This window comes from Alosa pseudoharengus, unplaced genomic scaffold, assembly GCF_046254945.1.
Source record: "Alosa pseudoharengus isolate Yale_2024_CS ecotype anadromous, Long Island Sound unplaced genomic scaffold, YU_APseudo_1.1 YU_APseudo_1.1_scf_2, whole genome shotgun sequence".
NCBI classification, from domain to species: domain Eukaryota; kingdom Metazoa; phylum Chordata; class Actinopteri; order Clupeiformes; family Clupeidae; genus Alosa; species Alosa pseudoharengus.
In genome coordinates, this window is record NW_027468663.1 from 15989110 (window position 1) to 16061198 (window position 72089).

General features: G+C 40.8%; 1 protein-coding gene and 1 long non-coding RNA gene across 2 annotated transcripts; one reads left to right on the top strand and one right to left on the bottom strand.

Moving 5' to 3' along the window:
- Positions 1-3328: 3328 nt before the first annotated feature.
- Positions 3329-47325, bottom strand: LOC143133389 (cytosolic phospholipase A2 zeta-like). The gene is made up of 19 exons (XM_076293155.1): positions 47317-47325; positions 37555-37627; positions 36582-36718; positions 32192-32323; positions 32052-32092; positions 28660-28702; positions 24345-24396; positions 21039-21166; positions 17542-17576; positions 17105-17243; positions 16162-16298; positions 14643-14865; positions 14343-14460; positions 8762-8899; positions 8441-8542; positions 5418-5588; positions 4865-5034; positions 3689-3875; positions 3329-3531 (listed from the first exon to the last, which is right to left on the bottom strand). The coding sequence occupies exons 1-19, from the start codon at positions 47323-47325 to the stop codon at positions 3329-3331; spliced, it is 2238 nt and encodes a 745-aa protein (XP_076149270.1).
- Positions 47326-68010: 20685 nt separating this feature from the next.
- Positions 68011-70430, top strand: LOC143135086 (uncharacterized). The gene is made up of 3 exons (XR_012988791.1): positions 68011-68478; positions 69399-69459; positions 69737-70430. It is a non-coding gene; the product is annotated as an uncharacterized LOC143135086 (long non-coding RNA).
- The last annotated feature ends 1659 nt before the right edge of the window (positions 70431-72089 follow it).

Below are 72089 nucleotides of genomic sequence, written 5' to 3' on the forward strand. Positions count from 1 at the left end.
TCATGTCAGGGTGACACTATGAAGCCTGCTCTGAAGACTCCCATTCATTTTGACTGCATGGGAAGAGAACGCGTCTTTTTCAGACAGACAGTGCAATTAATTTTAAAGCCTACCAGCAGGCCGATCGGACAAACTATATGGCGCCTCGATATTAAATACACGCCGACTCTATTCATTCCGTAAAAGTCACATGTTCACATTTTTAGTAACAACCGCCAAACTTGCTTGCTTTACACATCTAAGTTTTCCGACTATTTTTCTTACCTTCTTTTTTCCGCTGTGGATGTTATTGAGCTTGTAGAAGTTTTAACTCTTACGTTCTGAACATCTCGCACTGCCATTGCCCGATGTCATTTCTGAGTCATATCACTCCATAATCTGTCTCTCTTTTAAATGCCTATTCCCTGAATGGTGGGCTACAATGACTATGTGTTTTATAATATCGAAACAAAATAACCCAGGCAGTCTCATCTACGAGATGTTTAGGCCTCCTCCAATACTGGCAGCTGGGCTCATAGGTTGCAGATTTGCTTAGTGGCCTACCAAGGCTCTGCAACCAGACGCGACATGGGAGATGAATCATCGGTCAACTTGCACTGTAGCCTATTCTACTTTCTTATTGCACACTGGAGAGAAAGAAATGCTGGTAGGCTACGATAGGCTACTTAATTTACACTTTTTGTTACCTTTAGTGTGTGTGTGTGTGTGCGTGCGTGAGAGGGGTTGCTCAGTGAAACATCGGAATACACCAATTCCGCAACACCATCTCTGATAGTAGCCTAGGCCTAAACAAAGCAGCATGCATAGAAGCAACTAGGCCAAATTACTGCCTGAGGAAAATTTGACTATTTCAAAGTGTGCTCGTTTTTTTTCGGATGTAGGTAACACAATTTAACAATATATAGACTATATATTTTTTCCATTTGATTGGTTCAACCGCCACCCGCCCGAATTTAATTAAAATATTATATTTCTTCATGTCATCCGCCCGATCCGCGGTTTAACCGCGGAGTCCAAGGCTGTAACAGCGAACCGCGCATCTCTACTTGTAATATAGCTGACAAACAGTATGTAAGTGACTTTGGTCAAGAAGTGTAATAAAAGAAATGTAATGTACATGTACACTCTTTTGCAAGAACCATTTTCACGGTCGCCACAAAATCCAGGATACATGGGTGTCCACCAAGTATGAAATTGTGGAGTGTCTGGATGGAATTGGCATACATTATAAGATCAATGATGGGAAAAGGGCCCCCTTAAGACCATGCATTGCTCCGAGCTTAAACCTGTTCCCACTGGTCAAGATTATCCAGCCCACCAGCACTGACTGCTCCAAAGCCTCATGGGGGTATCGGGAGGGAGCCAGGCCTTGGTAACCCTGCAGTTGGAGACCCGTTGAGGGTAGCCATAGTCCACACCAGGACTAGTGCTTAGCATGACAGTGACCAAGATGGTGTTAACTTTAGCCTTGACCAACTGTCCCAGGCTCATTTGGAGGGTGTACCAGATGTCCAACCCCCCACAAACAGCGCCAGCCACCCAGCAGCGGCACCATTTAGCGCAGACACTTTGGAAGAACCAGAGCTGGCCCCAAGCATAGCAGCAGGTGAAGATTTTCTAATCGTGTGCCCCCTGGTGGAGTTGGGTCTGGACCCTGATCCGGTTCTATCCCTCCGACATTCCACTCATAATACTGCCGGACAGCATTCAAACCCCTTCCACCTCCCACAGTCTGGTTCACATGAGTTCTCTGCCAGTGTAGCAGAAGTAAATGTTTCCCCCCATCCCCTTCAGGCCTTGGCAGTAGATAGGTATGCTACCGGGACAATGAACTTTAAAGCCAGGGGTGTATGTGGAAAGGCTGACCTGCAGCGCTGGTACACACGCCCACCCGTGGGTGGTGCTCATATGAGCTTCCTCTCAGGGAGAACAATGACTGTCATTTGAATTTTTTGGCGCATGGGTGCTTGTGGTTGTTGTCGCTGGAAGAACATGGCTTTATTCTAAGACTGGTGACTGTAGAGTGTGCTGTTGCCATTGTGCTGGTGTTTTGGCAGGCTTCCAAAAGTCGAGTCGAGTCTGACCACTGTTTTCCCTTGAGTTATTTGTTTTTTGTATTAGTTTAGGCTGTGAGAGGGCCATCTGTGGTTTGTCTGTTTGTTTGTAACTTATATTCTTTTGTTTGTTCATTTTGCCTACTGCTACTTAAATACCCATTCCATACGGGTTCTGCGCCGCCCAGTAGCACTCTGCCTATGACACCTAGTGGTGTGCTGTGTTGCCTGTACTATTATAGGTTATTTCTAAGACAAAATTTATCTTAAGGTAGACAATAGAATGGCATGGTAGGTCAAGGAAAGCATCAAGAAAATCAAAAATTAAGAAATCGTTTTTGACATAGGCAACTAGGGAGGAGGTGTTTTTACACTTTTCAGACACTCAAAGTTTGAAAACTATGGATATTGTTTTAGAACCAACAACCTTTCTACATTAACTGCGGGTTTTGTGTGCAAAAAGTGGAATTGTCAAAAAATTAGAATCACTTTTCGCACTAGATATAATCGCTTATTTTAAAACATAGATAAAAACACTAAAGATGGATCGTGAAAATTTGAAGACAAAAAAAATCTTGTTCCTTAGACTCTATACTAGCAAAATATGCAAAAAAAAAAATCAATTTTCATATGAAAATCCAGTGGGAGCCTATTAACACAGCGTACTGTACTAAAACTTCATTAAATGTTAAATGCTGCATCTCTACCACATTCTGCATACCGGTAAACGATTTCATGAAATTCCACCCATAAGGGGTGCTGTAACTGACACATTTCAATAGTTATGTGTGCAGGCTTGACAGAGATGTTTTATTTCATGAAACAGAATTAACACATTTCTGGCTCCAAATTGTCAACATGGAAGTCTTAGCTATTTTTATCAACGACTAAACTTAATAAATCAATAAATAAATAAATCAAATGTACTACAGTCAACAGTCAATTTTTTTTATTGGGTGACCAGTTACAGGAAAATGATAAACATGAAATATGTTTCAACAAGTGTAGCGATCCGGTTTGACATAAACTTTAAAGGCACATTTGCACATTTTTATTTGTTTTAGAGCAAGCTGGATTTAAGCAATTATATGACTAAAAATCTTTTAATAGTAAATTATGATTCTGATTATTAATTATGATCCCATCTTCACATTGTAAAGTCAAGCTACACATACGGTTCCTTTAACATTCATGTATACACTTTAACATCTATACCTTTATATATCATTTGTTTCAAAAGCACACACTTTGGAAGACCTCCTCCGTCCCCGTCCTCATGGACTCGCTCTCTGTAGCGCCCTACGCAGAGCTGACAGCAGGATGTCGCGGTTGTTCAGGACGTTGTAGTTAGCAAGATCCATCAGCTTCTGGAAGTCCTCAGGCTGGAAGGCCAGGTTCCTTGTACGGTATGGCGAGTCCTTGGTGCTAACATCCACCTCTCCCTGTTTCAGTTCGTCTGCCCCTTCTCGCTTGACACCTTAACATAACAAACAGGAAGATGAGCTTATGACACAACTGGGATGAAACATCAACTGGTTTGCTTTTCCAAGACAGTCAGTACACCCAAAGGCATAGTAAAGTCCAACTATCAACAACGTTAAGATCATCTGTTCATTGGGCTGGTGTCCACTTACCTGGGGCTTTGAACTCTCTGAAGGTGAGGTTGACCATGGGGAAGTGAACCACAATGGGAGCTATGGGATTGTTCTCGTCCTCAAAAACATACACCTCCTTCATGGGCTCTTTCTCTACACGGCTGAAATCGATGTGAGGGAATGGGATCCTGTGGTCAGTGCAGTGCTGCTTGGTGTTCTTCAACACCTGTGAAGCAAACAGACAGGTAAACAGAACTGCGCTTGAACCCGGCAGACACACAAGTAAACCAAACTCGACACGAACTGCAGAATATTGGAGATAGAACTGGAGGGTTTTTTTTGGTGTTTTTTTCTTTTCTGGTTGCTTATCACACTATTTTAACATGTTTTGAGAGGGACAGGCCCATCTTTTTTTCTGACGCACGTCACGTTACCCCGTGCATTAAACCAAATGTCACTGCTTGAATAAATGAAAAACATAGCCTACTGAACATGAGCATCGTCATTTCACGATGACAACACGACACGACAACAAATTGCTAGCGGGCGAGATGCTAATGGTCTAATCCGATTCAATGATCTATGCTAGGCTGGAGCTAAAAGTGGTATTGCCAGACTCAGAGAACGGCTGGATGAACTGGAGAAAGGAAGAAGTCAATTGTTTAACTCAGGGGGAGGTGGAAAATGAGTGTAAAATAACTCTAACATTATCCTATTTACATGTTGTGGCTTGTATAGTTATAACACAACGTAAAATGAGAAACCGTGATTTCCTAAGCTCCATACTTGGAACTATGTTCTCATTCAGAGGAAGCACTGCGATTGGGCGGAGTGATTTGCATGCAACACCTGAAAAGTGTTACTTCTGCAAATCCCAAGTAGCAGTGCTATACCAGATGTTCGAGGGTGCATGTTGGTATTGACTAAGATGCAATTCTGCCTATTTTGTTTGTTTGTGTGTCATCAAAATGAGTTTGACATCATTGTTTTAAGGTAAAATAACTACATTATGTTGCTTTAATTCGATCAAGCTGTAAGTTCAGGCATGTCCAATTGGATGGCTGCATATTCCATTGATGTCAAAAGCCTCTTGTATCAACAACCACATCATAATCCCAATGTTCCACACAGTGTGGCTGGAGATTTGAAAATTACTTCAGCGTTTTTCACACTGATTCACTGTCTGAAGTTACATTTTGAGGGTAACTCGTGTACCTCAAACTGATCCAAATCCCAGGAGTAGTTGAGAGACAGGATGAGGTCCATGCGTCTCTGGGTGCGAAGTACTGGGGTAAACGCTATGTTACAGGCAAGCCCTGCGTCCACCAGTTTCAGGATGGGGTCAGCTGGTGTCAGCTGGTTTGGGAACATGTCAGGGTGTGTCTCTAAATAAATAAACAAACCAAACAAATCAGAAAGGAAAAAACTGAAAGAGAAGAGTTTCTGTTATAGTGGATAGTGTGTGTATGTGAGCATAAGCCCCAAAGGATGGATTTATTAGTAAAATGGCAGCCAGTTAAACTAGTTCTTATTCCATACTGTAAACAAAGAATATCCAATACAAGACATACTGACATACAAATTAAAGTGTTTTTGCACCAAATAATATGTTCATAAATATAATTATAATATATGATGATTTTATATGAAAAATAAACCCAGTATAGCCATATAATACAACATATTTAATATTAATAAGATATGCTATATGTGATGCAACATACTGGATATGACATCCATACTGTATGATATGAATTGATATAATTACCCTGTTCTATAAAGAAATCACTTGTATAGTAGTCCTTGTGTAGACTTAGGCCTCGCAAGAAGTTGTACGTCTTGCAGGAGATTGGTCGACCTGTTAGGAATTTGGCGATCTTTTCGGCAATGTAGCCGGCTGGTTGGACCATGATGGTGTGGATGGACGGGTTGTTGGTCTCTGTTGAGAACAAATCTCAGAAATCCAGGTACCATCTGTCTCTACCACCCTCTGTCTCCCACTCAAATGGTATACATTTTTTGTTTCCACATTGAAATATATTGGATTGAAATATAATAAATGTGACGGGGTGGTATGTGACGGGGTGGTAAATTTCATGATAAAATGGCTCTAGTTATCCGATAAGGGTCAAGTTATTGACTTAACATGCATCCCTTCAATTAGAACTGTAATTTGCTTAGCAACGATTGTGTTAAAACTGTAATGGGACAGTTATTCCTTATTATTCTGGGTGGTAAGATTAATCTTGACGGACTCCCTCCCAAATCGCGAAAAACGACTTTGAAGTTTTTTTTTTTCAAAATTAGTTATTTTCGTTTTTTTGCAGAATGTGCAAGTTGAAGTCCTAAAGAAGCAATTCCATGTTTCAGATAACAGCATTGGTTGCTTTAAAAGTGTATATTTTGTCTTTGAAAATGAATGTTAAGTTTCAGGAAGTAAACCAGCGTTTGAATTGGGCGTGACTATTAGTGCTCTTTTGTTCTGTCGGCCAATCAGCTGTATGCTAGAAGTAACCTCATGGCTACTTACTGAACCAGCATGCGGTTTGTTTACAATTGGAATGGAGATGGACAAAGCACAGCGGATTGCAGATGACCTGAATCTGATAATGGGGGCGACTTCATTACATTGGAGAACACCCCTAATCTAGAGCTGACCTTAGCCGAAGATAATTACAACGAGGAAGAATCTCTCAGTCTGACTAGCCTGGGTGTTCCCATGCTGCCTTGCGCGCGATTTGATTCACGCTGCTTAGGCAGCCTGGAGACCATGGAGCAAATTTTCGCCTGACATAGGGGACGAGCTATGCACAGACACATTTGATAAGACATCCACCCAATAGGGCGTGGGATCCGCGTTGCATTGTGGGACGTGGCGGCCATGTTGATGGCTACGCGAACGTTAAAATAACTCTGACATAACGTTGTTGAATGAAGAGATGTAGCTAGAAGTAGAGTTGAGAAAGAATAGATAGAAAAATAGATAGAAGAAATATGTTAAAATCCCGAAAAGGATCTGGAATAATCCCGAAAAGGATCTGGAATTTACTGGGACGCATTCAATAGAGAAGCCAGGTACCGGTATGTTGACAAAATCAGCATTATTAACGGCTGAGAGGGAGTACATTACGCAGTAGTCATAGGCAGTAGTCTGAGTAGCGGTAAAGGAGGCAATCAACATGGCGGAGTAATTACGTCATGACGCCCACACCCTATAAACGGATCTGGGCATTTTTTTCAAATACGTTTGGTTCACAGACCACGTCTCATTGAGAAGTGGTGGCGCTAGCCAGGCTACGGTCTGACAGCAAAGGAGCTAGATCGTAAGATATGCTATTTCCACAGTTACATTTGACGGGGATACATTTTGTTTAACTTTATCCATTGCTACTAGCTAACGTAGGCCTACTGTCGTTAGCTTTTGGCACCATAGGCTACTAGCCAAAACCCATTATAAGTATACTCTTTTGATCCTGTGAGGGAAATTTGGTCTCTGCATTTATCCCAATCCTTGAATTAGTGAAACACACTCAGCACAGAGTGAAGTGAGGCACACACTAATCCCGGCGCAGTGAGCTGCCTGCATCAACAGCGGCGCTCCGGGGAGCAGTGAGGGGTTAGTTCAAGGGCACGTCAGACGTGCCTACTGGTCGGGGTTCAAACCGGCAACCCTCCGGTTACAAGTCCGAAGCGCTAACTGGTAGGCTACGGCTGCCCAAATTACAGATAGTTTCGGTGGGCAATTAATTTGAATAATGCGAGAATGTCTTGTTTTAACTGATGGCAGGGTGCCTTGCATCGTGTGTGCATTCAAATTAACAGGGTTTGCAAACGTGATCTCATGCTTGTTTAGTTCGCGTTTTAGACTATTTTATCCATTACTAAACCTGCTAAATCCATTGCCAACCTGGTGCCTTGCACTGGGTGTTCAATCAAAATAACATGGTTTGCAAACATGATCTCATGTTTGTTTTAGACTACTTTATCCATTGCTACTAGCTGGTTCTGTAACCCATTACAGATAGTTTCGATGGGTCATTAGCATCATGCACTGCAGGCTGAGAGATCAGGGACCGTGACAGGGGAGAGGGTTGATCTTAATGTCATGTAAATGAGAACCATTGTGTTCCCCTCCCATGGATTAAGGGAGAAAGTAGTCAAATTGAAAAGCCTGATTTCTCAGCTTGTAGCTTTGAGATGTGTATACTTTAAAATAGCTACAACTTATTCAAATATTATCAGATCTCCATGAGTGAGACATCATTGGAATACACTTTCAGAACCTGTGAATTACTCAAAATGTCTCTGGGGAGACGTGCCTGGTTTTGCCATGCCTGGTCACATATCATCAAATGTTGTGGACGCAAATGGCATCCGTTTCATAGAATGACCCAACTGCTCTTTAACCTTCTATTTGTAAAATACTGTGTGCATGTATGTACAGTATATTTATGCCTGCGTGACTATGCCTAGTTAGTCTGGCTTTCACCAGACCAAGCTCAATGTTTTAAGATTGAACATTGGTCTGGGGAGTCCGCTATGTATTTTCTACTGCACAAGAGGCGTGATCAACGAGCGTAGTTCAAATGACTCTGTACGCAGTTGGATAGTCATTCACCAGTCATTCACCAATCTGACTAACAAACCGGGTGACGTTTGCAGAGTGATTGGCCCCTCTACAAAAGTGTAACGGAAGCAGGAGAAAGAGATGTACAGGTTTCCAGCCTGAGCTGCAGGGGGGAAAAGAAACTGCCGTCAGATCAGGTTGGGTTCACCCAGCCTAATGCCTACCTGTGGCGTCTGTGACATCAGCAGCAATCCAGTGTGGCATGTAGCCTGTGACATTTTGCCACACATCAGTAAGGTTGACAGAGAAAGCACTGCTCCAGATTCCTACAGAATACACCCACCCACACACGCACACACAAATACAAATTTAGGTTATCTGAATGTCAACACTAAAAAGCATCCACCGTCTTTCTTTCTCTCTCTCTCTCTCTCTCTCTCTCTCTCTCTCTCTCTTTCTCTCTCTCTCTCTCCCCCCTCTCTCTTTTTCTCTCTCACACACACACACCCCTCCTCCCTTGCTTCATTCATTCATGCTTCATTCACCTATCAGAAAAGGCAGACGATTCTCTGGAAGGTTGTTGAGCTGGTGACCCATGAAGTACTCACTGCCAAAGTTCTCAGTAGGCACAAATGCACCGTACTTTGGAATACCCACCTCAAAGGGGCTGAATTCACACCATTCTGCAATACAAAGACACAATGGTGGTACATATTTTGTCAAAAAGCTTTTTCCCCAAAGCCCTGGAAAATAACACAAGACACACAAGGATTGAATCTGAAGAGGTATTTGTAGCTAAACACCATGAGCATGACTCAGGTTCCAGAGAACACTTACATAGATGAAGAACTAAACCGTCTGTGATATCTGCAAGCTGTAGCTTGGCTGTAGCTGTGGAATGGTCTTTCATCAGCACATTCCATTAAAACAAGGCAGAGAATAAAACTAGAATTGCATCTTCGAGGAACTGCAAGAGTGGGCTTGATCAGGTTCAGTTCGCCAAACGCATTGCAACAGTACCTCATTTTTGAAAATCGGGCACATGGATCAAAGGTTTTCTGTATTAACATTAACACAACGTCCAATAAGCCAAAACGCATAAATAAAGCAGTTGCTATGCTGGTTGCTATGGTAATCATGTTGGTTGCTATGGTGGTTGCTATGGTAATTAGCATGGTTGCTAGGGCGTTGCTAGGGTAATAAGGATGGTTGCTAGGGTCACATTATCATGTTGGTTGCTATGGTGGTTGCTAGGGTCACATTTCAATGATGGTTGCTAGGTTGTTGTTAGGGTAGTTAAGATGGTTGCTAGGGTGTTACTAGGGCCCGCACTCACATCTTTTTTAACCCTTAGAACCCTATTGATGCAAAGTGCGTCAAAAAACACATCCTTTCTTCTCTGTTACATTGCTCCGGAACTGTTCATCGCAGCGAGATGAAACCTTTATTGCATGACAGAGCAGAAGTGGGGCTTTCCAAAGAGACTACACACATGTCTGTATGATCAAGTATGAAAATTTAAAAACCATGAAATCAAATCAAATTGCATCATATTTACTTTATTTACTTCTATCCTGCGTTCACCTGCGCACCCATTACTCTCGTTTGAATTACTCGCGAACCCGTGATCGCATAGATATGGCCAGCATATCAGATGAAAGGGGAGACACAGGGCTATCCATTGGTACTATGTATATCAATCCTTCTGGCTTATAAAAACAGACTGCAAAATAATAACGTCTGCAAAATAATAACGTCATGTATAGTGTTAATTTCATCAGACGAGACGAGAGGAAATATGTTCGTCAACGACCTTTTTTTTCATGACTAAGACGAGACGATGACGAGACGGCAGTAATGTCCTGAAACACTGACTAAGACTATCTTAAGATGCATTATTGTTGACGAAAAAAGACGAGACTAAAATGTTTTGCATGAAATAAAAACTAAGATAAAATCTCTCTTCATTTTCGTCTACAAAATGAGAAGACAGAATATCTAGCTGTTATGTTTTCAAAATATTCCGAATGAGTTCATACGCAACAGCTTTCCTGTAGGCTAGTCTACGTGCTGTTGCTGCAACCCTGTGGCTGCAACACGAAACTACATGGAACAAGAACACTGGAGATTTCTGCCAGAGTTAGCAAGCTAACTACCTAAGCTTTATGCCACAATGCTACATACCCAGAAGTTGAAGCTTCTCTCATACAAATTAACATCCCCCAGAATGTCCATACGAAAATGTTTATCATGTAATGTCAACTATTTAACTAGTTAGACTGATGATGCAAAGTTTGCTAGCAAGTAAGCTAATATGGAAAGTTCGCTAGCAAGTTAGCTATGGCTAAGATGAAGAGTCTGTTTGGGGAATGTGTTGTGTTTGGGCGCATATCGCCATCTAGCGAGGCGGAGTAAAACATTAATACTTTGGCCTATGACAGTGTTTCTCAAACTTTTTCAGTTTCAGGACCACTTAACTAACCCTAGCTAAAAAAAATATATTAGACCTACTTCAACAGTAGCCTATAATTAGCCTACACAATAGGCCTACTCACTGAGCCACCTTGCATATTGTCTTTGCACTTTGCTTATTGTGTGGATTCATAATGTTGGATTTAAACTGGCATATCTTACATAGACAGTGTTGCAGAACTGTTTTTACATACAAGTTGGTTCAATATTGCAAACAACTCATCTATATTATATTTTACCACGTCTGCTCGCGGACTACTTGGGATAGCTTGCGGACCACCAGTGATCCCCGGACCACACTTTGAGAAACACTGGTCTACGAATATGACAGTGGTCCAGTCAAATCTTTTACTGTCTATGGTCAAATCCTGTCTATGGTCAAGTCGAGCTATAACTGTAGCTCGACTTACCTGTGCATTTAAACATACTGACTGACAAAAAATCAGAATGAGTAATTATAACAGACGAGTAGCCCTGTGGACACACAATATTGTTGGAAAATTGAGATGTGTGAAATACTATTTGACTCAAATGGTAATCAGAAATAATTTGTTATAAAAAAAAGACTAAAATGTGTTGACTAAAACTGACTAAGACAACAGTACCTTTAGTTTTCTTTTGACTAAAACTAGACTAAAATGACGAGACTTTGAGTCGACTAAAACTTGACTAACAAAAATGATATTTGAATGACTAAATATGACAAAGACTAAAAAGGACATTTCGTCACAAGACTAAGACTAAGACTAAATTAAAAATAGGTGACAAAATTAACACTAGTCATGTACACAAACCAACGCTGCACACCCATTACTCTCGTTTGAATTACTCGCGGACCCGTGATCGGATAGATATGCCACGCATGTCAGATGAAAGAGGAGACACAGAGCTATCATTTGATCATCCTTCTGGGTTATAAAACAGACGAAGTAACAGCAAAATGATTACCTCATTTAGCTGGACTTACCCCACGTCTTTGTCTGTTTTTGTGGCAAAGCATGTTTATAATCGTCATTTTTCATCACTAAATAAAAAAATGGCATTTATTTCTGTAAGGCGCACACCACATGTCTATAAATTGCTCAGCCCCAGAGAATCCCTCCACCATGGCAATAATATTGCTAGATTCAGGACAGTCTGCTCTACACAAGGCAAGTCGAGCTGCCAGCTTGCAGTGGTGAGATACATGTCAAAATATAAGAATTTTTATAATACGCTTTTTGTATTTATTTATTGTATTGTATTGTGTAATTAAGTATTAATACATGAAATTGTGGCAGATTTGGGTAGCCTAGACTCTGCTGAAAAAACAATATATAGCATGTGTGTATAGTACTTACAATGACCAGGATAAATAAACTAAAGGTAGTGAAAATGCCCTTAAAACAGAGAGCCCTTCTAGGGTTCTAAGGGTTAAAAGGTCATGCACATGGTCTACTGTGGATCTACAATGATTTGTTTGACATGGATTGGGCACTGTCCCATCTTTCTTTACATGACCTGTATACACATGGATTGGCTTCAAAAACATAACCTGTATACACATGGATTGGCTTTAAAAAATATGGGACAGCGCTTTTTTTACATGACCTGTATAACTGGTGCTGGCTAGGCATTGAACTCGGCTTCATTCAAAGATTCCAACGGTACCTCATTTTTAAAATCGGACATACGGGTCAAAAGTTACAATCAAAAGGGACTTAATTATGTTATGGAGGGGTATATTCAAAAATTTAAACAAGGTGACAAGCTTAAAGTGGAGGCAAGTATACAGATCACTGACATTAATAGTGGAAGATTGAGACTGAGATATATTAGGCTACGTTACCATTCGATGTAGTAAGAATATAGTAGTTTTGCTAATGAGCATTTTCATCTTGGGATTTAACAGGGAACCTGGTTACTGTGCCCATGTTGTTGTCTTAGGGCGTGTCCACACGGAGACGCTTTTTAGGTTAAACGCAGAGGGTTTGCTTCGTCTTGGCCGAGCGTCCAAGCGAATCCTGTAAACGCACTGCCCGAAACCGTACTTTTTTGAAACCTGGTCCCAGAGTGGAAAAATCTGAAACCGTAGCCCGTTTGAATTCGTTTAGACAGCTAAACCGCACATCCTGCTTGCGTATCGATGATGTCATCGCCACACCTCAGCTGCCCTGGACTTGCACTTATAGTATTGCCTAACAATACTAGTTTTCATACATGACATTACCAACGATTACACTCTGTAAGATAAATATCACAACTGGTGCTGCGCAGCGCCGATAGCTTATGACTTGGTGGACTGAACACTGTTTTTCCCGGTGTTTTTTATGCATTCTAGCTACTGTCAGTGACCCGAGAGAACTTAAGTTATTAGGAAAGTGCTGTGTACGTTTATCTGAAATCAGATATAAGCATACAAAGACGCTTAGAACTCACGTTAAGCCGATGGTAGCACACTGAATGCAAATGCGCGATTTGATGCAGGCAAAAGTATTGACTGTTACTAACGAAGGTTTTATAGCAATATTATATATGTGGCGACAGAATAGCCTAGAACTTGGGTAAGCCTTGCGTTAAGTAGCCTAATTGCGGTGATAGCCAAAACTAATGTGAATCATGGACTATCCTACAACCAAAGAAAGTAAAGGTGATTAGTAGGCCTACCTGCGTTAGCCAAATAAAGGACGGGACTGCACCCTTCACAAACCGTAAATTAAAGTTTATTAGTTTTACAGTTGACTACAGTTGACAGTTCACCATCAGTCCACAAAAACAATTCTGGTTTCCTTGCACTAGCCATTTCGTCGTAGCCTATTCTGTCTGTTTGTAAAGCGCAAGTTTTGGTCAATTTATGTAAAGAAACAGTGCCACCTATAGGCCTGGGGTATGAAGTAACGCGTTGAGTCGTGTTGAGATAGATCCGTTTGGACACAAATATTCTTGATACGGTTCCAGGGAAGACGGAGGAAAAGGTTTGGTACGTGTGGACTAGGCCTTAGTAGCCTACATTACGTCAGGCTGTTGCAAACGCGAGAGACCTGTAGGCTACTGTTGATGAAATATACCCCCGTTTTCTAGCCTCTCGGGGTACCGGCTATCGGTATTACACTTCCCCATGCACAACGTTTGATCATGGTTATCCGTCGTGATTTTTTGAGGCAAACTCCATAAACTGCAGGCAAACTCCATAAATAACCATTAATTTGTCATTTTATGCCTCCTCCCTGTTGTTTCCTATGGAGTTGTTCGAGCTGATGTCCGAGTCAGGTGAGGCTGGATTGTCATTGGCTCATCTGCGTTCTAAGGGCGGCGCTTAGTGACAAGTCAATTATGCAGCTGCTAGATTAGCCAGGTGTTTGCAATCAAGAGTCTGGCAGAGAGCTGTGATGTCATAATGGAAATTAAAAAATCCAAGCATTCCGCCATTCATTTCAATGGGGCCAAAAAACACTGAAAAATGGGAATAATGCAAAAACAACAAGGGGTAGTCACACCATTTACACAAGCGCACTACACTGGTTTGGGCCTGAATTTTTAAAGTTGGAACTGTGTCAAGCTCAAACGCTCTAGGAGTAGTAGCGTTCCCAAAAAGTGGGTGAACAGGAATAATATGTATACTTAAGAAGAACAATAGTGGACTTGCTTGATCAAGCTTATTAACTAGAAACTTACCGTTCTCTGTCTTGTTGTCTCTCTTGCTACTCTTCGTGTTCACAGCTGTGTAGATGGGCAAAGGATTCTGTCCCTCTGATAATGCCCTCTTCTGGTCAGAGAGGGTACTCTCCCATTTCTGCACTTGCAAATAAAAGACACTTGGCTCTAGGATTTGCATTTCATTATTTACATGTCACATACGTGTATGTCCGTTTGTGTGTGCGAGCGTGTGTGCACATACGTGCGTGTGTGTGTGCACATGCATGTGTGTGTGTTTTGTTTCTTAGAGTTTGTCCTCATGTGTACAGTCTGCTGTACCTTCCCATAGATGAGGTGCTCGATAGCCAGACCCCACATGTCAATGTAGGACACTGGATGTCCCTCCTTTTCCTTCTGCTTCATCTCCTTTTTGTAGTAACGGAGCTTCTCAGTGGACAGTATGTGCTCATACCTCTTAATCATCTCAATCTTCATTGGTTCTGTGATCACACCCATGTCCTCCTTCGACCAATAAGAATTCTCATACAGAGTGGACATGGCCCTATGAGATGCCAATATGTCATGTGATATGGCATATAATGTTATAAGGAATAATGGTAAGAGGCTGATTTGAGTGGTTATTCGTCTAATAGGTGTCAAAACATTGTAAAAACAAATCATTTTAAAGGTTGTATTAGCGATTGCATGCCCAAACATAGATGATCACATTCATCTAATCTTTACTCACAATCCGCTAGCTGCCTGCCCCTTAACTCATTGAATGCCAAGCTGTTTTCGGAAGCTTTGTCCTAGAGTGCCAGCAATCTAGACCATTGTTGATGATTTTTGTACAGCCACAGCATATTCTGTGTTATGGCTATGAACACATACAATGGCTCGTTTAAAAGGTGAGACTTTAAGCTCTCAGTGGGTGCAAACCATGTATTTCTACACGCCTCTGTTCCTGAGAAATCCCAAGCTAAACAGTGGCTAGTTTTCATCAAAATCGCTGTTTTTTTCTAGAAATGGATATATAACGTCTTTCATGAAATATGAAGTGTTACCTGTAAACTTTCCGGGAAGTGATCAGCGAGACCTGGCGAGACTGCCACCTAGTGATAGACCCACGAAAATGGCCTGGTTTTGAGTTGACGTGCATGCGTCACTGATTTGACCCAAAGCGGCAACCGAGTTATGATAAAATGTCCAGATAAAATGTCCAGATTGTGCGTTTTCATGAGTTTTCGATCGTCATACATTTCATTTCCATTCATCACAAAGTTCCCAAAATCACATATAAGGTGTCGTAAGGTTTAGTAATTAAAAATAAAAGCTAAAAACGTAATATTACGTTTTTGGCACCCAACGCATGGGAAGAAAAAACTTAATATTACGTTTCTGGCACTCAATGAGTTAAGCAGGCCGTCAAAAAAACACGTCTCTGTAGGCAGCCTAGGCTCCGAGATCTGTACACAAAAACAATAGACCGCAACAGTGCTAACCACTCAAAACCAGAATAAATAGTGTTCCAACCAATCTCTGACAAGATGCGCAATTAGGAGAGTTTCAATTGCACAGGAGGGAGGGGGAGGGAGTAGCGAGCTAGCTCTCTGTTTTGTTTGAACGTCAACAGAAGTGACGTTACCCCGCCATCGCTGATACAACCTTTAAAACCTGGTTACTGGTTGCAAAATTTATGTAGATTTACTTATTTACTTGCTGTATCTTAAACCGCTACAAGGAAATTAAATACTGACTTTGAAAGCTGTTTCTTAAGTTCATTTAACGGCATTGAGGTATGTTACCTCTGGGTTTTCACCAATCAGACGAATATTCTATGTTTCATGAGGAGACTCACCATGTGGACCCTGAGACCCCGGTGATGTAGCTGACAGCATCCAGGATCCCCAGAGTCTGGAGAGCCTTCAGACCCCCAAAGGTACCAGTCATTGCCCTGGTCCCACCCCCTGAGCAAACCACACCCACCAGGGGGACCTGGGCAGAGATATTTTAGTTTACTTGAGGTTGCAAAATTGTTCAAAACAGTTCAGCGTATAATAATATAATGTTATATAATGTTATTACACGACTCTTCACAATGTGCTGCAAAATGTTCCATTAACATGAATTGGCCTTCCCAACGTTTGGAGGTCTGTTAAATCTATATAATTACTACTGCAAAGTATATAATGACTGCTGTCAATGGCAACAGGTTTTGGGCTTTTGATTAACGTCTGTCACATCATTCTGCAAGAAGTACATTCGCTTATTGCAATGGAGTTTTCATTGAAAGTGAAATTCAGCTAGTAAGACATTGCCACGCAACACCTGAAACTGTCAAGTTCTATCTGTGTGGCGAACTATTTATTTTGTAAGTGGAAGCCACGAAACAGTGGCAAAATCATTTTAAAATACCCATTGTGTTAAGTTTCTTTTCTCGTTTATAAGCGGGATAATGAATAAGTCCTTTCAGGTTGAAGCAAAACCCCTCTGCTGTGCGACGGGGTTCTGTTCGCCCTGTCGGGACTTTTTTTCCAATAATTACCGGTGGACAATATATTATCCCTTACTAATAATATAATTAACAAAAATGATAAAATCAATGTTTCAATACTGCAAGCAACAGTTTGCGTTGTCTCTTTCATATTTGTATGACAGGTAATTTCAGGGAGTGTCTTAAGCACAATAGATGCCCAGACCCCTGAGCTGACCATATGAGCATTCGCAAATGGATTCTCCCCTGTCTTCTGTTTTCTGCATTTCCCTACACGCATGCACGCACACACGCACACACACTGTACCTTATCTGTGTCTGGAGGAGAGCTGAGCTCCAGCAGCTTCTGTAGAGCCCGACCCACCACCACCTTCCTCTTCTCCAGGAAGTGCTTTTCCGCTGATGGGATGTCAAAGTCCAGACGCAGTGCCATATCCTGCCCTGGCCTACAGGGTCACAGTCACAAAACAGTAGTCAGTAGAGCATCATCAATGTAGTTATAAAATTAATCCATGTCATTCTTAATATTGTTTGTCATTGTTGATATGATTTGTATGTTTTGTAATGTTTATGTTTGGGCACGTTTGGTTTATTTTCATGAATGTTGATTTTTGTCTCTGGTAATAGGGTTGTGAATTATGCTGTTTAATTTATTATATCTTTGCTCATCAACCAAAGAGGGAGGTCTGTCTACTCCTGAGAATACAGTAAGTTGTGAATAGTAAATAGTAAATTGTGTTTTACCGGTCCTCACTCTTCAGCTCTAGGTCAATGAAATCCTGTAAGAAACATGGTGTTAATATGATGGGTTTCCTTACTGAGAATTAACTTTTTTGAGATTTGGTCATATTTTTTTTTCCATTAAAAAGACTGTCAATATAAGCATATAAGAAGTTATACATTACAATCAAATTAGATGTGACAGTCATTTGATGTTCATAACGAATATGAATATACTACCTTTCCGACAGGCAATCTGATTTCTGGTTTAGAACAGAGACAATCTGGTGAAAGGTTGACTTTTATATCACCCTGATGACAGAAATGATTAAAGACATGATAGAGCATATTCCACTTCAAATGTACTTTTCAACTTGGAGCTGTGTGGTAGCGCAGTGTAGTGCATGTGTAGGTACCGTATTTTCTGGACTATAAGTCGCATCAGTCAAAAAATGCGTCATGAAGAGGAAAAAAACGTATATAAGTTGCACCGGACTAATAAGTATTTAGACATTTATTTCACAAAATCCAAGACCAAGAACAGACAGAGAATATGTAATTGGACACAGAGGCCAAAAAGATTGAGAATTCTACTGGGAATGTTAATAAAGACGAAGGAGTGAATTGCGGCAAGCTGAGGCGGCCTGACGATAATTGTAAAGCAATTTACAAAAGATTCACTAAACAAAAATGCTGATGTAGTACATGAAAATGTAGCTAAAATGTGGAGAATGCAATGCAATCAAGCATTTTGGGCGATGTGTAGGCACAAGCCGGCAGCAGAGCAAATGCTCTCGGCGGTAGACAAAAATAGATGTTTTAAAAGAATGTGCGAACCTTCAACAACGCTATACTAAGGAAGCTACCCTTATTTTAGAGACTGTTCACAAGCCTTTCTTAACCAGTATGGACATTTAATCTGGAAAGTCAAGTAGCACACAGAATAGGGTGACCAGACGTCCCGGTTTAACTGGGACAGTCCTGATTTTGAGTTGCATGTCCCAACTCCCAACAAAAGCTTGTCGGGACGCTAAAATGTCCCGGTTTACACCAACCACTATTAAAGTGTGGTCTTATTATAGCCCGATCATTAACTAAATCCATGTAGAAAGACTATAGCCTAAAGCGTCCGGCGTATGATTTTGATAATGTGTGTGTGTGCGCGTGTGTCAGTCAGTCAATCTGTCTGCATAATCTTTGACAGTCAACAGTCTGCATAATCTTTGCAGCCAACTTTACAGTGTATCTCTGTAAACATTGTTGCAATGCCTTGTCATATTTGCCTCGTTTTAACAGTTAGGACAATGCTGAAGAGAAAGTCATTATTCACAAAATAACCTATGGCTGTGAGTTTTGTTTTCAAATGTTTTCATGCATGCCTGGATAACGGGTGAGGAATGTTTAGGAGACAGACTATCATAAATCCTTAAATTATGGCCGGGGTCTTTTATTTACTTAGGCTTTTATTTGGGGCAGGCTTGTATGCAGGCCTTTATTTCTTAAGTGTGTTTTATTGTGAGACATGCGCTTCGTTTGGAGCGGCATACCGGTAGGCTATCAAAAGTAAAAGATGTTCGGTTTGGTTTGGGATTTAATTTACGTTTGTTTCACTATTATATTGCTAAATGTTGGGACTGATGGGCACTGAAATCTGGGGGTATTTGATGGTTCACTATTAAGTTTCATGTAGTTGAAAGAGTGTCGGGATTTCCACCCGCTGTTTATTGCGAGACAAAGCATCCGCTTTCATTCATTGAATGTGCGCTGTGCTGTAATGGAAACCTTATTGTTTAGCCAAGTGAGCCTACAGTAGCCTAAATTGAGTTCCTTTTTTAATTATGCATGATTTACTTTTTTAGTAAATTCGTAGGCTGGAATGACTCGCAGCAACAATTGTGTTTAAATGTAGGCTAGTACTGCTTCAGTCTCTGGCAAGCTCAGAAGGGGGCGGCAAGCGACTGGTAGCTTGAGAGCGACGTGTTGGAGACCCATGGTGTAGGACAACAATAATAACAGTATTAAACCAACCAACAAGATAAAATATTAAGAAGAGCTATTTCATTTCATTGAGTTAAATGAAACAATGTAGGGAATTATTACCCCGGCTTGTAGGCTATTTGGGGGTCAGCCTTTATTTGTCTGAATCTGAGGCCGGGCTATGAATAGAATCCTGGCCATAATTTGAGGATTTACAGTATATGCACGCGTGTTTTAGGCATAGTGCAGGCCCTAATCTCTGACTGAAAGTGCACAGAACTTGTGCATTTACATAACAATATTTAATACATGTTCCCGGGGGTGACAACCCTGAATCCCTTCTAACCTTTGGGCTTAAATACGAAAAAATGTCTGACCTGTCACAAATTCACCCTCTCGAGCGCCCTCTCGCGACTGTAGACGGTAATGTTTCATGTAGAGTTCATGTCACTCAGGGCCGGATGTACAGAGAAAGCGCTAATACAGAGTTTTTCTATGCGCAGAAAGTGAACGCTGTGCTTTGCCATATTGCGGGGAATTTACTAAGCTGTCACTTTATTACGTAAACAGTGCTCATCACCGTCCACCCCCGCCCCCTCTACAATGCTAATTGTGTGCCCACAGCTGAACCACAAGCACAGTTGAATAGAGTTAATCAAATGCGACATTAAAAAGAATCAAACTTTAGCGATCATACATGATAATAAGATGTCAACAAGCAGCGACATACAGAGTAGGCCTCTGTATTTAAAAAAGTACTTGAACTATTTACTGCAAGTAGAATACGGCTATAATAACCTAGTCTAGCAGATTGGGAAGTGTATGTCGTGAAAGTGAAAATACGATATTAGAAAGGCAAACAAAAGTTAAGGTTGCTTTTGACATAGTACAATGAAGAAAAAAACTGATGGTCTGAATACTGATTTAGCTGTCTCTAAAAGTTTCTCTAATTGACGCATATTGGATTACACCTGCTTTTAACAGGGCAAGTTTTTCACCGCAAAACAGACGTGCGCTGTTTTCATACATATGACGGAATACCTAATCAATCGCTATTAGCACTTCTCCTCCCCTGTGTTTGCGCGATACTCCCACTTTCGCCTGACCCTCTTATGAATGCATATGCATGACACGGAAATACACAAATAGCCATTCTCAGCTCCCGCGACAGGCAGTCTGCACTTTTTCCTCATTGCGGCCTGTTTGTAGCCTGACGAGCCAGACCCACATCAAGATATAGGGTCTGGGAACTTACCATTGGCACTGCTCAATCCGAGATTTCTAGGCTAGCCTGTTTGTACATTTGAATTTGGATACGCCTGAAGTGGGCGCAAAAACGTTAGTACATCTGGCCCTTAGTATGAATTAAGATTTAAAAACATGTTAAATTATATATTGATATATAAGTCGCACCTGACTATAAGTCACAGGACCAGCCAAACTATGAAAAAAATGTATTCGACTTATAGTCTGGAAAATACATAAAATATGTATGTGCATTGTATGTGCATGTCTGTGCTGCGTGGGGGGGGGGGTATATGTACCTTCACACACAGCTCTGTCTCCAGGTCTTTGTTGATGTAGAAACGGGTACAATTGTCCAACAGCCCACAGGAGAGAACACGTTCCTCTTTATATGCTCCTGTCAACTTCACTGTGTGATTCTTGTTTTCTGTCACCGGACACATACAGTTGAGCTCATAAGTTTATGACCTTAGATTTGGAAATTTATCTTAACTCATTGAGTGCCAAAAACGTAATATTACGTTTTTAGCTTTTTTTTTAAATTACGAAACTAAACACTCTAATACACCTTATATGTGATTTTGGGAACTCTGTGATGAATAGAAATGAACTATATGACGATCGTGAAACTCATGAAAACGGACAATCTGGACATTTTATCTGGACATTTTATTATAACTCGGTTGCCGCTTTGGGTCGAATCAGTGACGCATGCACGTCAGGTCAAAACCAGGCCATTTTCGTGGGTCTATCACGAGGTGGCAGTCTCGCCAGGTCTCACTGATCACTTCCCGGAATGTTTACACGAGTAAGTAACAGGCAACACTTCATATTTCATGAAAGACGTTTATCTCCATTTCTAGAAAAAAACAGCGATTTTGATGAAAACTAGCCACTGTTTAGCTTTGGATTTCTCAGGAACGGAGGCGTGTAGAAATACACGGTTTGCACGCACTGAGAGCTTAAAGTCTCACCTTTTAATCGAGCTACTGTACGTGTTCATAGCTATAACACAGAATATGCTGTGGCTGTACACAAATCATCAGCAATGGTCCAGATTGCTGGCACTCTAGGACAAAGCTCCCGAAAACAGCTTGGCATTCAATGAGTTAATGCCTTAAGTAAAAAAAAAAAGAGGAAATATCCAACCTTTAAGGACACCAATTTTCTTTGTGAATGAATAATGTATCGTAAATAAATATTTAAATTCCAAAGGCCAAGGGAACTTTATTAGGATGCATAGTACCGTGGATCCATGAAATAACTGGCCTTTAAAAATACAAATCTGCCTGCCTCTATGGGACTTTAACATAGGGGTGTGTATACTTATGCCCCCTGTATTTTAAGGAAGAACATTTATTTATTTACAACAATACATTATTCATTCACAAAGAAAATTAGTGTTCTTAAAGATTGCATGTTGTCTCATTTTTTTACTTAAGGCATTAAGATCAATTTCCAAAAGATGATTTTTTTAGTCATCTTTTTAGTCAACTTTAGCATGGGTTCATAAACTTATGAGCTCAACTGCTCAACTGTACAAGATTACTGCACGGGAGTCTCCATATTACCAAATCAGTAAGAGTAGTGGCATCAATGGATACGAAGCCCTGAAGACTTAACAAGAGCAAGTATGAGGCTCGTTTCGCGACGACAGTCACATACAATTTACAGTTAAAGGTGCTCTAAGCGATGCTGGGTAACGTCGACTTTCAAACAAAACAGAGAGCTAGCTCGCTACTTCCTCTCCCTCCCTCCTGTGCTGCTCCTGTGCAATTTAAACTCTCCTAAACGCGCATCTCGTCTGTGATTTGCTGGAACAATTTGTTATGTTTTTTTTTTTGCCGTTTTTGGAGCCTGGGCTGTCCACAGAGATCGCATTTTTTTACAGTGTATTCAGGACACAGACAGCTAGCGGTTGGTTAGGTGATGTTTGCAGTAAGTGACATAAAATGTTTTAGCCTTAAAAAGGCGTGCCATCGCTTAGAGCACCTTTAAAGGAGAATTTCGGTGTGATATTGACCTAAAGTGTGTGGAAACATGATACCGAGTGTGAACGTATGTCTCATAGCTCATCTCGGCTTGTCCCCTGCACTCAGAAATCTGGCGCTAGTTAGCGATGCTACCAACAGTTTTTCGATGGGGGTGCCTTGGGCATCGTCCTAGCCATGCAAATAAATCACTGTTTTACACCATTTACGAGGCTCAAATTGGTAGACTTCCGAGGGCCTTGACATTTAAAACGAGACATTGAGAACTTTGAAAAAGGAATTCTCCTTTAAGAACAAAATTAGTAACATGGAATCAAAAAAAGAAATGTTTCCATCTTTTTTAACATTTTTATGAAAAATGGCATGTCCAAAATTATTCATACCGTTTTTAAATAATCAATAGAAACATCTTTATTTGCCATCACAGCTCTCAAAATGGTTCTTTCGATACCTAACAAGCCTCTCCACAATGATTCTAGACTGCACCTTTTTAGCCGCAATCTGGGTTTTGAGGCAGGAATGATTATTTGCCATCACTCTGCCACTTTTTTTTTTAAAGATTGAGGTCTGAATTCTGGCTGGGCCACTCTAAAATGTTGATATTGCTCTCTGTTAACCATTTCTTGTGTACTTCTGCATGTTTTTTGCTGGTTTAATGGTCGAATGCCGCCTATTGGGGAAGGTCTCTCGGTAGCCTGCCTGATCTTTTCCTCCAAAAACCTTAATGTAGCCCCTTGTTTTAGTGTAACCATTTCTTTTGAGAAGGTTACTGGGTCCCATCTGAGAAACACAAAATAAACGCTTCTTTTTTTAATCCATGTTTCTACCACATTGTCTTACAACCTTTTGGCATATGGCAGTGTCACTTTCAGCTCGAACAAACATCGGTCAAGAGAAAAATCAACATTAAATCAATATTTGCCAGGGGTATGAATAATTTTGTACTTAACTATATATTCCTGCCAGCTAATTCTAAAGTTGAAATGGAGTATTTCAGGCATCATTCTTGTGACACAGTGGCGTCCCTGGCCTATAGAGGGCCCTGCAGCACCGAGAGACTTGACAGCTCATGTCCAGCCAAAACAAAAACACCACCACATGGTCGGGAGGTGGGCCCAGACCCACACCTGACTTCCATCAGCTTCATAACCTGCTCGGCATTAGTCCCAATTATGGGCTTACAAAACCAGCACCTTAGTAAAGTAAAAGGGAGAAGGAGGTCTAATGGTGCGTTGTATCCACAGATTCAGAATTGGAGAGCTGCACCTTTTGCTAAGCTTCCACCACCCCAAAGGTAAGGAGCCAAGGACCCACGGATTCACCCACACCACCACTGAGAGAAGCACTGCTGAAAGCACCACCTCACCTGGGAAGCACGTGTGGGTCTGTGTTTGTGTGTCTGCACAGCTGTTGAAAAATAAAACACCCAGCAATGGGCAAAACTTGACCCTATCTTGTCTGCTGTCTGCCTCATTTTGCAACATACTATTAAGCAGTCATGCCAAAATAAAATAATTGAAAAAGTGTCCTACAAAGGGCTGCCCTTTGAAGTTGACATTTGTAGGCTGCTGATTTATGTATTTCTTTGATTCTTTAACACACTCTCCTCCTCACCAGCAGCGCCTTGATGTTTTGGGAAGATCTCCAGGATGGACAATGGTGCTGCCTAGAAACAAAAGAATGCAGATGAATGGTAGCTAGGCAACGATGGCTGAATCACAATCCCTCATGGACTCACAGGCCCAATCCCAAAGTCCTTTTGCTGCGCGTTCTCGCGAAATTCGTGAGGGCTTAGGGCTGTCCCAATGTCGCATTTCAAATGGAGTGAGGGTTTGAGTACACACTTAAATAGGCCCTTTCCGTGAGTCTGCATCGGTGCAGACTTCACCAAAGGGAATTGGTGAACCCACAGTTCAAAGCGTTTTGACGTTTACCGTGGAGACCATAGGGAATTCCGGAAATTACAAAGGTAAACAACAGCACGACATGGTGAATGGTGTAAGTGTCAGCAACGTCTTTGTTATTAAACATTGCGAGGGTACATGTGGTCTCGTGAAGTGCTGTCCCAATCCCATTTACCTATCTGAGCCCATGTGGCCTCACACACTCACTCACAAGCGACGCAAGCAGCGCAATGTTTTAAGAGAACTTTTGTCGGACGCCCGTGTCTATTTTCTTTCTGTCGCTCGCATTGCTCTGCTATTTTAAATGAGAAATATGACGCAATAAAAGGGCATATTTAACGGATTCAATGTACAGATAACACCGAATGCTACAAGATAGTTGCTCGCTCGGATCCGGCTAGGACATGCTGTCATACTTTAAGCAAAGATCCTTTAGAACACAAGATAAAGCAGCTCAGGCTTCTACAATCGGATGGAATTGTACACAGTTCCTGCCTCCTAAAAAGGCATGGACAGAATGCGCTGACGCTACGTCATTGATGGAAAACGTCAACAATTTTTCATTTTCGCGCCTCTCTCTTGCTGCTGTGACCGACCGGAGCTGGCCTGGGTGACTGAATTTGGTACGCCCTGCAGTGGCGATTCTAGACATTTTTTAACAAGGGTGGCCCTAGTGGGGCACTAATTAATTCAAGGGTGGCATGAGGCAAAACATCCAGATAAATAGAAACAGGCTCAAGATGTTAAATTAGCACAAAAACATTAGGAAAACCATGCACCAAACACCATACTCATCAATTGAAGGACAAAGACCATACTCTCACATAAAATGTCTTTGTATTTGAATAAAATGCAAATACAAATAAACAAACATATTAAATCTAAGTTGTCAATGGGTTATGCTGTGCTAAAACAAATTCCATCATGGGGACATTAAAATATATTTTATTATATTATATGGCTATCTATGGCCATCTATTTTTGTAGCTGTTAAAATAATTTGACCTGCTTTTCTGAGCTGGCAAAGAGCTATAACAGAGTATTCCAAAATCAACAAACACCTCTCCACTAAATGCTTAAAATACTTTTGTATGAAACAGGAATGAAATAAACACCAATTAAAGACTAACCTTAATCTAATCATAACGTTACATTCATAATGCTACAGACCCTAAGGCTCAATCCCATTTGTCATTCTTCCCCTTCCCCTAACCTACCCCTTGTCCCTCGAAACAGACTGGCAATACAAAGGTGTGAGAATATTCCCCTTGGATATAGGACATCATGCACTAGCTTATAGGGGACAGCTGGGACGATCAAAACAAGTTTTAATTACACGTAATTTACAAAGAGACCACACCGAAAGTTAATATTTTGTCACTAGCAATAACTTACATATGTATTTTGTCAAATACAGTTGCACTTTCAGCTCTGAACAAAACCGTTCAGGAATTCTTTAAGCAAAAGTGGAACATGCACAATGTTTCATTTATCCCTCCTGGCCGGGACGAATAAAACAGGCATGGGCGACGAAATAAACATACAGTTTAGCCTAAGCTACGTAAAGTTCCCAAAATTTAAATATTTCACAACAAATCCTTGACTGGTTGAATGGTCACCATAATTCATATCGCTACCTGTAGCCTAGCCTAGATGGGACGAGTGTTTATGAGTGAGCTTGATGAACCATAAATGAAAAGTTGTCTTAACATTAATAATTTTAATGTAACACACATAATTTTAGGGGCAAGGCCACTTGGCCTTCAGTTGGCCATGTTTGGTAGGGGGCACAAAGGCCACCAACAGGGCACCAAGGCCAAAGTAACTACAGTAGACATAAAAATGATCAAAGTTGTATTTACTGTAGTCTATTCACAGCAGTAGACCTGCATCACTGTATGAAACATGACAAAAACATGAAACATGACATATTACATATAACTGTAAATCATCTGATTTTAATATTCAACAGAGTTCAACAGAGAGGAATGGGTGAATTTGGACGCTCTTTCTTGCCGTGCGCTGTCACTTTCTCCACTGCGTAAAAGACTAAGGGTGAATGCTAGGATTATTTTGACAGGCCATAGGTTAAATGAAAATCGCTATTAGTCGGATGCAAAGCAGAATATTTAAAGAAGGGGGCACCAAGGCCACAGTGGCATGTGAACCTCCGATTTTCAAACCTTGATTAGGACAGTATTATCATTAAACGCTTTTACAAAAGTAGGCCCACAGTTAACACTTAATGACCTGTTGGCAAATGTTGGCTGGGTAGGCTAGCTACAATAAGCAGGTAGGAAAATTAGTCTAGGATGACGTGATTCAACAGACGCAATTTATGTGTGTGATTAGATAAATAGGCACTGGTGGATGCGATAGGTAAATAGATATCTTTGCGTGTTAGCACAAGCAGTAGCCTGTAGGCCTAAACTCACATGATGTATAATGGCAAGCATGTTTGCCACTTTCCGAAGTCTGTCTGACACTTCAAACTAGCGCTGCAAATGCATCAAGAAAGGTCCCGCCTTAGACCGTCATAATGGCCAATCGTAGACTAGGATTTTGGGGTGGCACCTGGGGTGGTCAATTGAATTTCAAGGGTGGCCTGTGCCACCCAAAGCCACTCCTCTGGCTCCGCCCCTGACGCCGTGGCAAGATGCGGTCTGATTTCAAGGTAAGTGGCAGTTTGCAATGTTGCAAGGTATTTGTGATTAGTCTGTGTCTGTGTAATGAGTTAGCTATGTAGAAAATGTCTGAGGAGTTTAAGTAATACCACTATTATTATCTTGCGTCGCCGTCATGAATATTAGCTCATTGGGGAGTAACGTTAGTTGACGTTAGCTAACCATCCGGTACCGATAGCAGAGCTAGCTGAGGCACTAGCTACTAGATTAATTTGGTAAACATGGGTGAAACATTGGTGAAACATTTAGTTTTTTTCGATGACGCGGCGATTTTCTCTCCTGATCTCTGCTCCAATCCTGCACATTACATATTTTTGTATTAATTTGTCTCTGATGGCAAATGCGTGGTCAGGGTGGTGTTCAATGATTGTGTTGAATACATCAGTTCCGAGTAGTTTTTCTCAGACGGTCTTGCACAGACCCTCGTCAAGTTTCACCTCCAATTTGGTCATGGTGTCCCTCAAAATAGCCAAGGGCTCAATTAAGTTGGCAGTGTCCTAATATATATTATTTTTAAGAAATGTAGATGAGCTGCTAGTACAACTGTAATTGTGTTCCACTGGACAGTTGTAGACCAACAGCGCATCACATTGAGGACAGGTGGATATAATAGGGTCCCCTTTGAGTTGCCTCAATTCAATTCAATTCAAAGAACTTTATTTGTCCCCAAGGGGCAATTTAAAAGGGCGCATTACAGTAGCTTATTCAATATTCAAGGGAGAAGGGACACAATCAACAACATAACCAGCACGCATACTATACTCACTAGCCACCCAGAGATGGATGTAAGGATGTACAGTACGGGGGAGGAGGGGGGCTCTGTAACGTGGTCATTGCCGGGGGAGCTGACATTTAAGATACTAATGGAAATGTAGATACTTATGCTTAGATTGTTAATTAGGGGAGGCACGGTTCATGAAATAAAATCCGAACCGTTCGGTTCGCTTGTCTCGGTTCGGAGCATGTGTGCATCGCACGATGTTGACGGTTCATGGCATGCGTAATGTAGCCTCATGCCCATATGTGACCCCAGACAGTTTTCCCCTTTTCGCGTGAAAGGTGTGGAGTGCTGCGCGTCACGTGCAGAAATGGCAAGTGGGAGAGATAACGTAGGCAGCCCGGAGTTGGAGGATGCACCAGCGTCGCATAATTCTGGTGTGTGCAAACATTTTGGATTTAGAAAACGGTAGATAGAACTGCAACTGTGTGCAAGCATTGTGCAACACGTTATTATGCTAGTACAGGCCCGGAGTGGCTAATCGGGAGCTTCGGGAGGATGGGCCGGTCTGAATATTGTGAGCTGAAATGTATTGTTTCTGAAGTTCCTCTTTCAGCACTTACCATAAGGACCCCATTGGACCAGTACATTCCAGGTTTCTCAGCACTGAAAACCAGAAACATGTTATGATTAATTTTACATGCAGCTATCTGATGTCTTGGGTACATCTACTGAATAGTTATGGTCTGTAGAGACTATGTAAAGAAGTAAGCCATTGATTGTATGTTAAACTATTATGGCAGTTGTTTGTGAACATTTCTGACATCCTTGAGGGCATTATCCATTCCCATTTTTTCCCTCTCCCTCAAGGATCCCTCTCTGACAAAGAGCACATGGCTTTAAAACAGCAGCAGGTAAACTATAGAATCAAATCAGACTCAAACGTTTTTTATGTGTGTATCACAACTTGAAACTAGAAATTATTTGTAACTGTAAAAATGATTTGTAGCCTACAAGTAGTTGTCAATATTACAAATATGCACTACACTTACAAATATATTCTACAGGTACGGATCTGTTTTACACATTCAAGTTGTGATACAGACATACAAAATGTTTCGAGTCTGAATCAATTCCATAGAAAACTTTATTTTAATGTTTTAAAGGAACACGCCACCCAAAATCAGTAGTAGCCTAATATATGTTCTTACCTTAACTAGGTAGGTGCACTCAAACGCTCTGTTGCGCGGCGCGAATGTGTTAGCATGTTGCTATGCTAGCGGGCTCTGCCGTGGCCATAGAGAGAGGAACATAGCAGTAATCAAACACCTCCATTTTTTCCCTACTTAAATACAGTTGCACGAGTAGTTGATAAAAATGTGTACGTCACACAACATGAAACGTGGCGATTTTCCAAGCGAATAAACAGGAGAACTACAATGTGTGGCGCAATAGCACTTGGGAGTACTTCGACCTAGCGTGGTAATATTATTAACACCTAATTGTAGATCCTATCCACCACAGAGTTTAGAATCCATGCTGGATCGACCCTCAGCCTCTCCCTCCCCTCTGAGCGAGAGAGAGGCACACACACTAGAGATGCGCTGATGGGCTATTATTTCAACCATAACTGCATAGCAAAACTTATCATCCATCAGCCATCCATCAGCACCAAAGTTTGTTGACCAATTTTCAAAACTGCACCCGCCCACCATCCGTTGGTTGTTTTAATGTAGGCTATATGGGTGATGCAGCGCTGCTGACGTGAGGCTAGAAAGCCCTTGCCTGTTCTAGAAAGACTGATCTAATGCCGCAAATATATTAAAAGGCTGGAGTCGTACATTGGCTAGGCCTATCCCCAGAATATCAGCAGCAAACTCAGTCTCTGTCGCGCAAAACAGTCTCCAAATAAAACGCACATCGGCCTGTTGCCTATTCTGCCAGCTTGTGACAATATATCGTCCAAAATGCTTGATTGCATTGCATTCTCCACATTTTTAGCTAAATTTTCATGTACCACATCAGCATTTTTGTTCAGTGAATCTTTTGTAAATTGCTTTACAATTACCGTCGGGCCTATAGGCCTATTGCCTGGCTTGCCTCAGCTTCGGTCACGTCCTTTTACAATTTTATCATAATTTCAGCATGCTCCTGGCCTACTAATTAATGCCTATTGTATTTTTTGCAAAAAGAAAGAAATCCTTGATAAAATAACAAGTCATTCACATTATAGGCTACTTTACACATATGTCAGGTTGACTGACAAGCCTGTTCTGAAGACTCCCATTAATTTTGACTGCACGAGCGCGTCTTTTTCAGACAGACATCGCAATTCATTTTATAGCAGGCCATCGGACAAATATGACGCCTCGATATTAAAGAAACTCCGACTCCATTCATTCTGAAAGTCCACCGCACAACAGTGCAAATGGCATGTTCACATTTTTAGTAGGCTAACAACCGCCAAACTTGCTTGCTTGCCTTACACATCTAAGTTTTCCGACTATTTTTCTTACCTTCTTTTTCCGCTGTGGATGTTATTGAGTTTGTAGAAGTTTTAGCTCTTACGTTCTGAACATCTCGCACTGCCATCGCCCGATGTCATTTCTGAGTCATATCACTCTCTGTCTCTCTTTTAAATGCCTATTCCCTGAATGGTAGGCTATTATGTGTTTTATATATAGGCTAATATCTAAACAAAATAACCCAGTCTCATCTAGGATATAACACATGTTGAAGTCAACGTCAAGTTGGTTCTATTTAGGGAGGTGAATGTGTGTAAACATCTGTAGATGACTCAGAAATGACATCGGAAGACAAGGAGTGAATAGTGCAAGAGGCAAGCCGAAGTCTGCTGACAAGGGCCCGACGGTAATTGTAAAGCAATTTACAAAAGATTCACTGAACAAAAATGCTGATGTGGTACATGAAAATTTAGCTAAAAATGTGGAGAATGCAATGCAATCAAGCATTTTGGACGATATATTGTCACAAGCTGGCAGAATAGGCAACAGGCCGATGTGCGTTTTATTTGGAGACTGTTTTGCGCGACAGAGACTGAGTTTGCTGCTGATATTCTGGGGATAGGCCTAGCCAATGTACGACTTCAGCCTTTTAATATATTTGCGGCATTAGATCAGTCTTTCTAGAACAGGCAAGGGCTTTCTAGCCTCACGTCAGCAGCGCTGCATCACCCATATAGCCTACATTAAAACAACCAACGGATGGTGGGCGGGTGCAGTTTTGAAAATTGGTCAACAAACTTTGGTGCTGATGGATGGCTGATGGATGATAAGTTTTGCTATGCAGTTATGGTTGAAATAATAGCCCATCAGCGCATCTCTAGTGTGTGTGCCTCTCTCTCGCTCAGAGGGGAGGGAGAGGCTGAGGGTCGATCCAGCATGGATTCTAAACTCTGTGGTGGATAGGATCTACAATTAGGTGTTAATAATATTACCACGCTAGGTCGAAGTACTCCCAAGTGCTATTGCGCCACACATTGTAGTTCTCCTGTTTATTCGCTTGGAAAATCGCCACGTTTCATGTTGTGTGACGTACACATTTTTATCAACTACTCGTGCAACTGTATTTAAGTAGGGAAAAAATGGAGGTGTTTGATTACTGCTATGTTCCTCTCTCTATGGCCACGGCAGAGCCCGCTAGCATAGCAACATGCTAACACATTCGCGCTGCGCGACAGAGCGTTTGAGTGCACCTACCGGCGCGGGAGAGGTATGACTCAACTCGTGAAAGTTAAGGTAAGAACATATATTACTAGGCTACTGATTTTGGGTGGCGTGTTCCTTTAAGTGAAGCATGACAAAACATCTCTTGTCTTTACCTTACTAAGGTGAACAACACACAATTCATTAAATGATATACAACTCAAATATCAATTCATTCAAATTAATTGTTTGTTGTAGAAGTGTCTTTAAAATCCCTTAGTTATAACATATAAAGTAGCTGAGCTGTCTTTTTCATTTATATTATAAAACTGCATTAAGTTTTCTCTTACCTCTCCATCAACTTAAATGTAACCCACAACTTTTCATTTGCCTAAACATAACAAAAAAACAGCATGTCAGATCTGCAAATATGATTTATGTTTTAATGGGATAAAAGGCCTCAGTCTATGCTTCAGTTTGAGAGATTTACCTTCTCATTCACTGATAACATTTTGGTTTTCTCTTGGCCTAAGACGAGGTTTCCGATATCAAAAAGGATGTCAGCAATATGATCATCTGGCTTTAATGGGTCTTCATCATACAGGGTAATTTCTAGGACATTCTGAAAGGGAAGGGTAGATATGTCAGAATTAGAATCCTTCTGCCTTCATTTAAAGTTTAATTTTAACACTTTAACCCCATCATCAGTTGTAAATTGTAATCAATGCAACAGGAAATAACTCATTGAATACACAATAAAGTCACATGATGTCATGACTTGAAGTCACATGACTGCTGATGTAATCTCTGGGTGCATCTCATTTGTCTATTTTTCCATCCTCCCTCCCTTCCCTCCGTCTTTCCTTCTGTCATAGCCCCTCCTCCTAATTAATCTTGTGAAGGAAATAACAAAGGAATGTAAAAAGGATGGAGGAATCAAGGAGAGACATATATGAAAAAAGATGGTGTTTGGTTAAACAACGAAACGTTTTTGTTATTCCTTTGTGTTATAATTAAACTTTTTCAAAGAACTACAACAAAGTCCTTTTAGGGCAAGTCCCCCCACTAAACTTTGGGCAGTTTATCAGGCAGCTATTTCGGGCAGGACTGCGCATGTGCAAAGCTTTCGTATACTCTGATCTGTTTATACTCTGATCTGTTTATTCTAGCTGAAGAGGTGATGCGCCACATCATCAGTAATTGATGTCTCTTAAGTGAGTGAGCAGGACATTTCATTTTTCATATCTGCCTCTCCTTCATTCCTCCATCCTCCTATCGTTCCTTCCTTGTTTCCTTTACAAAATGAATTAGTAGGAGGGGTAAGGACAGGAGGATGGAAGGAAGTAAAGAAGGGAGGGAGGATGGACAAATAGAGAAATTATCTGCACCCATGATTGGCATTAAGTACAACATACCTTATGATTGGCATGATGTATTCACATGTCGACTTTTGGTCGCGGAAGGGGCGGGATATGTGTAGACAACTGCCATATTGGCATTACGAACCCATACATTTCTATGGAGGATTCTTTGAGTGCTGTGTCTCCTCATTTACAGGGGAGTTACACCGGACGCGTAACTGAAGTGTTCCGTTCGCAACGTGTATGCTGCAGCACTTTGCAAATTGTAATGTTTGCCCATTTTCTGCGATGGACTTTTGACATGGGTGTCTGCCATATGAAATAGGAGGGTCTCTAGTATCCAAATTGATTTTGAGCGATAGGGGGCCGTTTCAAACAAGTAAAATATCTACTGATTGATTAAAAGGCATAATTTATCAAGGGATTCAAGAATGGAGTCACCAACAACAACAAAAAAGTTATTCTGTGAAGAGGCCATCGCAAGGGGGGAGGGGATAGAGAGCCGAAGTCACGCCCTTCTACTTCCGGTCCATGGGACCTATCTTTCGAAAAAATATGAACGGGAGTCAGTGGAGAGATAACGATTATTTTTTGGTCCCGTTCAAATATGATGTCAAAATACAATGTTATATTAATAATGCAAATGAATGGCAAACTCTGAAATATAGCCTGAAATGAGATGTTATTATCATTGAGACAACAGGGGTTTACAAACAATTCCGATTGTAGCTTACAGTAGCCGACTATTTCGGTTAAGTTTATAACGTTGTGGATGGCCACCAAGCGTCTTCTGCCCCACGGCTGCGTGCGCATCTAGTTTTGTTAGTAAACGGGAAACCCGTGTATAGACCATCACAGTCCCGCCCACAGCCGATTCCGGAAGTAAGAATTCAATACAATTTCTCCATTGACAATTGGGGTAAAAGTGATTGTATATAGATGGCAAAAATTCATGGGGCACCAACCTTGTTTTAAAATAAATGTATTTTATTCGCGATGTCTTGGATAAGTACTTCATTACCCATAATCCTGAACAACCCCACAGTGATGCCTCTGATTGGTTGAAAGTGCATTATGGTAAAGTTTTAAATCCCTGACCAAGGTCTTTCTCTTTCTCTTCTCAGTCTTTTACTGCCTATGGCGAAAATCTTAATGTGATTTAAAACTTTCTAGATGAACATTGGTACTTGTATCAACAAGGATTGTGGTTTATATATCACACGAACTTAGTCAGGGCCAATACACCATCAAATAGAACACTATAAATGCTAGTTTAAACACTAACTTTTCAGGTAACCGACGTTAGAATGTCATTATAATGCTGCTAACATTAGCCTACTTGCTGCAACACAGGTGTGAAATATATTATGTTTTAGTGACCTTGTTGTTTTTATGAACATGAATTGTTGTTTATAGGTAACATCAACTTAGTCGAGGCATAAAGAGCCCTGTATATCCTCATTAAGTACTTAAACTTTTGAACTAGCTGATAGCCCAAGCTCAATGCTACCACCTGCTACGGCTAGAACTAGACACTGCAGTAAAATGGTTAGCGGTTTGGCCGTCCATGCCCCCGTGGCAATATTTCGCTGTTTCAAGGACGAGATCAAGAGTGTCTAAAGGGGTGAAAACCACTTACAATCGGGTCACATTATTGACTGTTGTGTGTCCGAGGGTCAGCTTGTGGGTTTTGTAAGGGCCAGCATGAGGGACAAGACCTACAAAGTTGTGGTGAGTTTTGCAGGGAGGTTGGTAATGCTAGTTAACATTAGCTAGGCTACCTACTGTAGCCTTCATACTTCATATCAATCATTAACCTAGAAATAAGAAACAAGAGGTCCATGCATCAGCCCGACTGAGCAGTGATGGCAGTCAGATACGAAGCACTGCACCATGTTGCTAACGTTAATGTTAGACGCTTTCACACACACACACACGATATAAAATACATGATGATAAATATACAATTCAATACCAAAACACTATTATTTACACGAGTACTTCTGAACTTAAACTGTTTACCATGTTGTTAGTCGCTTTGGCTAAAAATGCGTCAGCCAAATGTAATGTAATGTAATGTAATGTAATGTAATGAAATAACTGCTAACTGCACATTCACTATATAAAAATCACTGTTTGGAGGAAAAGGTTTGCGTGCTGTTGTCGGTTGGAAGTTATTCAAATGGCAAATTCGCGCCGGTTCGTGCATTGTTATATATTATTCAGTGAAGCGTGGTGGTTGATGGGATGAGTAGTTCCTTCGCTTGGAAATGAAAATATGTAGGCTACACAGTCTTGTACCTTTGACATTTTTTGGATTTTCTCTTCGTTTTTTCATTCGAAATGATATGTTGTATGCTTATGAGTTACGCCGTAACTAATAACTAAGACATGCTCTAAAACTCTTTAGTTACGGATTTTTTCAAAAAGGTCAATGGGATAAATGAATGGGAAACTTACTTCCGGAAACTAAGCTCTCTCGGAGGAGGGGCTGGGCTGTGATGCTCTATAGTCCTATTGACGTCCAAATGGGGTCATGGTTAGACGTCAAAATAGCGGACATACAGTGGTTTGCACTTCCAGCAGTCTTCCAGAATTGGTCTTGGACCGACAGACGCAATAAAGACATGATCTGCATGTCCATCAGACGTCTAATGTTTAGTGGGTTGCTAATAAAGGCAAACGGATCAACATATCAATTTGCAAAAAAAAAAAAAAAATTTCCTTTACTATAAAACTTTGGTCTGGCATAGTATTTCACGTTGTTCATTTGGTTTGTGTAGAACAGAAAATTGGTTGCTACGGAAATGTGATGTTACACTTTAGTAGCTACTCTATTTTGTCCCACCTACCGATGGATGCATTAAATAATAATAATAATAAAATTGATTTATATAGCACTTTTCAAGCACAAAGCACAAAGTGCTCTACAGACAAACAAACAAAACAAAGTAAAAAACAAAACAATAGTAATAATAACAATAATAATAATAATAATGATAAAATAATGATAATAATGATAAATATATAAAAGAAAATAGGAAAAGTATACAGTATTACTTTCTGGAACAACTAAAAGTCCCAGGCTGGAGGATCTGAGGGGCCGAGCCGGACAGTAGGGGGTTAATAAATCTTTTAAATAGTCAGGTGCCAAACCATGTAATGCTTTATAGGTTATAAGGAGGATTTTAAAATCAATCCTAAAACTCACTGGCAACCAGTGAAGATTGGCCAGAACTGATTGTGAACTGGAAATGAACCTTCATAGACACATTCTGCACTCTTGTTTGCTTACAGAGAAAACAACATAAAATGGACTGACAGTCAGGAATTGGTAAGCATCCACACTCCTTGGTGAGCATACCAGCCGTTTTTATTGAGTCTGATAGTCTGTCACTTCAGTAGGCTATTGCAAGGGCAAAGACAAGGCTTTTGACTCTGCCTCCTTTTCTCAGAAGGCTAAAGCATGTGTAAAAAGGAGCAAACAGCATAAGCCCAGAACCTCTGTGAAGGTCTGACCTTGGTGTGGCTGGGGATACGGAAGTGGAAAGTCTCGTTCCATTGGGGGTTGTTGCAATTGGAAACCACCTTGGTGCGCTGAGAGCGTGCAGAGGATGTGGGGAGCTTCAGAATCACGTAGCAGTCCGCCTTGCTGACTGCGGATAACCAAAGAAGAAGAAAGAGCTAAATCAAATCTGTCGTTCTTTCTTCTTGAAGTCTACCTCACTTTCCCTTCTTCTCTTTCTATGCCATACCTGCCAACATTTAGATTTTTTTTTTCTTGGGGGGGGGGGCAGTGTTTGCACATAATCAGTGTTTGCATATTTAACATAGCCTACACTCATTGCAACACTGCATTTTGGTCGTTGCGTTTACCCTACCGAAAGATTGGCTACGTGCCGGTTATGTCTGCTGCTTGCAGCCTACCACAATTTGCCTATTGTGTATCAACAACACTCAATAACGGTTAATGTGATGTGTTAATCACACCCTCGTTGACAACTATAGCCTACTGTAAGATATTCAATAGCTCGCTTGCGAGACAGTGGCTGCGCAGTGTGCACCCGCTTCCTTATTTAGGGTTTTGGGTTGCCAGGTTTTATGACAAAACGGTTGAAATTGAAAGTAAGCCATTGTGTAGGCTATGTGTAGGGTGTATTTCATGCATAATTTGGCAACCTGGGAAATGTCAGACTAACTAAAAATCAATGGATCCCTGATTTTAAAATGAAGTTTGACGGTCATGCCAATTCTGGGAGTTTTCCGGGAGAAATAACAAAACGGGAGGGCGCTGGGAGATGACCTTGAAATACGGGAGAAACCCTCGAAAAACGGGAGTGTTGGCAGGTATCAAATTTCATACAATAGGCTACTGGGGATTTCCATAAGATCATATGATAACAGCCAGTGGAGAAAAGTAGCCTAAGCATTCTAAATAAACAGGCCTGAACCAATTAAGAACTGTTCCTGACAGACAGTCAGGCATACTCACGATAATCATATGCTTGGTGAAGTTCTGCTCGCAGGACAGTAACGTTGAGGCTCCAGTAGGATAGACTTTGAAGCTAAGCGGCACAAATGGTAAAAAAAACAAAACAGTCATGCTTCAGCTAGCCTACTTTGCAATAATAATAATAATAATAAAAAAAGTGCACCCGGGTGCACTTATGTTAGGGATAATGTATAGAATGCCGGCCAAAACGAAAAAATAAAAATACCATTTCATCGTGGCTTTGCTGAGAAACAAATATTTCGCAACACGCTGAATTTGAATCAAACATTTTTAAGAATTAGAGCTCTGCTCTAGAATCGTTGGGCTTAACCAAGTTGCATCGCAAGTTAGCTCTGGGGTAGCAAAAAAAGCGCCTTAACCCCGCTGCCCTAGGCTAACCCTTGTTCACTGGTACCATGTATTTTCTCCAACAATAAGCGATAATTAGCCTAGGCTACTTTTAACACATTTAATGCGTGCTGTCTCCCAGCGTGCATGCAAACTGTTCGAATGCAGACCTATTACTTTAAAAGTAGCCTGTAGGCTACAACAATCTCTGGACTACATATGTTGGATATAACATATAACATATTTGGATATAACAGCATGGATTTGATTATTTTCTTGTTCTGTTCATGGGAGGTAGCCTAAACTAGCATAAACTTCAAAATTATTAGAAAATTAGACTACTTCATGCTTAAACTACGTCTGTTGTTTGGTTACTTTAAAAGTCTCCTAATGTTGGCTTCAAAGTACCTAAAATCAACAGGTGATCAGTGGTCACCAACCTTTTTGAGCCCAAGATCCCTACCTCTGCCCTGAACAAAGGCAAGATCTACCTTGAAGCGTCAAAAGAGAGTCCAAATGTTCTAATGCTTCTAATTTAAGGCATTTTAATTAGGCAAATGTGCAGGTCAAAAATATCACATCCTCTACCCCCTTATACAGGCGTCAATGAGATAACAACACTTAACATAGTCTTTACTTTATTCTACATGATTTTGGTTTTGTGACAACACATGTCATTATACATTTGATAATGTTTTGGTATGAAGCATCTTTTAAGTAATGAATGCGCACTCTAGAAAGTGAAAGTAACCAGGCCTACAATGCGCTCCGTGTCTGTGTCTGTGCACGTCCGCAGGCGCGCAGGAAGACATTTTCGGCAGGGGGTGCGGATGCGGCCGGGGGGGGGTCCACGTAGAGTTTATAGAATTCTAAAGATACTATGTTACACAGGCTGCAGACCACTCTACCTCTGTCTCCTTAAAACAAATAAAAAAAAACACTCGCCCCTCCCCTGCATGAAGAACAGATGAGCTGACAGTTCGCACAACCTATATCGCAACAAGCGAACTCCAAAGACCAGCGATGAAAAAATAATATACATAAATATCTGTGTAAATGCGTACGTACAAACTAAAATATTATTTGCCTAGTGCAATCAATGTAAATTGTATAATATGGATAATATATCCATTATCAAACTGTCTGTTAAAACAAAGAGCTCGCTGCGCCAGGATGGTGTTAGATGACAATGTTTATTTTAAAAACTACCACAAGTAGCCTAGGCTATGCCTAACAATTCATCAAAATAAAAAAGGAATAAAGCATGCACATCCAAAGTATTAAGTTGTGTGCTGGACAAAAAGGTAAAAAATGGAAGAATGAAAAAAAGTCCGCTACAGCAGCTCCCAACAAATGCTTAATTTATTGATCAGAGGGCTAGTGCCCGAAACTTCGCAATAAATTAAGCATTCATTGGGAGCTGGTGCAGGTGTAGCGGACTTTATTTCATTCTAACAATTCATCGAAACCAGGTTAAATCACATAACAGAATGATCATGAGCATACAACAATTAGGCTACTGTGTGAAATATACAGAACATGCAATAGCCTAATTACTTTAGTAATCACAAACACATCAAATAAAAGCGACAGGCTCCCATCTGGGCCTGCACGGCGGCAGGAAAAAGAAGACGGAGATGTGACAGAATGATCATCAACATCATACAACAGTGCGTAAAATATACAGAGCATGCAATAGACCAATTACTTTCTATAGCAATAACAAACGTAAAGTTGGAGATGTGACAGAATGATCATTAGCATCATACAGCAATTAGTGCGTATATATACAGAACGTGCAATAGCCCAATTACTTTCTACAGCAATCACAAACACATACAATTAAAGTATGTATACAAAAACGATATAGGCTTATTATTAAAATTATCCCTTTCTTCATCTCACAACCCAAACATGTCATACAAAATGTCGTGGAACAGAAACAACAACCAGAGATTTTCATAAACTATCATTTTATTGTCATCGAGGTTTTAAAGCTTCGCCACCAGGGGGTGCTGCAGCACCTGCCGCACCCCCACTTCCCGCGCCACTGCACGTCCGCAATCGATTACGTTCTTCAAATGGAGAACAAATTCCTGACAGTTCCTGATCGCTAAACTTTCGTTTTAAATTTCTTGTCAGGTAGCAGTTGATGTAGAAGCACCTAGCATAATTTGACTTCAGTGGTGAAAAGTCCTGTTGCGAGAGAGAGCGCACCTGCAAAGTGCTGTTGTGCGCGCGTGTGTGTCTGCATGGGGTTACGTTCGGTTCAAGTCAGAAGTTGGTCCGTCTGGTCCCGCATTCACGCCGCTCCATTTTTAGATTAACGTTATCAGACAGAGATGTAAAATGTGTGCGGGAATTTCTCGCATTATGATGGCTAGAGTTGCGGGTCTTGAATAAATCATGCGCTATACCGCAATCCCCCGCTGAAATGAAGGCCCTGTACACGTTGGCGAACATGCGGGAATTTGATGACTGCTTTTATTTTTCCTGTTATTCTCGGGATCTACTGGGTAAGTCCTAAAGATCTACAGGTCGATCGCGATCGACGTGTTGGCGTGGCGACCACTGACCGTGAGGCTACAGCAGGGTGCAGAGACCTTTTAAGGGGCAGGGGCTCAAATTCAAAAAAGGGCACATGGAACAAGATTTGTTAACATTGTGTCATCTTTAATTTTAAATAGGCTACTGAATTACCCTTATTCAAACAAAATGTTGAGGAGAGTTGAGCTTTAGAGAAGTAGGCTACAATTGTTTTGTCCGCCTCATTCTAGGACAGGAGTGGGCAAACTTTTTGGCTCAAGGGCCACATTGGGTTTTGAAAACACAATAATAATAATAATAATAATAATAATAAATATAGCCGCAAGCGGCAATGGCGGGCCTGAGCACCTGCGGGCCGCAACCCGTGACATGTCGGAATCCAACAAAGCACCGACGTGGTGCGTTTGTGAAATGTACATATTTGATGCGTGTGCTATTTGCTTTTGTATTTTATTTTCTGCCACATTTACTCGCTTGGCCAGGTGGGGGCGTAATGCAAGGCAGGCCCAATGAGTGTCATCATAATCATAATATCAATTAACCTGAGAAGTTTCAGACCATTCATTCAAAGCATAGAGCATTTCTGGCATATTTCCTGTTTGGCCAGATGGTGGCGCTATGCTAGGCATGTGAATTATATGTGTGAATATCATCACAATAATGATATCCGATATTTTAAAAAGTTTCAGATCAATCACTTAAAGCATTGTCCATTTCTGGCACATTTCCTACTTGGCCAGGTGGTGGCGCTATGCCAGGCAGGCCCATTGGGTGTCTGGATATCATTATAATCATAATATCTATTAACCTGAAAAGTTTCAGACCATTTATTCAAAGCATAGAGCATTTCTGGCACATTTCCTGCTTGGCCAGAAGGTGGCGCTATGCTAGGCCTGTGAATTACGCACGTGAATATCATCACAATAATGATATCCAATATTTTATAAAGTTTCAGATCAATCACTTAAGGCATTGTCCATTTCTGGCACATTTCCTGCTTGGCCAGGTGGTGGCGCTATGCCAGGCAGGCCCATTGGGTGTCTGGATATCATCATAATCATGATATCTATTAACCTGAGAAGTTTCAGACCATTCATTCAATGCACTGTGATTTATGACACATTTCCTGTTTATGTGGTGAGATATTAAAATCATATCAAATATATTACAACATTCCAAAATCCATTCACAATTTAACATCAGCGACATCTTGGCATAATGTTTGCCAAATTTCAAATGAATCTGACAAACCGTCTAGGAGGAGTATGTTCAAATTGATCATGTGACATCAGTATAATTGTCATTCTTTCTGTTGCCAGTTGGTGGCGCTATGCCAAACATGCATTATGGGCATGTGAATATCATCATTAACATGGTCTTCAATGACCTGTGAAATTTAAAGCATTTCAAGCCATGCATGGTGAATTATGACACATTTATTGTTTATGTGGAAGGGTATTAAAATTAATAATTTCGCCATTTCGTCAAATTACAACATATCAAAAAAAAACTTCACAATTTATAATCAGGAACATCTCGGCATCATGTATACCAACTTTGACATGAATCGGATCAACCGTCTAGGAGGAGTACGTTAAAATTGATCATGTCCATAACGCACAAAATCTCAATTACCTCACTTCCTGTGGGCGTGGCTAATGGCATGTTAATAAAAAAGTTGTTTGTTTTTGGGAGTTACATACACCCACCAAATTTGGTGTGTGTATCTAAAACTATATGCCAACCACAAGTCACTGTGACGTAAGGGGGCGCTATGGAGTTCCTGGGCAACGCCCGGTGCCAAGCTTTTATCCCTGTCTATTCACTGTACCACTTGATGTGTGTGTTAAATTTCATGCGTTTTCGACTATGTTAACCACCTTAAAATATTTGCCAACCACGAGATCAGTCACCTAAGGAGGCGCTAGCGAGTCCCTGGGCCACGCCCGGGGTCAAGCTCTTGTACCTAACTGCGATGCATGACACCTGACGTGTGTGCCAAATTTCAAGAGGTTTCGACCATGTTAACCACCTCAAAAACAGGAAAGCAAAAAAGTGAAATAACAATAATAATAATAAATATAGCCGCAAGCGGCAATGGCGGGCCCGAGCACCTGCGGGCCGCAACCCGTGACATGTCGGAATCCAACAAAGCACCGACGTGGTGCGTTTGTGAAATGTACATATTTGATGCGTGTGCTATTTGTTTTTGTATTTTATTTTCTGCCACATTTACTCGCTTGGCCAGGTGGGGGCTTAATGCAAGGCAGGCCCATTGGGTGTCATCATAATCATAATATATATTAACCTGAGAAGTTTCAGACCATTCATTTTAAGCAAAGAACATTTCTGATACACTTTTTGGTTGGCCAGATGGTGGCGCTATGTTAGGCATTGAAATTACACATGTGAATATCATCACAATAATGATATCCAAAATGTTTGTAAACTTTCAGATCAATCACTTAAGGCATTGTCCATTTCTGGCACATTTACTGCTTGACCAGGTGGTGGCGCTATGCCAGGCAGGCCCATTGGGTGTCTGGATATCATCATAATCATAATATCTATTAACCTGAAAAGTTTCAGACCATTTATTCAAAGCATAGAGCATTTCTGGCACATTTCCTGCTTGGCCAGAAGGTGGCGCTATGCTAGGCCTGTGAATTATGCACGTGAATATCATCACAATAATGACATTCAATATTTTAAAGATTTCAGATCAATCACTTAAGGCATTGTCCATTTCTGGCACATTTCCTGCTTGGCCAGGTGGTGGCGCAATGCCAGGCAGGCCCATTGGGTGTCTGGATATCATCATGATATCTATTAACCTGAGAAGTTTCAGACCATTCATTCAATGCACTGTGATTTATGACACATTTCTTTTTTATGTGGTGAGATATTAAAATCATATCAAATATATTACAACATTCCAAAATCCATTCACAATTTAACATCAGCGACATCTTGGCATAATGTTTGCCAAATTTCAAATGAATCTGGCAAACCGTCTAGGAGGAGTATGTTCAAATTGATCATGTGACATCAGTATAATTGTCATTCTTTCTGTTGCCAGTTGGTGGCGCTATGCCAAACATGCATTATGGGCATGTGAATATGATCATTAACATGGTCTTCAATGACCTGTGAAATTTAAAACATTTCAATCCATGCATGGTGAATTATGACACATTTATTGTTTATGTGGAAGGGTATTAAAATTAATAATTTCGCCATTTCGTCAAATTACAGCATATCAAAAAAAAACTTCACAATTTATAATCAGGAACATCTCGGCATCATGTATACCAACTTTGACATGAATCAGATCAACCGTCTAGGAGGAGTACGTTAAAAGTGATCATGCCCACAACGCACAAAATCTCAATTACCTCACTTCCTGTGGGCGTGGCTAATGGCATGTTAATACAAAAGTTGATTGTTTTTGGGAGTTACACACACCCACCAAATTTGGTGCGTGTATCTAAAACTATATGCCAACCACAAGTCACTGTGACGTAAGGGGGCGCTATGGAGTTCCTGGGCAACGCCCGGTACCAAGCTTTTATCCCTGTCTATTCACTGTACCACTTGATGTGTGTGCTAAATTTCATGCATTTTCGACTATGTTAACCACCTCAAAATATTTGCCAACCACGGGATCAGTCACCTAAGGGGGCGCTAGCGAGTCCCTGGGCCACGCCCGGGGTCAAGCTCTTGTACCTAACTGCGATGCATGACACCTGACATGTGTGCCAAATTTCAAGAGGTTTCGACCATGTTAACCACCTCAAAAACAGGAAAGCAAAAAAGTGGAATAACAATAATAATAATAATAATAATAATAATCCTTACAAAAACAATAGGGCCTTGCGCCCTTCGGTGCTCGGGCCCTAAATATAGCCGCAAGCGGCGATGGCGGGCCCGAGCACCTGCGGGCCGCAACCCGTGACATGTCGGAATCCAACAAAGCACCGACGTGGTGCGTTTGTGAAATGTACATATTTAATGCGTGTGCTAGTTGTTTTTGTATTTTATTTTCTGCCACAATTACTCGCTTGGCCAGGTGGGGGCGTAATGCAAGGCAGGCCCATTGGGTGTCATCATAATCATAATATATATTAACCTGAGAAATTTCAGACCATTCATTTTAAGCAAAGAACATTTCTGATACACTTTTTGGTTGGCCAGATGGTGGCACTATGTTAGGCATGAAAATTAGACATGTGAATATCATCACAATAATGATATCCAAAATGTTTGTAAACTTTCAGATCAATCACTTAAGGCATTGTCCATTTCTGGTATATTTACTGCTTGACCAGGTGGTGGCGCTATGCCAGGCAGGCCCATTGGGTGTCTGGATATCATCATAATCATAATATCTATTAACCTGAAAAGTTTCAGACCATTTATTCAAAGCATAGAGCATTTCTGGCACATTTCCTGCTTGGCCAGAAGGTGGCGCTATGCTAGGCCTGTGAATTACGCACGTGAATATCATCACAATAATGATATCCAATATTTTATAAAGTTTCAGATCAATCACTTAAGGCATTGTCCATTTCTGTCACATTTCCTGCTTGGCCAGGTGGTGGCGCTATGCCAGGCAGGCCCATTGGGTGTCTGGATATCATCATAATCATGATATCTATTAACCTGAGAAGTTTCAGACCATTCATTCAATGCACTGTGATTTATGACACATTTCCTGTTTATGTGGTGAGATATTAAAATCATATCAAATATATTACAACATTCCAAAATCCATTCACAATTTAACATCAGCGACATCTTGGCATAATGTTTGCCAAATTTCAAATGAATCTGACAAACCGTCTTGGAGGAGTATGTTCAAATTGATCATGTGACATCAGTATAATTGTCATTCTTTCTGTTGCCAGTTGGTGGCGCTATGCCAAACATGCATTATGGGCATGTGAATATTATCATTAACATGGTCTTCAATGACCTGTGAAATTTAAAACATTTCAAGCCATGCATGGTGAATTATGACACATTTATTGTTTATGTGGAAGGGTATTAAAATTAATAATTTCGCCATTTCGTCAAATTACAACATATCAAAAAAAAACTTCACAATTTATAATCAGGAACATCTCGGCATCATGTATACCAACTTTGACATGAATCGGATCAACCGTCTAGGAGGAGTACGTTAAAATTGATCATGTCCACAACGCACAAAATCTCAATTACCTCACTTCCTGTGGGCGTGGCTAATGGCATGTTAATACAAAAGTTGTTTGTTTTTGGGAGTTACATACACCCACCAAATTTGGTGTGTGTATCTAAAACTATATGCCAACCACAAGTCACTGTGACGTAAGGGGGCGCTATGGAGTTCCTGGGCAACGCCCGGTGCCAAGCTTTTATCCCTGTCTATTCACTGTACCACTTGATGTGTATGCTAAATTTCATGCGTTTTCGATTATGTTAACCACCTCAAAATATTTGCCAACCACGGGATCAGTCACCTAAGGGGGCGCTAGCGAGTCCCTGGGCCACGCCCGGGGTCAAGCCCTTGTACCTAACTGCGATGCATGACACCTGACGTGTGTGCCAAATTTCAAGAGGTTTCGACCATGTTAACCACCTCAAAAACAGGAAAGCAAAAAAGTGGAATAACAATAATAATAATAATAATAATCCTTACAAAAACAATAGGGCCTTGCGCCCTTCGGGTGCTCGGGCCCTAATAATAACAATTTTGTTTTAAAATCTTATTTTCTGAAGAAATACGGCAAATTTCGTGCTGTTAGTCATTTATAAATGGTACACTGTCACTTTAATAAACTTCTCAGTTCTCATAATGATCTTGTGCCAGCTGCGACTCATATGGCTGTGCCCTCTCACAGTTTACAAATGGTCACTAGTGGTAACTACTGGTGCTAACAAGTTAAATTCAAAGAGATGGTGGTCCAAAGGCGGACCACAAGTGGCACGCCACCGGCGACATACCACCAGCGGTCTGCTATCTGCCAATCTGATTTTGCTATCTGGGACGTTCTAGAGTCCAATGCGGCGTCTATATCTATGTGATATGCACTTAAAAAGCATCACCATTTCAGTATACCCACTTAAAGTAGGCAAGGATACGTGTTGACATTTGGGGTTGATCACAGTATACCCACTACAGCTAACTACTACATCACAGTATACCCACTAGGCTACAGCTACTGTAGACCACCCCAGTGAGCTCCATGACTGTGTAAAGTATAAACAATGTAGGCCTAAATAAAACAGATAAAAGATTGAAAGCAGAAGTTAATAATTAAACAATGTCATGAAATAAAATGTCATGAATAATAATAATGATGATAATGATAATACTACTACTACTACTACTACTAATAATAATAATAATAACAATAATAATAATAAAATGGGATAGTCCAAGGTATTCATTAGAGTGGCAGGCATGGTCATTTTAGATTATTATTATTATTAGTAGTAGTATTTACATTTAGTACTGATTTTTATTATTATTATTTAATTAATATTATTATCTGTTGTTTTTATTTACTATATTTTTGTCATTTTTTACTTTTTGGTTTTAACAACTCCTTACCTCTAATAAGTATTATACAGTCTTGTTTTCTTTAATGTACAGCACATTGGTCTAAGTGCTTTATAGATAAATTCACATTGACATTGATATTTACAAAAACCCTCTGGGGTTTAAGAACCATTGTTATTTTAGTTGTAAAGTATTGCACTTTAAACTTTACTTTTTTAAAGCCTTATCTTTTCAAGAGTATTGCACTGAGCATTTTATTGCATGTTGTACTATGATATCTTATGTAACAAATAAAATATGAATTTGAAGTAGAGTCTACATACCTTGGACATCTTCATGTGAGCTTGGCTGCATCAAAGAGAAACTGTGCTAGCTTTCTGCTATTTAAACCTACCGAAATCCAGAGTTCTCACGAGAGCACCATTTGAATTGTGTCTGCAAGAGACTCTGGCAATGAGTAATGATGCATGTTACTTTTGCCCCTTGCATCGAGGGGAACCAATCACACTTAGTCCAGGCAAAGTAACTAATTTTGGAGCCAAAAATAGAAGTAATTGTAAAATAATTCTTTTCAGCATAGATAATTTCTATGAGGTGTCCAGAACAACATACTAAAAGTCCTAAGAAATCCTAGTTGAGGAAATATGTTTAATTCTCATCAATCCAAGATGTGTGCCAGTAAGGCCAGACAACAAACACCCCAATGGGGCTATTTTATTCCTTTACTCCTATCAAAATAAAACTTTATACAATGAACGTATCCATGAAAAGTAAAAAAAAAAATTGTATTACAAGTTTCTTTGAAAATGAATTTGAATATGCAAATGAGCTATACACTAATCCAATATAGGCTACCCAAAATATACCATGCATAGGCTTATTTTTTTCCTTTACTCCTACCACAATACAACTTTACACAATGAAAGTCTACATGAAATGTTAAACATTAGAAGTTCTTTTGAAAATGAATTTGAATATGTAAATGAGCAATATACTAATCGAATATGCTCAAAATACACCCTAATGGGCTTATTTTTTCCTTTACTCCTATCACAACCAAACCTCACACTGAAATTATACATGAAAAGTAAAATTTTTGTTGTACAAGTTTCTTGGAAAAATCCATTTTAAATATGCAAATGACCTCAACACTAGGCCTAATTGACTTATGGCAAGTAGAAAAAACACAAGTAGAAAGTTACAAAGAAAATAGCAGCTTTGTCCTATAGAAGACCTATGTTACAAAGTTTGAATAAAGTTTCTATGTGAAACGGTTCAAGCTGAATAGCAAAAACCAAAAGTGATCAGCGAAAGAAGAAGCCTTCATGCACTGAAGAAACAGGGGCCAATAAAACTAACACATTCATGTCCATTCAATAGTTAACCTATGCATACACACAATACATTTGAAGTCTCTTGCCACACTTACCTGGGTCACTTGCCACAAAAAGACTTATAGTGACCTTAAGAATTGATTGCACAATCTTGCCTCCAGTTGCTTTCTAATTTGTCTAAGTCTTACCCTAATGACATTTCCCCACAGATAACATCAGAAGAAAGTAAGAATAGCCATCCCATCTTAGTCATTAGTAATGTGGTGAGATTACATTTTGGGCTGGTAGATTTACAAATGATTGGCATTGGAATAATATATAGAATTGTATGAGAATCCAGCCCAGAAGTGGTCTGGGCTGGATTCTCATACAATTCTATATATTATTTTTACGTGGAGAAGATTGGCCTCAGACACTGGAAACAGACATAGTGTGTGTGTGTGTGTGTGTGTGCATGTCCGTGTGTGCGTGTGTGAGTGAGTGTATGCATGTGCGTGTGTGTGTGTGTGTGTGTGTGTGAAACCAGAAATACTAGATGAAGTCCGCTATAGTTGCAAGAAAGACTACAGCACAAAGAGATGCACATGCAAAAAACATGGACTCCTTTGCACTGCCATTTGCGGAGAATGTCGTGGTACTAGCTACACAAACTCACAGTTGCCTGATTTATCAGATGACTATGACCCAGAGCAGAAGAACTAAGCAAAGAACAAACTAGGAACTGATATAGGGAGCCACAGAGAAGGGGTCGAGGATTCACACTGGATTTAAAAAAAAAAAAAAAAAAAAACATAAAAAAACTTTACAAATAAAAAAATAAAAATAAAACACACACAAAAAACCCCTCCCTTATTGTTGCTACCTTGTCGTGGGGAGGCGTGTATGCCTCTGTGACCCTGAAGACTATACCGGCAGGGGTTATACCCCTGGCAGGTACTACCAAGCCAGGCAGTTTTCAGGTTAGAGGCCAGTCTAAAAGCAGCATTGCCATAACCCATTGGCACTGCAGTAGGATGATTGGATGAAGATTGGGCCGATGTACAGTATTTGTCATACATATGAATGGTGTTTCTGCCTATGCAAATTGTTACATATTCAAAAAGTGTGGAGCTCATGCATATTCAAATTCATGCAGCTGAATATGCAGCTGTGCATATGGGTGGTTGACGTTTTAGGCCAAAAAAAAGTTTTTGAAAAAAAATTCAGATATTAGGCATGGAAATCACTTAGTCCTGTTGTACTGACCCTTCCATTCCCAAAAATATGTATGGTCTTTTAGATTTTGTGTTGAAATTCATATTTATTCACTAATTAGTTGTGGTAGTGACTAAAATTGTCATATGGTGTGACATGAAAGTTATTGTTTGTAAAATTATAATGAGGTATTTTGTTTTTAATGTGAGCAATGTATTATAATCTTCTATCATTACTTCATCAAGATCTAGCATTTCCTTGTGCAAAAATATTACATTTTACAGTATATTTCTTCATCAATACACAGAGTAAGGCATATGGGTCCGTGTAACGCTTTGCAGTGCTGTGTTCTATTTGCAGAATTCACATGAAAAAATATAAAAATAGGCTTAAAAATCTGTTATCCATTCTTAAGGACGGCACAGTAAATGGGTTTACGGTTTTCTGTTCAGAAGTTAAAAATTGAAATGATGCGTCAATTTTCTAAGTTTCCTTTTTTGCACTTGTGGTTGGACTGAACCACGAGCACCGGGGGGAGAACACCATCTAGCTGGGCCAGGCTAGACAAAGTGGTGGACGAGAGCGCCGCCTGAAGTTGTTTGTGATTTTTTTAGAGATTAATAAATAAAACTTCTTCTCTGTGAGACATGAGTAGAACACGTACTCATAAGTGTCAGGACGCAGCATTGTCTCCCTCTGCATCTGAAGTTCTGGGTGGCGAGGGTGTCCCGCTAAAGGGGGAGGGAAAAGTCAGGGTTCCACCGTTCCTGATGTAGTCATTGGCAAGTGGCAACGCCGACACCAGATTGGCGGAACTGGGGTGGGATTCGAGTGGTTCTCAAGTTAGCGCCGAACAGGGAATCGGGTATGCCTTTAGACGGGATCAAGTGTGCATTCCAAGCCTGTATGAAATTGCGTATCCCAAACGTCCCATGTCAAACAGTGCTTGGGGTAGCAGCCTATAGGCCTGTATAGCCTAGACTGACGTCGATGGCAAAGCATTCTGCTTTGGGGAATTATTTGCTATGGTATGGCATGACCATGGTATTCAAATATACTGTACGTTCAACATAGGCTGAAAGTTATGTTTAACGTCCCATCTCCCAAGAATCGGCGAAGTTTTATTTATTAATCTCTAAAGTAATGAGTCAAAATCACGAACAACTTCAGGCGGCGCTCTCGTCCACCATATAGTCTGGCCCAGCTAGATGGTGTTCTCCCCCCGGTGCTCGTGGTTCAGTCCAACCACAAGCGCAAAAAAGGAAAATTAGAAAAATGACGTATAATTTAAATTTTTAACTTCTGACCAGAAAACCGTAATTGTGCTCAATTGAAAATCAAAATAAGCATCAATAACCCATTTACTGTGCCGTCCTAAAGAATGGATAACGGATTTTTAAGCCTATTTTTATATTTTTTCATGTGAATTCTGCAAATAGAACACAGCACTGCAAAGCGTTACACGGACCCATATGTCCTCAATCTTTCAATAAACATCATATTCATTTTGACATACCTTGATATAAAAGAAAGAAAATGCTTGTGACTTTTGCTGACCCTATTTTCTATCTGTTCCATTGAGATTTGTATGATATAGACCCCAAAAGCCTTTTTATTTTCATAATTTCTTCATGTCACACCAAATTATATGGTGTCACGCCATATGATAAATAACACCACAAAACAATCTGTTAATACAAAAATGTATATTATATGTATTTCACAAGCAACAAAAGACAGTTTAAAACAGGTATATCATGTAAAGGTTCACTTTTAGAAATCACAACTATGCAAAACAGAATGCCACTAAATATTGTATAGCTCTTGGGTTCCCTGAGTTTTTCTCTTCTCAATGGTGGGCTTCAATCTGAATGTTTGTAGTTCCCCTTTGAGTTTATTGTCTTTATATCTGTTAAAAGACAAATTAAACAATTTATAATTTAAAACAATGATAATTTAAAAAGTTTTCCTGCATTATAATCAGCTTAAATTGTTGCAATTACTTATAGTGCTAAAGACAACATTAATATTACTGTTTTCTTTAACACCAGAATTTATTTTCTCAGACTACTATTGATGTTTAGAATGTCAAATATGTATCTTTTGTATCCAAGCCTGTAGAGTGAGTGAGTGAGTGTGTGTGGGGGTGATTTCTGTGTTTTATGTGTGTGTGATTCGCAATACATGCAATAGTTGCACATCTTAAATAATAAATATTAAATCATGTTAAATATGTCAAAATATATATTACACTTAATCATGAGTTAAACATATGTATGAAAAAACATTATTTATGCAGGAAATGCAGTTTCTATCAATGGCGTAACGAACCATTGATGGGCCCAGGTGCGAGAGCGCTGCGCGGGCCCCATACCGACGAAATTTGGCCCAGGATGAATTAGCTCTGATACATGCAATACACATTAAGGGTGACTTCAATAGTTTTTGCAAAGGGCCTGAGGCACCGAAGTAGTTTAGTAGTTACAGATTACAATTTCAAATAAAAAACACACGACTACATATCCATTACATGTGAAAACATTAAAAAAGAATTGTATTAACAGCCTGCAGGCCAGGGTAATCTAATATTACTGCATTAACATCAACTCGCATGGAATTATGGGAACACTCAATGCGCCTCTTCAAACCTCTGCTGAAACTGCAAGCGTAGATTGCTTGCTTATAAATTCGCACTGCGCAGACACAAAACTTAATGTAGCCTAACTTATTTAACCGTCCAGAAACCAAATAAAATCATTCATATGCATACAATCCCCAATATGCGTGAATTAGGCCATTAGAAGAAGGCCATCTTACGAACCTTTTGTTGTGCAAAATCGTCAACGATGTTCCCAATATTTAATGCTCTGGCTCTCGTATTTTCAATGGACAGGATAGCTAACCCACGGAGCCTCTCCTGCCCCATGCTGCTCCTTAGGTATAGGTCTTAATAAGTTTGAGTTTGGAAATAGATCGCTTAGCTGTTGCCACAGTCACAGGCAATGTCAGAAACATGAGTACACACTTCCCCGAATGTGGATGTTACACTGTCATAATCTACCACCAGCATTTTGGCAAGTTGAAAAATAGATGACTTCTGTGAAATCTATGCTTTAAAGCAAGACCTGAATGAGAGGAGTTGTGTTGGGAATGTCGGTGCAATGTCCCTGCTATAATGGTCGGACAAACGTCTTGCCTTTTCAAGCAGTTCATCATCACCTGCGAGTTGAAGGGTCATACGTAAAGACTCAAACACATGACAAGTTTCCCGCATACTTCCAAATCTTTGGGAGAGCTGACTGATTATGATGTCCAGAGTTGCATTAAATGCCTGCACTTTGAAGTATCTCTCTGCATCGGTTAAGCGCTCATCTTCCGATAGATCGTCAAAGTGACGCTTCACTCTCCGTGCTCTAACATTTTAAAGTTCTAAAAAAAAAAAAAAAAAGGAGGCAGGGCGGGGGTAGCGACGGGCCCCCGGGAGGTCACGGGCCCTGGTGCGACTGCACTTGCTGCACCTACTATAGTTACGCCACTGGTTTCTATCATACAGTGTGACAAATAAATCATATGGTGTGACGAGAAAACCTGGTCACACTATATGATATGGGGTCACACCATATGAGGTTTCATGTACTTAGCATGACATTAAGCAATGTGCTTTTATGCTAACATCCTAAAAACATGCTAACTGCAATATGACAATATAGTTTTAAAGGTAATATTGACTGAAAAGTAATTTAATTTGGGCATTTTTGCGTAAAATGTGTCACACCAAAAGACAGTGCATATACTTGATATAGTTGATTTTTTTGAAAACATGAAGAGAGAAAACTCACCTTGTAACTTTCAGTGTCCTTCTGAGGTGTTGTTCTTCCTCCTGAAAGAAGGAGGATCCCTACTCCCCAAAGGTCTCCAAACAATTGCCCGTTTAAAAAAAGTAATATGGCGTCACACCATATGATATCCATTTCTGGGACAAAGTGTTTTAGTTAAGGGTGGCTTCACAATATTATGCCTGAACTTTTAGTCAAGCAGACTCACAAGTAGGCATCTGGGTTATCAATATATGATTGAATAAACAGAAAATGAATTCATTTTCTTGTTTTTATTCAAAATCAAAATTTATGAAATGTGACTGGGACAGTCACGCCATATGAGCTTTTTCTGGTTTGGCTGAAAATTGTGAAAAACTGGAAGATTAATCCCATGAATGCTCTGTATGTTCATATAAAACAGCATTTTCTGAACAATATCACCATAGTTTTTGATATATTTTTTTATAATTTACCTATCTTTGACACATTGGACCAAAAAAAGGCCATGTCATGTCAACCACCCATATTCAAATTCATTCCAAAGGTCATTTACCGGCATAACTACTCTTAAAATCATTGAATCTCTATTTAAGAAAGCCATAAAAACTTTTGATAAAAAGGCGTTGTCATTTCACCATTGCGATATCTTGAGACACACATTTTTAAGCTTTGACAATTTTAAACATTTCCAGTATGCTTGTTTGGTATACAAAGTGCTGCATAATCTTGCCCCCCCTCCGCTGCATGGCTTTTTCCAAAGACTTGGAAGTGGAGGTAGTACACGGGCCTCTGTAAAAGGGGACTGTGTAATACCATTCAGACGCACCGCTTTTGGCCAAAACGTATTGTCAGTAGTAGGAGGTAAACTATGGAATAGCTTGCCCCTCCCAATAAGAGAGTGTCCTACATATAACACTTTTAAAACTCACTTAAAACAGTGGCTTCTAGAAAACCATGCTCCTTGTCTTCATGTATTTCTGTTTTGTTTGTCTGTTTTGTTTTGCTTATTCTGTTAATGCATATGTCACCATTATGTGTTTAATTTTACAGTGTGCGAGTGCTGTATGACTGCTGGCTATCTATATGTTTTGTCCTATGTCACCTGCCTAGGGACTGCAGATGAAAAGTAGTTATGACCTCCGCTAGCGTAGCGGTCATATAAGGGATTGGTAGAGTTTTTTTTTTCCACGTCATCTACTTCCTGAATTTTTGGTCAACGATACCCGGGACACCGAAACACCGGGGCACATGAAATTTGGTGGGTATGTAGCCCCACTAGACTTTTTCGGAAAAATTTCGTTTGGTCCCCGGGGTCCACTCCCCCCCCGTGGTGGGCCCCCCGAAATCCAAAAAATGCAGTTTTTCCTAAATAACTACCTGAACCGTGGCACCGAGGATGAAGAAATTTTTATGGTATGTTGGTCTCAAGGGCCCACATCAATCTAGCCCATAATCACTCATTTGTGATTTGCACCCCCCCGGTAAAAAATGAAAATGCAATATCATTCTGCTTTAATCGCCCCTCTCTTCAGTTAAGATGTTTAGAACTGCACCAAATTTTATGTGTATGATTAACCTGGCATTCTCTGGGGGTATGCCAAGTTTCGTAGAATTTCACCCATGGGGGGGTCTAAAAAAAAAAAAAAGTTATGTGTACATTTAGTGACTGTACACTCATTGGCCTGTAGATGGCGGTGCACACATATACACACGCACACACACACAGGCACGCACATACTATCGGTATCGGCATTTAGAATGGCCGATACATAATTACAAATTCAGTAGGATTAAAGGAAAACCAAATATTCATCATCATCATCATGGCTGCATTTCCAGTATTGGCGATACGTAGTCGTTTGTCCACCAGATGGCGCATCGTTGCAGTGAGACGTAATTTTGTTGGAAGTTAATCTAAAGTGGGTTGGAAAAACAATGGACGCTTCCTACAAGGACTGTAGTTTACCGCAGAGAATGTCTAATAAGGATAGGACGATTTTCACATGAAATGTAATTCCCATTTCTTCTTGAAGTCGAAATAAATCTGAGAATGTTTATCGGACATGCTTGGTTTTTACTGCAGGTACGATAATCTTATAATATCAATAGCTATAGGACCTAGGTACAATAATGTTACCACTAGCATTGGTTGAGTGATGGAGGCCAATTTGATTGCATTTGTAGAAAACTATAAATGCAGTTATACCAAGCAAATTGATGGCAGCACTAATTGTATCTTTCGACTGTCATCTCATTTGCTTATGACCTAGGCTACTAACAGGAGCTAAGTGAGTTAGCCACAACACGTTCGCTATGTGATGGTTTTTTAATGGTAAATATAGGCTACCTGAAAGATAATGCATCCTAAACACCGGGCTGGGACATTTCTGCTTAAAGTCTCAAAAAGCATCTGAGTCAACGTTCATTCCCAAACACCCATATAGGCTACTTCAATCCTCTATTTTCAAAGGTGATTCAAGTAAGGAAGAGCATGGCTCAAAGTAAAGTAACTTGGACTGAAACTACACAAATTCGTCAAAGTGAATAATTTGTGTCAACTCGCCGCAATGTAGATTTATTAACGCACCCGTGATGATCTACATCTCCATTTAAACCAAATGTTTTAGAGTGCACGTTGAGAGATGTATCCAGGGCAGGGCTGTACCTACACATATTTGTTGCACGTGCTACAAAAATCATTCTTTGCGATGGATGATTTAGTACCAACGCACCGGTCCAATACAGTTTTGCCTATGGCTATACCGTGAGACAGAGATGCTTTTTGTTTGTTTCAAGTGCGTGTTTAGGGTGTGAGAGGGGAGTCGATGTGCTTTGATTCCAGCTTGGTAGTTGTAGTCTATGCGATTAAAAAACATGTGTGTGTGACAGTGTTCGAATTACGTGGGAGCCAGAGGGAGCCGAGCTCCCATAGAGTGAGGATTGGCTCCCATGAAAGCAACAAAGTCAAAAATCTGAGGGGGTCTCTGATATCTGAAGGTGTCTGGCATTGTAATTTAATCTTAAACAACCGCTCATTATCTATCCCTGTGCGATCTCATTACAGTGCGATCTCATTACTGTGCGTTACCATTACAGACGTGAAATTAAAATATAGGCTACTACGGGACGTAGACCTACCCTACGCTCTTGAACGCAGCATGATGACACTTCACCACCACACCATAAACCGCATACGATCGATTTGACAGCACTCGCAAGTCTGAAGAAGTTACCCTGCTTTGATGAGAATGTTTATTTACATAGGCGTTCATTGGGCTAGCCTACATGGGTTGATACGTGCGGAAAAGTCCTGTTTGCTGTTGAACTTGCGCCTCTTCTATGTTGATTAACAAAGCCATAAATTATGGCCCATAATGCAGCTAACTTCAATGATTCTGTGAACTGATCTGTAGCCAGTGTGCGAATTACCCCACCATAATTGGGGGGTACTGCTCCCTCACTTCTTCTATGACCATCATGGTCCACTACCATATCAATCCCCACCGTGATCACCAAGTGCAACACACACAAGGTCTAAACATGCGACAAACTGATAATCAGTACTAGGCTACAGAATATCTCATCGTTCTTATATATCCTGTCGTCTCCCTGCGGCCTGCTCACGGCTTTCATCCTGTGCCTCTCCTGCCTGCTGAGCACCCCTTTCCTTAACACATATGAACAGTGTATAAAACCTAACTGCACCTACACTTTTAATGTAATTGTTTGTAAATCTTAGTGTTAATATTTCCTTAGCACCAAAAAAGTGCCTGATGTCTGTTTGCCCGTTCCTTCTCCTCATAGTGTCTCTTTGAATAAAATAAAATCCTAATTTCATTAAGATAGTATCAGGGTACTCAGATTAAACTACATTTATCGAGCTAAAAATATGAAATAATAGAATATAAAAACAATACCAACCAATTAAAAACAAATTCAAATACTAGCACATACTATTTAGCCTAGGCCAGAGCCCGTCTACGGAGAGCCTCCCCACTCTCTATTAATCCCATACAAACCGAATTTAGCTGCAGTTCACCTAGATGGCGATCGCGGGCGAGTCCAAAATACATGGGGTCCTATGGAGCTACATGGCTACAATTATTGTTTTCACCTATTTAACAACTGAAACCCTCAGATTTTATTTTATTTTTCGCAAAATGGATATGGATTATCAATCAAAAGTGAAATAATCCAGGAGTCATGTCCTTTCGTTTTCTTACAGGTTGGGTCGTTGTTGCCCATAACACGCTAGCATTGATGCTATGCTATGCTATGATCATGCTAATGAATGACTTCATTGACACGTTTGAAAGGCTTTTTAGAACAATTAAGTGACTTTAAAAATATAATACTCAACCAAGTGTATTGTCTTTGCCTCCCCTTTCGAATACAATATTCAAATTACTTGAAAAAAAATTATATCCCGAGAAAAGTGGATTTTGAGGGGTACAGCTCCATAGAGCTCCATTCATTCTGGACTCGCCCGCGAGCGCCCCTAGATGCAGTACCACACCGGAAGTGTTCCGAGAGTGAAGGTTCTCCCCTTATTAGACATTCTCTGCCTAGGCTACTTGGGTCTTTTTATGTTTCCACAGGTTTCACTGATGTTATGTAGCCTAGACTTACAGACCCTCTTGTGCATACCGGTAATATAAAAACACAGGATCTGTGCCAAACTAATTTTAAAAGGGCACAATAATTTATTCAAGATAAAATGAAAATAATCATAGGCTATGGAGTTCATCTCCTTGGAAATGACAATCGATTTTACATCACCACAATGTAAAGCTTGATTTAAATAGAGAATTAGCCTATCTTGCTAACTAACCTTGGTAACTAACCAAGGTCCACTTTACTAGCCTCAGTGGGTAAGTAGCATAAGTAGCAGGTAAGTAGCCAGTAATTCAATGTATGAAGACGTGATGAAAGAACAAAACACGTTTATAAATGAAGGTTTTAAAATAACACATTTTCAACAAGCTAGACGTCAGCTAGCAACTTACATTTACCCATGCACCAAACCGAATTTAGCCTATTGGAGGAATTTACCTAACGTTAGCGTTTTGTCATTCAATGTTGACACTTGCTAGTGAAGTTGAAGTCGTTCTCTCAGTTGCTTCTAGCGCCACGGTGGTTAAAAATGGTACGGTCCACAATAGGGGTGTCTGAAATCGCTTTACATTCAAATGTTCCTATGGTGAAAATAGGAGTTGACTTGTATTGTAACTGTAATTATATTTTTTCACAATATCAGAAAAATGATCTGACCCCCCCAAAAACTGATATTTCTGTCTCTTTGGGGGGTACAGTACAGTACCCCCTGTAATTCGAACTATGTCTGTAGCTATCCTCTGTCATTCAGAGCTCCGGAAAGTACCCAGATATTTTGAAACACCTGTTAGCAATCTCTGATGGCGTAATAGCCAATGGCTACCCGACAACATCTCAGTGCAAATTCCAAAATTGTTCATCTATTTATTCCCACGGTTCAACACACGAGACGACTGAACGCCCAGGTGTTGTTATGTGCACATTAGCCTATAATACTAGAAAATAGCTTGGCTGCAATGGCTTTATTATTTTCTGCCAGTTGCATTTTCCCTGTGTATAAGTTATACTACATGCATTATTGTGTTTGACACTGAGGATAGCCTATCTGAGACGGTGGTCTGGTTCAAATGAGTTAGCCTACGTTGTGAAATTGAGAATGGCACTCAGAGTAAATCCTTTAGTCTATATTTGTATTGTGAAATTGAAATTAAATATGGAATATTACAATCAATAATATGTTGAAATGAATATTACAATCAATAATATGTTGAAATGAATTAAAAGGAATCAATTTCTATGAAAAATCTCTATTGTGTGCGTGTGTCTAGGCCTATTGTGCGCATAGGCTACTGCGCAAAAGCGCCACTCGCGCTTAGGCTATTTAATTGTATCGCCTTGTTAGGCTATGCGCGGGGTGTGCTAACTTTTTATGAGATAGAGAGACCCCCTTAAAGACAAAAAGATAATTCGGGCCCTGGTGTGTGAAGTATCCAAAAATGATAACGCTTTCATTAGGGCTGCTTTAGCCACAGACCTTGAGCTACTGTACAGTGGGTTGGGTTCCATTTAGAAGTGCCCACTTCATTCGCGCTTTCTGTGATTCACACAGCTGCGTGAAATGTACTGATATGCTAAACTATTAACTTTTCGCCAAGAGGTGGCAGCTTAAGTCCGCTTGATACTGTAAGCCATTGGTTCCCAAAGGAGATTTTATTTGGGTCGCCAGCATAGCCTAGTGATCATTTATGTTGTGTAATAGGCCTAGCATAGGGCCTACCTTATATAGCTATATAGTTTGTTAACAGTCATGGTTTTGTCATAACTCCTCTATTCAGGGCCCAAATTATCTTTTTGTCTTTAAGGGGGTCTCTCTATCTCATAAAAAGTTAGATGGAGTAAAAGATGGAGATAAATTGATTAGTGTGATTTATTTTCGCGGAACGGATGTACAGGACTGAGCGGCGGTCATATTTTGTACCGCTATGCGGTACATCTAGTTTTTACTAATTCTGGCATATTTACATGGTGTTTTAAGTTCATTAATATGCATGGTCCCTATCAAATAAACCAATAAATAAAAATAAGTTTTATTGTGGTAGGAGTAAAGGAAAAAATTAAGCCTATTTGGGTGTATTTTGGGCATATTCGATTAGTGTATAGCTCATTTGCATATTAAAAATCATTTTCAAAGAAACTTGTAATACAAAATACTTTTCATGGATATGTTCATTGTGTAAAGTTTCATTTTGATAGGAGTAAAGGAAAGAAATAGCCCCATTGGGGTGCATTGTTGCCTGGCCTTATTGACACACATCTCGGATTGATTGATTTCCTCAACTAGGATTTCTTAGGACTTTTAGTATGTTGTTCTGGACACCTCATAGAAATGATTTATGCTGAAAAAAATTCTTTTACAATTAGTAGGTCGTAAAATGCTACTTTGCCTGGACTATTGGGGATCAATAAATTATCTATCTATCTATCTATCTATCTACATTGGTGTATCTGATGCACACTTTTGCTGAAACACGATTCTATCCCCCCCACTTTTTGTCACGAAAATGTAGAAATGCAGGGAGTCAAAGACGTTGAAAGTGGGTGTGCCCGCACCAAGCTACTTGTTTCTGCGGAGAAAGGCCCTTGGCACTTGGCGCAACTGCGTTCTGTTCTCAGAGCATTATGCTTTCTCTAGCTATGATCTGCAGTTTTTCTCAAACTGTGGGCCTCCTCGACAATTACTCCGAGTAGCCTAGTTAATTTATGCTGGTCTGATCATTGCACAAAACGCCTGAAAGAACAGCTTGATTATATCGTGTTACATTTTTAGAACGTCTTATTTTAATCTTACAAACGTCGGCGTCAAGACATACGTTTGGGTAGACTTCAAACGTTTTTGAATTTGATCTTACAGATCTGTCATTATTTTGTGTCTTTAACCTCGAAATTAGGCTGTTGTCTGTTGTCAATTTATTGTAGCCTGCTAACACATTTGCACAAAACATAATTGCTGAAATGTTTTCTTTATTGATAGCATGTGATATGTCTCCATGTAGGATAGTGTCAAGCAGTGAAGTGATAGCAGGTAGATAATGTTGCTGCGCTGCTTGTTCTGTCCCTCCCAAACTGCATTAAAATGATATGTTTAGCAACCAGAATTTCAAAAACTTTTCGGGGGAGAAACTCCCGGACACCCAACAATATCGTCCACACCCTCTCTCAGAAAATACTTCAAAATGTCCCTGCAGGGAGTTATTTATAATTTGGCCGATTGTCCCCACAACCCCCACACTTTAAAAAAGCTTGATACGCCTCTGTGTATAGTGTTACGACCCTGTGGGTCTTGTTGTTTATTATGTGTGTTTGTGTTACTTCTGTTGTGTGTTCTTCCAGGCAGATTGGCGCAGCTGAGGGGTGGTGTGAAACCCTATGACATCAGGGTAGCCCGGCCCTTTAAAAGGGGCTGACGTCATTGAGCTCTCTCTCTTGCTAGCTGTGGAGATTCGTTCGTTGCCACCGTCGCTGTCGCAAGCCCTAGACCGGGATGTAACAAATGGGGGCTCTATCAGTTTTTTTGTTCCCAATTTAGCAACTTGCGCCTAAATTTCCCCCCCTCCAGTTTTTGTATCGCTTTAGTTGTGCCGTCGTATTGTTTAGTACTTTGTAACAGTCTTTTTTTTAGGAAGCGCGCTTGCGACCAAGAGGCTCTGGTGAGTTAGTGTTTTGATTATTTTTTTGATTTGGTGGTGGTTTTGTGAAGCAACCCCGGGGGGAGGTTCATTGCGAACCTCCAATTGGTACGCTTCAAAGATAATTAGGTTTATTTGAGTTTATGGGTATTAGGGTCCAGAGCTTCGCCCAGCCTGGGTTATTGGTTAAAGCGATGCCTTAGGTTAAATAATTGCGCACTTTTTGATGGGCAGACTAACATTAGATTTTTGTTTTTTGCTGAAGTTCGTTTTTCGCTTGTGTGCGTCTGGTGGTGACTTCGTAGTCAAGTGCCTTTGTTTAACTACAAAGCACGTGTGTTTCTTTTCGTGGCATTAAGTGGCAAATGTTTGAGAATTTTTTTCGTGGCTTTTGAGGTTTTTTCCTCTGCTCGGTGGCTGTTGGTCCGAGCATTCGTTTTTGGGTTAAAGGGGGTAGCCTAGAAATTAGATAAGCCTTTCATGAACGACTGAAATTGGTTGCTATTTGTTAAATTTGACTACCGCAGACTGATTTAATTCTTTGGTTAGGCTATATTTTTCTTCAGTGTTTGTCCCAATGTCTGCGGTTGACGAATTTATTGAAAGTCCTTCCGAGGATCTTTTGTCTGCTTGCACGAAGGACCAGTTAAAAAAAATTGCAGAGCATTTTCAATCACACTTACTTCGGAGGACAAGAAGCGTAAGGAATTGCTCCTTAAAGCTGTGGGTTTAGGTTTAGTCGTTAAAAATATTCTGTCTGCTAGAGAACCTAGAGAAGGTCTAGTTTCTCCTGTGTTGTCATCTGCGAGCAATGCTTCTGATCGGGAACTGAAAATTAGAGAGTACTCGAGAGTAGCGTAAATTACAGTTAGAAGCGGCACGCATACATGCTGAAAGGGAAAATCGAGTGGTTAAAGAGAAGGAATTGGATAAAGAACTTGAAATTAGAGATTCAGCATGAGCTTGATTTAAAAAGGTTAGAGCACGAAGCAGCTGAGAATGAGCGTCAGCGCGAACACCAATGCGAACGTGAACGCGAGGAGCGTAACTTTCTTCTAAAAAAGCTTGAGATGGAATTGGAAGATAAGAGACGTACCATCGCTCAGCCAGTTCCTTCAGTTCCCTCTCGAGATTTAAGTCACTCTCCTGTTCACTCCCCTTTTCACTCTCCTGTTCGTCCTTCTGCTTTAGGCCTAGGCCTACTGTCGGCTCCGATGGGCGAGATTGACACCGCGCCTTTACTCTCGGTTCCCCTGAATACTTCAGATGCGTCTGATGTACATGCTCCTGCTCCCTTAAGACATCCCGATAATGTCCTTCCAATTCCTTCCAATTTCCTTCCGATTCTTTATTCTTTATCCAATTCTTTAACACTTCCCTGAAGCAAGCCATCGTCCCATCATGTTTCAAAGCTGCCACCATCATACCTGTGCCGAAGAAAACTGCTCCATCCTGCTTCAATGACTACCGCCCCGTGGCACTGACACCCATCATCATGAAGTGCTTTGAGCGGCTTGTCATGTCACACATCAAATCCATTCTCCCCCCCACCCTGGACCCATTCCAGTTTGCATACCGAGCCAAACGGTCCACAGAGGATGCAATCTGCTCTGCCCTCCACCCAGCCCTCACCCACCTGGAAAAAAGAGACTCATATGTGAGATTGCTGTTTATAGACTTCAGTTCTGCATTCAACACCATAATACCACAACAACTCATCTGCAAACTTGACAAACTGGGACTCAGGGCCAGATGTACTAACGCTTTTGCGCCCACTTCAGGCTTATTTGTTTCGCAACGTGCGTGTAAAATCATTGCGAGGTATGTACAAACAGGCCGCAATGATGTAAAAGCGCAAACTGCCTGTTGCGGGAGCTGAAAGTGGCAGATTGCGTTTTTAAAGTCTTGCATATGCATTCATGGGAGGATCTAGGGGAAAGTGGGAGTTTAGCGTAAAAAGATGGGAGGGGAAGAGTAAAGAGCGCCTAATTATGTATTCCGCGGTATGTACAAAGACTGCTCCTGAAAGCCCACATCTATTCTGCGCCTAAATACTTCCGCCTTGTAAAAGCAGGTGTTAATCCAAATTGCAGTTCAATGCGTCAATAAGAGAACCTTTCAAAGACAACAGAATCGCTATTTAGAGCACCAGTTTTGTAAGTCTTTGTACTGTACTATCAAAAGCAACATTAAATTTCGTTGGCCTTTCGAATGTCTTACTTTCACTTTCACGTCATTCACTTAAACTTTCCTACTTGCTAGATTTGACCAATCTTCCATAGCCTACGTGCACAAGTATTTTGAGTAGAACTACTGATCTTAATTATCTCCTTGCTTGTTGACATCTTATCATGTATGGTATTATTTCATGATCGCTAAACGTTTGATTCTTTTTAATGTTGTCATCAGTTAACTTCATTCAACTGCGCTTGTAGGCGCTGGCATTCAGTTGTGGACGTTCGTAAATTGCGTTTATGGGCGGAGAAAGGCAGAGAAAAGCGCAGTTTACACTAAGGATTGACCGATTGATAAATACGACGGAAACTTGGGTCTGACAGCGTTCACAATGTGCGGTTTGTCCATGGCGCTGATAACGCTATGTTCGCAAATGTACGTACATCTGGCCCTCAGTACCTACCTCTGCAACTGGCTACTGGACTTCCTCTGTCAGAGGCCTCAAGTAGTATGCGTTGGCAACAATATCTCAAGCAGCATCACACTGAGCACGGGGGCCCCCCAAGGCTGCGTGCTCAGTCCGCTGCTCTTCACCCTGCTGACGCATGACTGCACTGCAACCTACAGCAACAACCACATAGTGAAATTTGCTGACGACACAACTCTGGTGAGTCTCATCACCAAGGGCGACGAGACTCAATACAGGTTGGAGGTCGACCTTCTGACCACGTGGTGCAGGGACAACAACCTCCTGCTGAACGTCAGCAAGACCAAGGAGATTGTTGTTGACTTCCGGAGAGGTCACACCCAACACCTGCCACTGACCATCGACGGTGCTGTGGTGGAGAGAGTGAGCAGCACCAAATTCCTGGGGGTGCACATCAGTGAAGACCTCCTGGACCACCAACACTGCATCACTGGTGAAGAAAGCTCAGCGCCGCCTGTACTTCCTGCGGAAACTCAGGCGAGCAAGTGCTCCACCAGCCATCATGACCACATTCTACTGAGGCACCATTGAGAGCATCCTCTCCAGCTGTATCGCTGTGTGGGGCGGAAGCTGCACTGAATACAACAGAAAAGCCCTGCAGCGCATAGTGAACACAGCTGGAAGGATTATTGGTGCTTCACTCCCCTCCCTGAAGGACATTTACACCTCCCACCTCACCCGCAAGGCGACCACAATTGTGAGTGATGCAAGTCACCCCGCTCACAATTTGTTTGATCTACTGCCCTCTGGGAAGAGGAGCCTGCGCTCCCGCACCACCAGACCCACCAACAGCTTCATACACCAGGCTGTTAGGATCCTGAACTCTCTCCCCCCTCCACCCTCAGCTACATAACAACCTGGACTTTTGGACCCACAATGGCTGCCTTGCACTACTCCACTTGCACTACTCCACTTGCACACTTTGCAACTTGTTGTTGTTGTCCTGTTGTCCTGAACACACTTCTGCTGCTCTTACATAACTTGCACCACTATGCCACTTGCATACTTAGGTCAAACAAAACTACCTCAGCCATTTATTGGCCTGACTTTTGCACTATTATATTGACTGTCTACTGTATGCACAATTGCACAATTTCAACCAAATTTTGCTGCTCTTATTTCTTCATTGTATGTGCCTTCTTATTTTTACTTTTTATATTGTTTACTTGAATGTTATGTTTGTCTGTGGATCTAATTGGTAAAATATGTCTTGTCTCCACCGTGGGATAGTAGGAAACGCAATTTCGATCTCTTTGTATGTCTTGACATGTAAAGAAATTGACAATAAAGCAGACTTTGACTTTGATTTGCTCCTGGTCTTCCTTTGCCATTGCCCCCAGCTCAACCTTTCGATGTGAGTCGCAACACTCGAATGATTCCGCCTTTTAATGAACGTGAAGTGGAGAAATATTTCACCCATTTTGAAAGGGTTGCTATTACATTGAAATGGCCGGCTGAAGTCTGGACGTTGTTATTGCAAACGGTCTTGACAAGTCCGACAGGCTCACGTTTGTGGAATTTGCACGAGAGAAAGAGTGAAGAATTCGAAACCCCCTCCGAAGCAAAGATATTCGAAAGGTTCCGGTTTTGTCCGTCCTTTAGTTCTATCATATTCGAAAATCGATCCAGTTTATGAGCCGTTTGTTTCTGCAGGCATGGTCTCGTTAACGGGGCGTGAGCAAGATAATATTCCTGTTAAAATGCTAAGAGATACAGGCTCCGCTCAGAGTTTCATACTGGCTTCTACGTTATCATTTTCTGATGAAAGTTATTGTGGTTTTATCACCCGGAGAGAAGAAATACTCTTTTCTGATTGGCTGGCGGGTGGCCTTTAATTCTGAATAACAGGACACCGTTCCATATCAATGCTTATGAATGGTAACTATAACAACCATAGTAGGATGACGGTTGCAGCGCTCTAGAATCTTTTGGTTGCATGCTTCCCAACAATGGAATCAACTGTAAACAAGCTAACTGTCCATGCTAAAGTTGTACAACAAGCTGAACTAGTGAGCTTCTTTTTAAACAGAACCACGTGTTTCCAGTGTTTACAGTGGCAACCGGGTGATAAGCGGGATAACGGCCTTTGAGGTGTGTCCAGTTATACAGAATTAATGGACTTGGGCGGAGGCAACTCCCCTCCGCTGCGCGTCGGGGAGTTTTTGCCCCTCGCCCTCGTCCATTAATTCCGTATAACAGGACACCTCGGCGGCCGTTATCCCTTACATGATGTACTAGTGCAGGGAATTGACATGGGAATTTTGAAGGTTCCATTATACACTGTCCATATTAAAAGTGAGTTAATTTCTGGATTTGTCAAAGTAGCTGTTTGTTCCCAGTTGCCCATGGATAGCATCCATCTTCTGATCGGAAACGAACTTGCACATGAAAAAGTAATTCCTCTTCCTAAAGTCGTTTCGATCCCCTCTGAGCACACTGATGTAGACCCTAGCCTATCTGAAGTCTTTCCAGTGTGTGTAGTGACTCGTGCTCAGGCACGTAAGTCCAGCTCTGCCGATTTATCGGATTCATTTATGTCATTTGACAATCCAGTTGTGTCTTCTCTCGAATCTTCGGATTCGGCACGTCGGTCGCTGTCCACGTCAGAGGGTGCTGAAATTCCAAAATCACCTCGTTCCCTGTCCACTTCCGCAGGCGCTGAAATTTCGAAATCTTTTCTGTCTCTGCCTGTTGACAGAGAGCTGCTCTGTTGTGAACAAAGAAAAGATCCGTCCTTAGTTAAGTGCCGTGCTACAGCTGCAGAAAAGAAAAAAATAGAGAAGAAATCAGTGGCATATTATTGGGAAGATGGCCTGCTAATGAGAAAGTGGATTCCCTCTCAGAGTGAGGATTTGGGCTGGAATACTGCTTATCAGGTGGTTGTTCCTGCTAAATTTAGGCTGCACGTGTTAACACTGGGGCATGACCATGATCTTGCAGGTCATTTAAGGATCAAGAAAAGTTACCATTGTATCCTGCGTTATTTTTTTTGGCCTGGCCTAAAGTCTGACGTTGTGAGACACTGTCGTTCGTGCCACCGCTGCCAAATAGCAGGGAAACCAAATCAGGCTATTCCACCCGCTCCACTTCACCAGATTCCAGTCATTAGTGAGCCATTTGAACGTATCATTTTAAATTGTGTTGGACCCTTGCCTAAGTCAAAATCAGGGCATCGATTCCTGTTGACCATTATGTGTGCCGCTACTCATTACCCAGAGGCTATTCCGTTGCGCTCGCTTAAGGCGAAGCCAGTTGTGAAAGCACTTATTCGCTTTTTCTCGACCTTTGGGCTGCCAAAAGTTGTTCAAACCCATCAGGGATCCAACTTTCTGTCTCGCTTGTTCAAGCAGGTGTTACAGGAGTTGTCCATCAAGCATGTGATATTCAGAGGAGGCTTCTATAAGACTACAGGTGAAGCAGTGCTTCACCAAAAAAAAGTAAAAAAACAAAACACAAAAAAAATCTTACAATTATCACAATTTTACTCCTTTGAAACAGAAATACAGTTACTAACACAAGCTGTTTTCCTGAAATCAGTTCTGTGAGTGACAACAGCGCCATCGCACCCGCGGTGAAACAGAGAATTACAGTGAATCAGACTGCTTCACCAACTTTTCGTTTTGCTTCACTACCATAGATATCTTTCCCCATTGACTTCAATGTAAATCGAGTGAAACCCCAGGCGGCTCGTGGATTTTTTCAGTTTCAATAAGCCTATCTCATCTAAAAATGGTGTCTCTTCCGTTTTGCTACGTTAAGACGTATCGCTACTTCCGGTCATGCGGAAAACCGTTCACGGTGAATGGCAATTGCACAGATGATTTGTACAAGGCGGTATTATGTACATCTGTGTACCAACAGCAGATAAAAACAACCACATTTGAGCTTTCATAATTTCCCCCGCAACGTGGACCATCGAAGAAAATGGATTCAAGCCATCAGGAGAGAGGAAGGCCCACTGTTTAACGTCTCTAATAGCACAGTCATTTCTAGTATGCATTTCCATAGCAGTGACCTGTACAAAACACCTAGTTTTAACAAACCAGAGTTAAACAAGACACGGTACCTTTTGTTTTTTCATGGGTCTCTGACACAAACCAAGCCAGGAAGTCTGTTTTTGAGAGGACAACTAAGAGACTGGGGTTTGATGTTCATGAAGTCCAACAACCTTGTGGAAACGAAGATGCGATGTTGCTAGCTAGCTTAGCTACGGACCACGACGCACGACCATCCCCTGGTAAGATTTGATCTGAGTAGATGAACTGGCAAGGAAATAGCCAGGTGTACATTTGCATATACATTATGTTTATTTGGAGGATTTTACTGGCTCTGTGCACTAGATAATGAGTACTTAAATTGTACCAAAAACTTAAGAAATAACATTAAAATGTGCAAGTGTTAAGCTTCTTAAAACCATGGGTGACTGATTAGCACTGATGTGTGCCAGTCTGCTCGGTTTCAAGTTGATATTTAAACACAAATTTAGCTTCCACCTTTTTCCTAAATACACCAGCCTACGGCATGATATGAAAGACAAACTTCGTGTTTGTGTTATGGTGGGTGAACGACACACGTTTCTCGCTCGTTGTAATCGCTTTTAAAAAACACCTAAAGATGAATGCTTCAGTTGCTGTAAGTGTTTTACGCTTCTTAAACCCGTGGGCAGCTCCACGGAGCACTGCTGTGTGCCAGTCTGCTCTGTTTCAAGTAGATATTTACGTGATTTTAGCTTCCACCCGCCTACGTGCACTACGTGGAGTTTGTCTCTACCTAGTGCTGCACAGAGCCAATAGCCCTAGGTAACAAAGCAAAGATATAGATAGTAATCTTAGCTAGGTTTAGACAGCAAATTGTGTTAGTGTGTCTGTTTTTAAACTAAACGAGAGATTATTTCATACATTTATATTTCATACACCTTTTACTGAAACACAGATTATTGTGATATGAGTGCTGTGACACAAAATAACAACTTACTACAGTATGTCATCATTGCACACTACAGTAATTGTAGTGTACCGTAATTAATTAATAAGCATTGTTTACAGTTTAGCAGGATGTCAGCATCAGGAAAATAAGCTATTCTTGATATAGACTGAGTTTAAAGAGGTGCTGTGATCTGTTTCATTATTTCTCTACTTTTTCTCTACTTTGCATCAGGTAGGTGCATTGGATGCAGCTCACATGAGGATAGTGGAACTGGAGGTGCTGGTGTTGTCACGTGAGTATTTCACTTCCCTGCTCTTCTATATGCATACGCACGCACCCATACACTCCCACATGCTAAGTTGTTAGTAATAATCACTGAATCCGAAATCAAGAAATACATCGAGAAATATGTCACACACACATGCACACCCACATGATCAACAGAATAATTGTAAAACAGACAAATTGAACAAAGCACGCACGCATGCACACACACACACACACACATACTATTGAAGAAATATGTCCATAAATGTGGAATGATAAAAAATATCTAATTTGTCTTTCAGAACTTCAATGAAGGACTCGTCTCACCAAATCCTCTCCTCTACACGGAAATGTCTGACTTGGTCTGACTTGGTGTCAGTGACTCACACCAGGGAAGACCAGTGACTGCAAGCTGACCTTGCACCTGGGTGAAATTCTGGTGACTCATTTTTAGTTGAGGTTTCGCCCCAACGAACTTGATGTAAGGTGTCTCGTGATGCTGGTGAAGTCTGGCCATTTCACCTCCATTAGTACAAAGTGGGGAACCTGCAAAGGATCAACCACCTGACAATCTAGGCTTGCACCCAGATGTATCATAACGATGCTGCAGTGGGAGACCTTGACCTACCAGAGATCCACGTAGTGGTGGAGCACTTCTGGCTCCAGCCCCTGCCGCATATCTGCGGTTTGCCACGTTCCCTTGAGGATCCTCCCTGCTAACCACTGCTGGGTCTCATCTCTCCTGGCAGCAAGGACCTCATGGCTTGCTGTGAGCCTGCTCTCCACAGGTGGCACCGGGTGTACATTATATATATATATATAATTGGTTTATAGTTTGTTCATTTTGGGTGTTCATGTATTGTTCCATGTTGTGTATTTCTATGATGTCCACAAGTTTTTCAATAAAATATGTTTCTTGTTTACTTGTTACTTTGACACTAACCTTTTATAGGCCATATATAATGTGGATTTCACTCTGCAGCGTCCCAATGTTTTTGTTTTTTTAATGACCAACTGTTTAGGTTACGTTTACCTGAGTGCGTGGAATGTGCAACAATGTGATTACAGAGTCCTCTACCAACACACAAAACAGCATATCCCCGTCTTGCTGGCCGAAGTAGTGTTAGTAATAGCACGGTGAGTGGAACATATTAGCAAAAGTTTCTGAACCTTAACAACAAACAAGAGCTTTGTCTTCCATAGTGTTGCAACAATTTGCTACTTATGTGTGTTTCTATGGGGAAATGTTTTGGATATCATACAAATTATGGTCATATGAAGGACACATACACACAAGGCATTTAATCAATGATATGCCAAGCTGGTATATCATTGATTAAATGTATATCTGTCCTTCATATGACCATCATTTCTATGATATCCAAAACATTTCCCCATAAAACACACCTAACTTTCACAAGTTAGGCTCCTTACTGTAGTCTACACAGGAAGGTGCATTTGTTATTAACATTGCAAGATGCTCAAACATCGCCCAGGTCTCAGTCTCTGTTGCAAGTAAGAGGTCATCCTTCAATGAACTAGGCTTCAGTGACGTTTAGCACGAAAAACAGGGTAGGTAGCGTTTGTTTGTCAATTATTGATGCATACTCTAGACAACGTTTTTGTTCACAAACCATAGCCATTTGTGTTGAATCTTTTAAATATTATTTGGCCAACGCACCCCCTTCAAAAAGACTTGTAAACAATAGCTATTTCGGCGTACTTGTTCCTTTTGCCCCTGACGATTCAATGTTCACTACACCTCGTTTGTGCGGCTCCTCGTTTTTTCTAAGAGATTGGTAGCACAGTGATCTCACAATGACACTACCATCTAGGCCTACTACGTTGGAGACTATACAAAAACATGCACGTAATAATTTCAAAATAAAATACTGGATCATTTCTTTACACAGCTTTATTGAAGTTCATTTACAAGCTGTTTGGATCTGACGTTAGCCACCTAGCTAGCTGACATCAACATTACCTTCACAAAACATAAACTGTTCATGGAACAATCTATATCTACAATTCAATTCTGATGGTTTAGTAGAAGTAGGCTACAGGATAATTTTGTTACACTGCTTTATTGAAGTGCATTTACAAGCTGTTGTGTCTTATCTAGTATTACCCATCTAGTTATCTGGTATTAGCCATCTAGCTAGCTGACTGACTTTACCTTCATATTTATATATAAATTGTTCATGGAACAATTTATATCCCCGATCCAGTTTGGATCGATCGCTTATTTTTCGTGTGATGTTCCACAATATCTGCCACCTGTGACAGATTAATATTTGGCAGATGCCGCAAATTCCTTGTAAACTTGTAGATAGCTCTGATAACGTTAGTTTCTCCATAAGACATCGTTAACCGGAAGTGAGTTTACGGCTTATCGATATTCAAAATGGCGGCGTGAAATAGGCCAATTGATCCTTATGGCAGATAAGTCCCACCCGTGAAGCAGTGACCGATTGGGCAGAATTTCACACTTCCTGCCGTTGAATATGATTGACGCAACACTCTGGCCAATCACTGTCTCCATTAGCTTGCCATCACTTTTCAGTTGCCTTCAGTGACCTTACTAGAGTTTCATTATGAATTGTGTAATTCATTCGCATAGTTTGTTTTACATTAATTTTGTAAGGTACATCGGAT

Coding starts and splice junctions, on each gene's coding strand:
- LOC143133389 (XM_076293155.1), bottom strand. Junction 17,577..21,038: donor AGACAGAGCTGTGTGTGAAG/GTACATATACCC, acceptor TGTTTCTTACAG/GATTTCATTGACCTAGAGCT. Junction 5,035..5,417: donor TGATTTCTTTATAGAACAGG/GTAATTATATCA, acceptor TTATTTATTTAG/AGACACACCCTGACATGTTC.